The sequence below is a fragment of the Engystomops pustulosus genome, chromosome 3 (genome assembly GCF_040894005.1).
Source record: "Engystomops pustulosus chromosome 3, aEngPut4.maternal, whole genome shotgun sequence".
NCBI classification, from domain to species: domain Eukaryota; kingdom Metazoa; phylum Chordata; class Amphibia; order Anura; family Leptodactylidae; genus Engystomops; species Engystomops pustulosus.
Genome location: NC_092413.1, coordinates 208,015,619 through 208,087,707, shown reverse-complemented (window position 1 = coordinate 208,087,707; position 72,089 = coordinate 208,015,619). Strand labels below are relative to the sequence as shown.

Sequence of the window (72,089 nt, the reverse complement as noted above, 5' to 3'; positions counted from 1 at the left end):
AGCGTCATGTGACTCCCCAGCAGACGCCATTTACAGACAGAGCACCAGATTCTGCAATGCTGACTGCTTGGTTTCGGTGGGATACAGAACCGATGATGGTGAGCATAAAATTATTAGTTATGGCACTGGGACATTAGGGGACCTTATTACAATAACTTGGGACTAGTTTTAAAATTTAGCTTCTAAAGTGGCCAACCCCTATAAGGTATCTAATGTTTTGGTGTTTTTGTATAAGAACTAAACTCCCTAAATGTTGAATTTCTAAATAGACCCCATCCTGCTCCTAGGGTCTCTAAGAGGATGTCCTCAGAGTGGTCTTACCTTTGCCCATTACCATGACATTAGCACATTAATCCCCTCTGTTTGTGGACACAAGTCCTTTACTTATAGTGTAAATCTAATATCCCTGGTGTTCTCCACAGCCTCCAGGTGAAGCTCCTCACCCCTGGAAGGTCCTTTTGGTGGCTTACCTGTCCTGGGTGATACTGAAGGTAATCTATTGGCCACTCATCTATTCACCCCAGCAAATTCTTTTTCTTATATTGAAATATATTGCAGAGACTTTCCCCTTACCAGATGATGAACCGGGCCGGTACTATTCAACTATGCAATTCTGGCAAGTCTGATTGGCCAACAGGGCGTAATATTTATATATAATGCAGTGTGTCACCACCACACCAGTCTGTGCAGACCGTGTCATTGAGCAATCAAGCTGCAAGGATACACGGCCTGCACACACTTGTGTGTACATTGAAATTATCCCTCATTCCCTCCGCCCCCAACACACCCAACAAAACACGATACACAAACATGATCATTCACCAAATGATGAGGTCTTGGTTAACTCCTTTGACTTATTTTTAATATTGTGGCACAAAATCCACAAATCAAAAATGGGTCAATGAAGTTTTAAGCTCACAACCCACGTCAAGGGGCCCCATCTCTTGCGAGACCCTACACTAACCACCAAAACTAAAAAGATGAAACCCGCCAACAAACACCTAAATTAATTATGAAATAATATTTTTCAAATTACTCATTTTTAAAATGTCTGGATATTTTATTTTGATTTCACACGACTTAACAGAAAATTGAAGTCCAAGAAAATTTAAGAAAAGACTTTTTGAGGGATCATTGTTTTTAATGAGATGTAAAATATGTAATATTAGAAACCCCCTATATATCACTAGATTTTAAATTCTGCACCCCTCAAGCTATCAGAAACCGCTTTTAGGAAGATTAACCCTTTTGCGATCTTCATAGTAATAGAAAACGGATGTAAATTTTAGAAAGGTCCGATTTCTGTCAGTAATAAGTTCATTTAGCCCTAAAATTTACACATTAACAAAAGAGAAAAGGGGAAAACCCATCTTATAATTTGTTATGCAATTTCTCCCCAAAAAGGAGACGCCCCACATTTGGTTCATGGATGCACTTTTGAGATCTATAAAATATTTGCTTTTCTGTTAATGTTGCCATTTAAGGTCCTGTTTTTTGCAGATTGAGATGCATTTTTCAGTGCTACCTTGTTGGAGTGGGGGCTAAGTGCTACTGCTGAAAATTTAATAACTTATTTGTAGAAAAAACATGAATTCTGTCTTTTGAATTTTGACTTTATTTTTGGTGTTACTCTATAGACCCCAATTAACATGTTAGATTTATACTACAGGTCAGCACAAATGGGGCAATACCAAATTTCTATATTTTTGCTTCCTTTACTAATCTTGTAGAATAAAACCTACTGTGGGAGGAAGAAGAATCTTGTCATCACCATTTTTTAAGTGGCAGAACTCTTAACGCTCTATATAGCTGGTTCAGAGCTTTTTTTTTACAGGTTATTTTGTGCTTTACAATTTTGTTATTTGATTATTGCATTTTATATGGGACAAGCTAAGGAAAGATCATAATTTTTAATGTGTCTTATGTTTTTTCACTGTTTAGTGATTTTGTTTTATTAGACATATCTATAATAACTAGTACACCTTTTTATATATGGGAACTTTATATACTTGGTGCAACAAGTATTTGGGGGCTTTTATATTAATTTATTGATGGGACATGAACAACTTATCGTTCGATTTCTTGTTCCTTATAATAACTATTGCAGGGTATTAGACCTGTCAGCCTAGGCTGATGCACAGGTCACAGACCGGACCTTACAGTCATTTTACTATGGACAGTCCTGGCGTCTTGGCTCAGACCAGAGTAGCCATGGCGCCAATCGGAGCCCCCTAAAATGCTTTGAGGGCGCAGTGGAGCAGGAAATCCCCCTGCAGGCATTTAAAGGCGTAACACCTGTGATGGGAGTGGTACAAGGGGATGTCGGCAGTAGGTTACCAATGACAACCGAGGTTTAGCAATGCTGGTTCATCTCCAATGAAGAGCTGAACCGGCATCAGCTCCAGGACGCACTAAAACGCTGTGGATCATTATTATCCGGCGCGTAGCACTAAGGGGTTAAAATAGAGGGCATGTATATAGGATGAAAAGAATAAATCTACTCCATGTGGATCCAGAACCAAAAAATTAAGAAAAGTAAGAAAATTGATTATGACTGGAGAGAAGATCAGTGTATGGAGATGTATGTGCAGGCTACGGGGAGTGGAGAGGAAATTCACAAAATTCTTTGGGCTGAGAAATGATAAATACAGAAAAAAATACTTTACAAGGAAGTTATTACTTTAAAACCAATGAATTAAAAGGAAAGTGATCAGTATTGGAAAGATTAAATTCCCTGAGATGTGTTAAAAAAACATACTCTGCCTATCAATCACTTAGAACGACTTTAGTTTCATCATTTGTGTCCTCTTACATTCCAAGTACAATCTAGGAAAATATGTTGAATGAAAGACCGGCCACTATTTCGGATATGTATAAAACATTAAAACCAAAGAGATGATGGGAGTGAAAATAGAAACTTCTCATGATGCTCATTCTTGTCGGTCTAAAGGTTAAAAGTGGTAAGATGCTACAGTAATAGATAATACACAGGGAATATTATATATTTTACCTCTGCTGCTGTTTTTTTCAGTTTTTAGAGGGCAGTTACCTCAGTCTATGGACATGCCCCACACTACTACAAATTACTGGGACAAAGTAACTTCATGGATTATTTTATAGAAATGTGGAATAACGATGGAATAATTACAAATGATATTTTGCTATATATTTCACTATGCAGAAATTAATATAAAAGTATACATCAAGTCTTACTTTTTTATATAACAATTTAAATAATTTTTAAAAATTGAAAATATTATGGTAATTGACACTTTTCCCTATCCGGTCTAGTCTCTGGTCTAGTTTCTTTCAATACAAAAATCAATAGACAAGATCCTTAAATAATCATCTGGCTCGAGTCAGAAACCATAAAAACTTAAAACACCACTTAAAAGAAACTTTTGTGTTTTTTCAAAGTCCTATCCACTCTATATCCAACTTCAACTCTTCTGCACAATCATCTCTGTATGACTGTCATGACTTGTCAATCAAGCAGGTATAAAAGCATCAGGAGTCTAAAATCCAGTTACAAGGCTGGGAGGAAAGTCTTAAGCCCCTTCCACACTTGCAAGTTCAGCGCATCACACTCTCAGCGATTGTTGCCTAGATCCCCGGCCCGAACGCTGCAAACCGGAACTGAACTCAGCATGTCAGTTCAGTTCCGTTTTGCAGCGTTCGGGCCGGGCGATCCAGGCAGCACTCGCTGAGAGTGTGATGCAAGATCAGCGCATTACATTCACAAGTGTGCAAGGGGCCTTAGTTTTAGACAAATAGGCAAAATTTATTGCATCTCATAAAACCTCTTTAAAACACAGAAAACAATGTAGCACACACTTTCATTTCTATATCTGGTAAACACAGGAACAGATAAAGCAATCCAGATATTAAGACCGGGAGCCAAACCTCACTATGGACACTATCAACAGTTTTATAATTGGCAAACTATATTTTCGCCATTCCCACTATAAAAGCAGAACCTTAAATATTGGTATAAACACAGGATAAAACCACTTTCATCAAGTTCTCTAAAATCCAGCTCAACATCCTCGCTTCCACAGCCCCACCTGATCCTTACCCACTATAATACAATAAAATAATCAGCAATTACACTACAATTTCTCTCCAGCATATAAAACGTGGGATTCTTCTGGAAAAACAAATGTCCCTTTGATAAACAGGAGCATAAACCAAAATAACAATTATTCTTCAACCTAATAATACCTCAAAGCTTAAAAAAACCACTGAAGTAAAATGTGCAACGACCAGAAACCGTTACCATTTCTCTATTCATTTCCAATAATTGACCACATTTACACATTTAGTATTATAAACCTACATCCTCCCTCCTCCCTCAATGCATCTCACATTCGGAGTGGTAACACTTACTCAGGGTAATGGAGAAATACTACTTACCTTATTAGGTTCCTCTACGAAGCTTTGGTCACCAGTCCTCAACTTACATCTACGTGACCTCCACTTCACATCCCAAAGCCAGACTGGTGTCATCCACAAGAAACATCACCGTTGTTTGCCTGGGGCTGCTGGTGGACTCATTGGTGGCTTCATCAACTATGATACATTCTATGTCCCCATGATTTTCCACTATTATATACTCATCCTCTGCTTCTATAATGATAATCTCACCGTTATATTCCTGAATATCATCTTCTGCAATTGATAATTGAAAAGCTTCATCCGGAATTTCTTCTACTCCCCATGGAATTTCGGCATACGTTGGGACACTAAGAAGACTCCTAGCATTGGGATCCTGGCAAAGCAGCACATGAAAAAGTTCCTGGGCTGCCCCGTTGAAATTTTCCCAATGCTTCGGAGGTGGAACATGATCCACACCATTTTGCCAACAAACAAATTTCCTAAAAAGTTGATCCTGCTCGACCGCTCTTCTCCACGGAAAATTTCCAGAAAATGCGACAAACAACAAAACACCCAAGGCAAATATATCCACGCTTACATCGTTAGTTATGGTTTCAGTAGGTTTTAAATTACAAAGCTCCGGCGACATGTAGGGAATTATGGGGGACATAAATGGAACAGGAGTTCCCACCGGCTGGGTCAAGCCAAAGTCACTCAGCTTGACATGGTGACATTCCTTGTCCATTAATAACACATTGTCAGGCTTGAGGTCTCTGTGCACCAGTTGTTTGCTGTGCATGAACTCCAGAGCTCCGCACAGCTGTAGTGCACAGCGCCGCACCATCACCTCTGGAATCCCGACCTAGAAAAGAAGATATTATTAGACGTGTGCATTATGTAAATGATAAAATATGTAACTATAAATTTATCAAATCTTGGCTAAAGTCCACATCAGTGGTCTCCAGCCTGTGGCCCTCTGGTTGCTGTAAAACCACTACTCCAAAAATTGCATGACCTCCGCATCAACTACAGGACTACAGGTTATATATCACTGATCTAATAATATAAAACCTCTTTAGGAATAAGAAACCAAACCATTCATGACCACATTTCATTGAATTCATTTTAACATTTTTTTTCTAAATTCCAAAAACATTATTTTTTCCATAATTTCAACTGAGATACTTACATCAGGCTGGATGAGAGCGCAGAGGGTTCCTGCAGGAGCCAAATCCTGTGCCAGCACATAGTGGTCCACACAGTCCACAATGGAGGAGTGCGTGAAGATGATCCCATGGTAGCTGGACAGGAAGATGGAGGTACAAAGCTCCTGTAGGAAGGAGGTCCTCTTTGTTTTGTTCTTTTCCATCATTTTGAGGGCAACCATTTTACCTGATAAGAAGAAAATATATTTTATCATTAAAATTCTAGATTATTTGGGAATATTTAAATTGAAGGGGCGGTCTTCTAGCTTCATGCAATCTATTATAGAGTTTTTAGTTATTGAGGAGAGCAGGGATTCTTTTTTTTCAAGGCGCTCATCCTTTTCATAAAGAATAATTACTCTTCATAACGTAGACAACATGTAATGCAAAGCAGAATGGTTATTCCAAATATTGGACCCTTCAAATAGGATTTGGAAGTCAAAAGGCTCTAACTCCCATTGGCAAAGAAAATAATGAATTCTATAACATGAAAACCACCATCTAAAGAACTTTCAGAAATGTTACACATTCCTAAAGGCAAAAAACTAAACTTCTAAAAATATTACATAGATTATTCACTAAACTGTATCTTTTATAGACCTTTCATACTGGGTATTTACCTGTTGCCCTCTCACGTGCCTTGACCACTTGGCCGTAGGTTCCTTGTCCCAGATACTCCAGGAACTGGAAATTCTTTTCGGAAATCTTTTGCAAATCAAAGTTGCAGAATTCCATGGTGGATTTGTAGAGGGTTTTATCCGGATAGTGACTGGACAATGATAATTCAAGAAGGTCTCCAAGAAGTTGGATTTGTCTTTATGGGTCACAGGAGAATAAATCTCTTGCCGGGTCAGTTCTGTAGAAGATCTAGAAGAGGATCCAGTTTCCAAAAACTGACTGCTATCCAAGAGGTCCATCTGTCTTTTATAGGGAAACTATGACTAATAGTTGATGTCCCTCCCCTTCCATAGGTAATGGAGTGTAAATGACCCTCTTATCATATGCAAATACAGATATCACCTGGACGTTGATGTGATTATTTGTGACATTTGGATCTATTAACATATTATTGTTCTTCTGTACAACACAACAAACCTTTTCTATATGTAATGTCTATGGCTTTGTTTTGCCAGTTTCACTGGATAAAATGGAGTTGACAAATGGTGGAAGTTGTCTCCAGAGAATATTATGCAGAGTGGATTCTATGTAGACACTTACCAGTAGATAGAATTATTCTGAATGTTGTCATTTACTATTGGGAGATAAATTAATTTCTAGTATTGAGTGATGAAGTCGCTATTATTAATATATAACAAAGAACTATTGTACCTGCTGGTGGATCCCATCAATCCCTATTTAGTACAGGACAGACATTGTGCAGGTGATTATGAGGTCTCTATAATTTCTAGCCATGTTTATTCTCTTTCTGCTGACCATCACTCTGAGATCACATATATACAGTCTGTATGGAGTTGGTTGCTCTGCTTAACCTGCCGATGGCTAAAGTTCCCTGCCGCACCGTGACCGGGCATAATAGAAGTCATTGGGGTTGTAAGCTAGACACAATTTGTGTAGCCAGATCACGGTCCCATTTATGGTCGGTTAGATTTTTTTTTTTACTTTGGCAAATTGTTTAATAAACATAATTACCTTTTCTGAAGTTTACAGATTTTATGTAGGGTCAATTTTGGCTTTTTTTGTGTAAACATGTTTGGTCATATTTCATGTAGTTGTTGGGTCTGTGTCTGGGTATTTGTACTGGGATAGTATAGTCATGTATACAGTATCTTGGACAGGAGGAACATATCATGTGGTGCCATCTTTCCGCACCAGGAGGATTCTGTCTTTCATGATGGATTTTTTTTTTTTTTTTTTTTTTTGTAATTTGTGTTAGTTACCCAATACTGCGATGCAGAGGTATAATGTCCTGCCATATGGAAAGAAATATCATGTTATAATGGTGGAATACATAACAATAATGGTCCGGACCTTCATGTTGTAGTAGGAGACGTGGCTAAACATTTGTAGTATCTTTTATATACAGTTTCTAGAGATTGCATGATGATATAATTTGAGAACAAATCTATACAAATTCCATTCCAACGTGATGTATATAAGGAGAGGAGCAGATAAGGTGTTTTGTGCCTCTACAAATATAAAAGTATTGCTGATGATCTGGTGCCCCCTGTGTATGAATCCCACCTGATCTGCTTCTTAATAATCTCTTCAAGGACTTGAACCTGATGATTATTTATTTGTAAGTTGTTTTTTTTTTTTTTTTGTTTTGTGGAGATATAATGTGCTATCATAGTTTTGTGTTGATTTATAATGACCAAAAAAAGTTTCATTAATTATATTATCTTTGTAGATGTTAAAAATTCAATAAAGTTTTTTTCGCCTTGTTGATTGTTTAAAAGAGAGTAAAATTTAAATAGAATTGTATTAGGGCGGCAGAAGCTTCTATTAAGTTGCTAATGACTCATCACCTAGACCTTGGCCGGTCATGGAGACCCCATTGTTATTGAATGAGACCGACTAAGGAGCTGATCAGGGAACAAGGGATCAGGGAGTAGCCACCTCAGGATTGTTTATAGTGTTAGGAAAATGCTAATATCATTTGTCTTAAACTATATTACACTTTGGGCGTCTCTCATTTTACTGATTTAGAACCAAACAAATACTTTACCCATGTTTTATATTGAAATAAACATTTCATATTCACAGAACATTGTGTGGAGTTCACAATCACAAAATGATTCAACATATTTTGTGGATTGAAATCATCTAACATTACATCTAGATATACAATTACCTTATATATTTTCCTAGAAATCATCTGAAATGCTACGTCTGACCCCCGCTCCACTAGATCTTCAAGATTGAATGTAATATTAATGGAAAAAGAGGAGTAAGACAATATTGAATACAATTGACTAATAACTCCCTCTAATATTTCGGTTCTCAGTTTCTACTATTGGGTTGGGGAATGAAGACGCCATATACACAGGATGATCAGCCTATCCCACAAATATCAATGGGCTCAACCAATATTTATCCACGGTATTGGGAGTTTTTTAACATCCTATAATCATGTAGAATCTATACCAAGATCCATTACAGACTTCCTCGGTCTGAAATGTGTCACTTTCGAACATCAAAGCCTAATCACTTAGGGTCCAACCAATGGGACTATCACAGACCATAAGAATAATGGTGTGTAGGTTACCCCATATGAGTAGAGTGAAGGTTTATGCCATTTCTGGGGAGCACCAGGATATAATTGTTCCATGAAGTGAATGGAGCACTGCTGAACCATGAGAACATATCCTCTGCTCACATGGAGTTATTCAGGAGATTCATGCCATGCCCACCATTCATGTGATTTAAAGGGTTATCCCAAGTTTTTGCTATTGATGACTATACAGTATAATATACTGTATACTATATATATATATATATATATATATTAGTCAAGCCCCCCCCCCCCAAATGAAGACCTAGTACAATATTGTTCAAGCTTAGAAATATAAGGCCTTCTCTAAAAATCAGACCTAGCTGTAGTCATTACTGCTGCTCCTCCATGCCATTCATTACTTTTAGTAGATAACTCCATTCTGATAGGGGAATTAATTTCTTCCACACCTTAATCTTCGTTATTATCACTCAATATGTTGGGAAGAGTTGCTTTGCTTAAAATGATCATGTACTGAAATGTATGTGCTCTCTGCATGGCCGGGGGACCCCTTTGTAGGAGATATAATATCTTGGAGATTCTGGAGCGTGATGTGTTTCGGCCTCGGGAAGAGACTCTGGGGGACTATACTATTCACATGTTACATGAAATTTGGAAATGTATAAAAATATGTAGGATGGAAGGTCTCCTCCCATCTACCCCCTTGTGAGGAAATGTGAACCTGGGTCTTCATGATAATCTGTTGTAAGACCTGGATATACAGATCCATCCTTTATCACAGATTATTAATGAGAGAAGCTTTAAAACTTTCAAAGAGCTGAAAGATGAATGTAGTATTTTAGTAAGGTATCGGTATGGTTACCTTCAGATAATTCAAGCTTTAAAACTTTTAGCACATTTTGAGGTACAAGAATCTTCGCTAATTATTGTGAAGATGCAGACGCTGATGGCAACAAGACCGAAGTTATCCAAATTGTATAGATTATTAATAGAACAAGTAAATGGGGGGAGTGTTGAATCTTTGGAAGAAAATGGAGTTCGGAAGTAGGGCAGTTACCTAAACAAAAGTAGTCTCAGATTTTTAGAGACATTAACCCCTTAAGGACGCAGCCATTTTGTAGCTTAAGGCTCAGCCCCACTTTTTGGATTCTGACTTGCGTCGCTCTATATGGTTATAACTTTTTAACACTGTTACTTATCAAAGCGATTCTGAGATTGTTGTTGGGTTTTTTTTTCCCTCACATGTTGTACTTCATTTTAGTGTCCATATTAATCTGTACAGTAAATTTAAATATCGAACCCGCTCGGTGATTGAAAGAAAAACTCGAAAAAAATTCCTGTAATATACAATTTTTCATCAAATATCCTCACAAAAAATGTTCTAAAATGTTACCTGCCCAAATATGATAAGACTAAAAACCAACTTTTGTTGAAAAAAATAAGACCTCAACCAGATGAATCAACAGAAAAATACAGAGGTTATGCCCCTGAAAAGTTGTCGATAGCAAAAAAAAATGTTCTAGAATATTGGTATTGCTCAGTAAAGATATAAAAACTATATAAATGAGGTATCAACATAACATTAGCGATCCAGAGAACAAAGATAAAATAATATTTTTGTTATGGAGAGCGGGAAAAAATACAAAATAAAAATTGATGGTTTGTGTCCCCCTTAAAATCTCATGAATAAGCTATAGACCCCCCCCCCCCCAAATGAATTATCTTTAAATTGTATCTCACCTCACAAATAATAAGCCTCATTTGTTCACATTACCAAAGAAATAAATATTTTACAGCTCGTACAATGTGACAATACAAATCTGCTGTGAATGGCGCTGCTTCCATTCTATGCCCGGCCGTGCGCCCGTACAGCAGTTACCATCACATATGGGGTATCGGTACTTGGGAAGAATTGGGCATCAAACTCTGCAGAGCATTTCCTCATGTAATTCATTATAAGTGTCATTTTTGGCCTAAATTAATGTGATTTAGATGCCTTTGATTTTTGGGGGGAAATACATTTCCATGTGAAACTCTTCAAGGGTTAATAAACTTAATAGAAGGGGGGGGTTTTACATACGTAGAGCTGTGTAGTTTCTTACGTGGGGTGATTTATGAGGGTTTTACTAATATTTGTCTGTCACTTGAAAGCCCAGTTGTCCCTCAAAATGTAAGTTTTGGCGTTTTTTTTAATGAAAATTTTAAAAATCGCACCTAAAGTAATGCGCCTCATAACATCCTAAAAAAATAATACGATGCATAAAATATTATCTCAGCATAAAGCAGACATTCCAAAAATGTTAGTTGATCTACCCAATACCCTTTAACTAACTTGCAAACATTTCAAACTGTGGCAAAAATTCTCTTTTTTTTTTTTTTTTTTTTAATTTCCATTTTTTTTTCACAATGAAACTCAAAACTTATCACTTAAATTTTACAACTAACGTGAAGTACAATGGGGCACATTGACTAAGGGTCCACACACCGCATTTCCGTCGGGTTTCCCGACTATTTCCAATTAGCGCCGACTTTCATGCGACGCAAATCGGAGGCTTGGCTGTTGGACAAACCCGACTGATTCGGACTGAGCGCGGGATTTGAAATTCAAATTGTGTCGCAAGACAATCCGCTTACATACACCGGGAAGAAGAAGGTGAACTCCGGGGACCTGAGCGGGGAAGCGGCACATGCAGGATATTGGGCACACAATCTTGGTGAATCGCACCGGAATTCATTCTCGTCAGACAACGCACCTCTGGGATTGCCACAGGAGCGGGTAAGTAAATGTGCCCCAATCTCAAAATCGCCTGGATATGTTAAAGCGTTCTGCAGTTATAACCAATTATTGTGACATGTCAGATTCTAAAAATCGAGTCTGGTCACTAAGCTGAAAACAAGCATTGGTAATAAAGGGTTAAAGGGGTTGCCCACTTTTTAAGTTCCAAGTTAGTTTACTAAGTCCCTCTAATGTCCCCCTAATACCAGAAGTATAATAGTGTCTGCAGTGAGCATCACGGACGTGCACAGCACCGGATAAGAGGGTCATGTGACTCCCCAGCAGACCAATGGCGGTAAGCATGAAATTATTAGTTATGGCACTAGGACATTAGGGGACCTTATTACAATAACTTGGGACTAGTTTTGAAATTCTGCTTATAAAGTGGCCAAACCCCTTTAACCCCTTAACGCTCAGCGTCCGATATATCGGGTGCTTAACCTGTTAAATGCCGTGGTCAGTGTGACCGCTGCATTTAACTTTGCTTTTTGGGGGTCTTTCCCCCACGATGCCCCCCCCCCCCCCGAATCACTTTCGGGGGGCGCCGATCGTTGCTATAGAAGTGCTGGGGTCCGATCTGGTCCCCAGCACTGCCTGCAAGAACTGCCGGTAAGATGGCATCTGTGATGTCATCTTACTGTCAGTGCCAGCCTACACTGCTAATACCCATCAATACATGATTATTGCAGAGTATTATCATGAACAAGCAATCAGTGTTTTTGTTCATGATAATACCCTGGTGTTTTTGTATGAGAACTAGATAAATTAAACTCCTCACATGTTGAATTTCTAGATAGGTCTCCATCCTGCTCCTAGTATAACTAAGGGTGGTGACACACGTGGTGTTTTTAGGCCGTTTTGGGGCCATTTTTAGATCGTAAAAACGCATGCGTTTTTGTCCGGTTTTCCGAATTTGCGCAATTAAAAACTGATAAAAACACATGCGTTTTTTATGATCTGAAACCGCACTAACTAAAAACGGCCCAAAAATGGCCTAAAAACACCGTGTTTCACCACCCTAAGAGGATGTCCTCAGAGTGGTCTAACCTGTGCCCATTACCATGACATTAACACATTAATCCCCTCTGTTTGTGGACACAAGCCATTAATTATAGCTTAATCTTATTCCCAGGAGTTTCTCCACAGCCTCCAGGAGAAGCTCCTCACCCCGGGAAGTCTGACATTTACATCTGACTTCTCCTTGTCTAGAAGACAAACCCCAGTCCTGAGCAGGCAAACGCATATACAAAGACATTTCTGTACATTTTTACAATTTACTACGGAAGTCGTCATCAGAGCCGCACTTGTGGAACTATAGTCTGGCCCAGTTACAATGATAAGCTCTGTTATTTGTGTTCTTTGTGTCTGTCCCTGTGTCAAGCCCTCCTCCATATCCCCCTGACAGGTTCCCTTTATATCCTGGCAGCAGGAAGTACAAGCCCTCCTCCATATCCCCCTGACAGGTTCCCTTTATATCCTGGCAGCAGGAAGTACAAGCCCTCCTCCATATCCCCCTGACAGGTTCCCTTTATATCCTGGCAGCAGGAAGTACAAGCCCTCCTCCATATCCCCCTGACAGGTTCCCTTGATATCCTGGCAGCAGGAAGTACAAGCCCTCCTCCATATCCCCCTGACAGGTTCCCTTTATATCCTGGCAGCAGGAAGTACAAGCCCTCCTCCATATCCCCCTGACAGGTTCCCTTTATATCCTGGCAGCCCTCCTCCGTATCCCCCTGACAGGTTTCCTTTATATCCTGGCAGCAGGAAGTACAAGCCCTCCTCCGTATCGCCCTGACAGGTTCCCGATATATCCTGGCAGCAGGAAGTACAAGCCCTCCTCCGTATCGCCCTGACAGGTTCCCTTTATATCCTGGCAGCAGGAAGTACAAGCCCTCCTCCGTATCCCCCTGACAGGTTCTTTTTATATCCTGGCAGCAAGAAGTACAAGCTCTCGTCCATATCCCCCTGACAGGTTCTCTTTATATCCTGGCAGCAAGAAGTACAAGCTCTCGTCCATATCCCCCTGACAGGTTCTCTTTATATCCTGGCAGCAAGAAGTACAAGCCCTCCTCCATATCCCCCTGACAGGTTCCCTTTATATCCTGACAGCAGGAAGTACAAGCCCTCCTCCATATCCTCCTGACAGGTTCTTTTTAAATCGTGACAGCAGGAAGTACAAGCCCTCCTCCAATCATAGATCGCTTGACTGATAACAATCATAGTATCCACGGACCACGTTTTTGTAGTCTATATTCTATTTTTAAAAGGCAGAAATGTGCACTTGGGCCCTATTAGTGCCATTTTTGCCTCTTTTTTTAGCCCAGCCTGAGGTCTTAAAGAGTGTGTATATTTCTAGGTATAGGATATTATTTTTATTTCTAACTGTTATACTTCAAGTGTCTGCACTAAGGTATACCTTAGCCGTTTTGTTTGTTGTTAACTGTCACACCTGGGGAGGTAACTAGGTCGTATTTTGGTTATTTTGGATCCCTTGCCACAAAAACATATTTATGTAAAACTTTACTGGTTGTCAAAAAAATCTATAAATATAATAAGCCTTTTTACTTTTTTGGGGGGTTAAAGTCATAAAAATAGGAGAAAAATATTTTTTACTTAGTTGCAAATGTTACATTAGTATAATATGAATGTTCCTGAAATATCTTCTTACCAAATGCCTTACACCCACCTCCCCCTGCCATTGGCTGTAACATTTGGAGCGTGAGAGAAGCCTCTCATATGAGAACAGTATAAAACCGTATCAACAGAAACTTCATTCAAGTTCTGCGCATGTGTCTTCTGCCAGGGAAAATGAGGTGTCCGACCTTGTCTGTGACCGTTCTTCTCTATAGTACACAGAATATAGAGACTCGTGTAGCCTCTGGTATATACAGAATATAGAGACTCGTGTAGCCTCTGGTATATACAGAACATAGAGACTCGTGTAGCCTCTGGTATATACAGAATATAGAGACTTGTGTAGCCTCTGGTATATACAGAATATAGACTCGTGTAGCCTCTGGTATATACAGAATATAGAGACTCGTGTAGCCTCCGGTGTACAGAATATAGAGACTCGTGTAGCCTCTGGTACATACAGAATATAGAGACTCGTGTAGCCTCTGGTATATACAGAATATAGAGACTCGTGTATCCTCTGGTATATACAGAATATAGAGACTCGTTTAGCCTCTGGTATATACAGAATATAGAGACTCGTTTAGCCTCTGGTATATACACAATATAGAGACTCGTGTAGCCTCCGGTGTACAGAATATAGAGACTCGTGTAGCCTCTGGTACATACAGAATATAGAGACTCGTGTATCCTCTGGTATATACAGAATATAGAGACTCGTGTATCCTCTGGTATATACAGAATATAGAGACTCGTGTATCCTCTGGTATATACAGAATATAGAGACTCGTGTATCCTCTGGTATATACAGAATATAGAGACTCGTGTATCCTCTGGTATATACAGAATATAGAGACTCGTGTAGCCTCTGGTATATACAGAATATAGAGACTCGTGTAGCCTCTGGTATATACAGAATATAGAGACTCGTGTAGCCTCTGGTATATACAGAATATAGAGACTCGTGTAGCCTCTGGTATATACAGAATATAGAGACTCGTGTAGCCTCTGGTATATACAGAATATAGAGACTCGTGTAGCCTCCGGTGTACAGAATATAGAGACTCGTGTAGCCTCTGGTATATACAGAATATAGAGACTTGTGTAGCCTCTGGTATATACAGAATATAGAGACTCGTGTAGCCTCTGGTATATACACAATATAGAGACTCGTGTAGCCTCCGGTATATACACAATATAGAGACTCGTGTAGCCTCTGGTATATACAGAATATAGAGACTCGTGTAGCCTCTGGTATATACAGAATATAGAGATGGGTGTGGTCTATAGTATACAGAAGAGAACACAATAATAATAATCATAATTCTTTATATTTCTGTATTTGTCTTTCAGATAATCCTGTGGATTGTTGTGTATAGAAGACAGGAAGATCTATGAGGAGATGGAAGTAGTGGTCAGACACCAAAATTAATAGATGATATATTGATACACATGAAAGAACTCCCCATATTGTAGATTTTGATGTTATATCCTTAAGGTCAATATTGTCTCATTTTATGGGGGTCCAACACCCAGAACTTGACGGCTGGCACAGGGACAGACACACAGAACACAAAGAACATTTGTAACTGGACCCGACTATAGAACCACAAGTGCGGCTCTGATGACGACCTCAGGAGTAAAATTGTAAAAATGTACAGAAATGTGTTTGTATAGGCGTTTGCCTGCTCAGGGCTGGGGTTTGTCTTCTAGACAAGGAGAAGTCAGATGTAAATGTCAGACTTCCCGGGGTGAGGAGCTTCTCCTGGAGGCTGTGGAGGACACCAGGGATATTAGAATTACACTATAAGTAATGGACTTGTGTCCACAAACAGAGGGGATTAATGTGTAAATGTCATGGTAATGGGCACCGGTTAGACCACTCTGAGGACATCCTCTTAGACCTTCATCCTACTTCTAGCGTCTCTATCTAAAAATTCAACATGATTTTAGTTCTCATACAAAAACACCAAAATATTAGATTCCTTAAGGACGTGGCCCTTTTTCATTTTTGCATCGTTATTTCTCACTCCCCACCTTCAAAAATCTACAACTTTTTTTATTTTTCCATGTAAAGAGCTGTGTTTGGGCTTGTTTTCTGCATAACAAATTAATCTTCATAGTGATGGTATTTAATATTCTATGCTGTGTACTGGGAAGCAGGAAAAAAAATTCTGAAAACAGTGAAAATTATTAAAAAACACATTTGCGCTATTTCTTGCAGGCTTGGATTTTACGTCTTTCACTACGTGCACTAAATGACATGTGTACTTCATTCAATGGGTCAATACGATTACAGGGATACCAAGTTTGTATAGGTTTTATAATGTTTTCATACATTTACAAGAAATGAAAACCCCCTGTACAAAAAAAAAAAAATTCTTCATTTTGCCATATTCTTGTGCTAATAACTTTTTCATACTTTGGTGTACGGAGCTGTGGGTGGTTTAATTTTTACGAATTTTGATGACATTTTCAATGCTTTTATTTTTAGGATTGTACGACCTTTTGATCACTTTTTATTGAATTTTTTTAAAATGGCATAGAAAATGGCATTTGCGACTTTGGGCACCATTTTCTGCTACGGGGGATAAATTCAGATTTTTTTTTAATATAATTTTTTTTACTTTTTTTATTTTTACTATTTTTCAGACCCCCCTAGGGTACCTTAACCCTAGGGTGTCTGATACTACCATATATTGCCTTACTGCAGTATGGCAGTATATGGGGATTTTGCACACCATCTATTACAATGTGCAAATCGCGATCGTATGGAATATGGCGGCGCCTATGCGCCGCCGACGGGAATCAAAGGGTTAACACTCGCGATCGGTGCAAGCACCGATCCGGGGTGTTGGCTTCATTGTGAAGCAAGCACCCAGTGAGTATGATGAGGGCTCAGCCCGTGAACCCTCTTCATACTCCCCCATGCACAATAAAACATACAGTTACGTCTTATTGCGCTATGGGGTTAAAGGGGTTTGCCACTTTATAAGCAAAATTTCAAAAGCAGTCCCAACTTTTTGTAATAGGGCGCCGTAATGTCCCAGTCCCAATTTTATCCTTACCACCTTCATTTCTGTATCCCACTGAAATCCAGCCGTCAGCAATGCAGAATCTGGTGCTTCGTCCATAAATGGCGTCTTCTGGGGAGTCATATGACGCTCTCGTCCGGTCCTGTGCTCGTCTCTGATTCTCTCTGCGGACACTATATTATAATTCTGGTATCTTACTTATGGTAAGCTTAAAATTATTATTTATGGCACTGGGACATTAGGGGGGCTTATTACAATAAGTTGGAACTTAAAAAGTTGCCAACCCCTTTAACCCCTTATCATCGGTGCTTGTTTTCAGCTTATTGACCAGACTCCATTTTTAGAATCTAACATTTCACAATAATTGGTTAGAACTGCCGAATGCTTTAACATATCCAGGTGATTTAGAGATTTGTTTTCTCGTGACACATTTTACAACTAACATGAAGTACAATGTAAGTGACAAGTTTTGTGTTACATTTTGAAACAAAAATGGAAATTTGGCAAAAATTCGGAAATCTTTTTTATTTTCACAGTTTGAAATGTTTCCAAGTTAGTTATCAAGAATATTGGGTAGTTGAACTAACATTTTTGGAATGTCTGCTTTATGTTAGGATGATATTTTATGTATCCTATTATTTTTCTAGGATGTTATGAGGCGCAGAACTTTAGGTGCCATTTTTCAAATTTTCATGAAAAAAAAAAAATCTCCAAAACTGGATGGACAACTCGGCTTTCAAGTGACCGAGAGACATAAATATTAGTAAAACCCCATAAATTACCCCACATTAGAAACTACACAGCTCTACGTATGTAAAAAAAAACCTGTCTAACCCTTGAAGAGTTTCACATGGATTAAAACCAAAATGGAAATGTGATTTAGAAGCCTTCAAATTTTTTTTGAGAAAATACATTAATTTAGGCCAAAAATGACACTTATAATGAACTACATGATAAAATGCTTTGTAAAGTTTGATGCCCAATTCCTCCCAAGTACTGATACCCCATATGTGGTGGTAACTGCTGTATGGGCGCACGGCCGGGCATAGGATGGAAGCCGCGCCATTCACAGCAGATTTGTATTGTCACATTGTACAAGCTATAAAATATTTATTTCTTTTGGTAATGTGAACATTTGAGGGTTTATTATTTGTGAGGTGACATACAATGTATAGATAATTAATTTTGGGGCTCTGTAGCTCATTCATGAGATTTTATTAACTATTTCAAGGGGGACACAAACACTTTTCCCAGTCTCCATAACATATAAATAATATTATATCTTTATTCTCTGGTTCACTAGAATTATGTTAATACCTCATTTATTTAGTTTTTCATATCTTTACTCATTAAAGAAGAGTTTCCATTTGTGAAATTTTGCATAACAAGTTTTTTACCCCCAACAATATACAAAATATACAAAATCAGATGTATAGGTACATATCTTATTCTAACCAGAAGCATCAGCTGAGTGGATATCAAATCTTTGTAAAGTTTGGAAATTCAGAAATAAAGATTGGATTTTTAGCCCCATTATACACCCCCCCCCCCCCAAAAAAAAAAGGTTTTCTCCTCCCTACTCACAATTCACCCTCTTCCCTCGGAGAACATTGGTGACCATACCTTTGAAATGCTGTCTCTCGAAAAACAATTCTTCTCTTTTCTTTTCTGTAAGAAAATCAGCTAGCATCAAGAACATCCTAGCACCCAGTGTTTTAACACAACACAAAACAACAAAAACCAATAATGAAAAGGGATGTATTAAAAAATGCGGTGGAAAAAATATGTCTATGCTGCAAATCAATAAATACAGGTTCCCAGTTCAAGTCAAACAACACGAAAGAAACACATACCATTAATTATAATATGTCTTGCCAAAGCAAATATGTGATATATCTTATAGAATGTAACATCTGTCACCTACAATATGTTGGTAGGACCGTCCAACCGCTACATAACCGTCTCAATAAACATCGAGGAAATATAAAGAAAAAATTCCTACTTCAAGGTCTTTCCAAACATTGTGCTCTAAAACATCCAAAATCTACATTTCCGATCTCAATCATGCCTATAGATCATATACCCGATACCACAGCGAACCGTTTCCAAACACTTTGCAGACGCGAAGTATATTGGATTTTCAAGCTCAATACATTATCCCCATTAGGGTTAAACGGAGCAAAAGAAACCATCCTTTAAAGAAAGGGTTTCTGTCTTCTTACCTTGAATCTTCAGTCTCTTTCTTTCCATACATCAGATTGAGTTGTAATATGTCACCTCCCGGCTTCCGTAATGCCAGTTCTGCTAAGACACCTTTCAGCTTCTATACATGTAAACCCCAGGTAGCTAAAAATCTCTACTAATTCAGACCCTAGCCAGCTTCCGTAGTGGTAGTTCCATCTTGACACCACACAGCTTCCGTACTTGTAGTTCCAAGCAATTTTACAGACATTTTTTTTTTCAACATACCAACCAGGAACGCCGAACTGTTTATTAGTATCCATGTACCGTCCTCCAACTCAATGTTTGGCTGCAATTCCAATTGTTACACTTTTTTTGTATTTATCAATATGTCTATGTATTTATTCCAATGAATTTTATGTGATCTCACTAATCCTAAGTCCAATTGACCGGAAATGCCCCTTGTGACCAAGCTTACCTTTAAATACTGATGTTTCTTTTACTATGATATGAACCAGATGAAGCGCTCGGTTCGGGCGCGAAACGCGTTGTTCTAATTCTTCTTTTTTATTTATTTATTTATGTATTTTATCATAAAATAAAAGTAACTTATCTTTGGCAAAGTCTCCAGCGCCGAACAATTGCTCAATACCTACCACTATTTGAATTATTGTCACACTGACTCATTTAATCTCTGGAAGGCGGCCCGCGCGCCCACTAGGAGGCGGGGACGCGCGTGCCGGACCACCCTTAGCCATTGTGAGAGGTAACCACAGTGGCAGGGGTCCGGGAGCACAGGTGACAAGGTATAGGAGATATATCCTTAATATATTTCTAAAGATCTGAGACCACTTTTGTTTAGATAACTTCCCTTCTTCAGAATTCCATTTTTCTAAAGATTCGACATTCCCCCCATTTACTTGTTCTATTAATAATCTATACAATTTGGATAACTTGGGTCTTGATGCCATCAGCGTTTGCATCTTCAGAATAATTAGCGGAGATTCTTGTACCTCATAATGTGCTAAAAGTTTTATAGCTTGAATTATCTGAAGGTAACCATACCGATATCTTTCCAAAATACTACATTCATCTTTCAGCTCTTTGAAGGTTTTAAAGCTTCTCTCATTAATATTCTGTGAGAAACTATGGATGTGTTAATCCGGGTCTTACAACATATATTACAATGAAGATCCCAGGTTCACATTTCCACAGAAGGGGGTAGATGGGAGGAGACCTTCCATTCTACAAATTTTTATAGATTTCCAAATTTCATGTAACATGGGAATAGTATAGTCCCCCAGAGTCTTCCCGAGGCCGGAACACATCACGCTCCAGAATCTCCAAGATATTATATCTCCTACAAAGGGGTCCCCTCAATTTCTACTATTGGGTTGGGAAATGAAAGCAGAATTATAAGGAGTTATTATTCACCCGTGTATATGCATTCAACATTGAATGTAATAGGGAGTAAGACAAACTTGAAAATCTAGGGGAGCGGGTGTCAGATGTAACATTTCAGATGCTTTATAGGAGAAATATATAAGGTCATTGAATATCTAGATGTAACAGAGGATTTCGATCCACAAAATATGTTGATTAATTTTATGGGTATGAACTCCACACAATGTCTGTGAATAGGAAATGTATATTTCAATATAAAACATGGGTAAAGTATTTGTTTGTAAAATGAGGGGCGTCTCAGGTGTAATATAGTTTCAGACAAATGATATTAGCATTTTCCTAACACTATAAACAATCCTGAGGAGGCTACTCCCTGATCCCTTGTTCCCTGATCAGCTCCTTAGTCGGTCTCATTCAATAACAATGGGGTCTCCATGACTGGCCAAGGTCTTGGTGATGAGTCATTAGCAACTTAATAGAAGCTTCTGCCGCCCTAATACAATCCTATTAAAATTTGACTCTCTAAAACAACCAACAAGGCGAAGAAAAACTTTATTGAATATCTACAAAGACAATATAATTTATGAAACTTTAAAAACAGTTTTTGGTCATTATAAATCAACACAAAATTATGATAACACATTATATCTCCACAAAACTAGCAAATAAATAATAATCTCTTCAAGGACTTTAATTTGATGATTTAGAAGCAGATCAGGTGGGATTCATACACAGGGGGCACCAGATCATCAGCAATACTTTTATATTTGTAGAGGCACAAAACACCTTATCTGCTCCTCTCCTTATATACATCACGTTGGAATGGAATTTGTATAGATTTGTTCTCGAATTATATCATCATGCAATCTCTAGAAACTGTATATAAAAGATAATACAAATGTTTAGCCACATCTCCTACTACAACATGAAGGTCTCCGAACCATTATTGTTATGTATTCCACCATTATTCCAGCATTATAACAGGATATTTCTTTCCATATGGCAGGACATTATACCTCTGCATCGCAGTATTGGGTAACTAACACAAATTTAAAAAAATAAAAGAAAAAATCCGTCATGAAAGACCGAATCCTCCTGCTGCTGAAAGATGGCACCACATGATATGTTCCTCCTGTCTGTATACATGACTATACTATCCCAGAATAAATACCCAGACACAGACCCAACAACTACATGAAATGTGACCAAACGCCAAAATTGACCCTACATAAAATCGGTAAACTTCAGAAAAGAAAATTATATTTATTAAACAATTTGTCAAACATAAAAAAAAATGTTAAAAAAAGCCAACCATCCATAAATGGGACCGTGATCTGGCAACACAAATAACATCTATCTTATAACCCCAATGACTTCTATTATGCAGGGTCACGGTGCGGCAGGGAACTTTAGCCATCGGCAGGTTAAGCAGAGCAACCAACTCTACACAGGATGTGTATATGTGACCTCCGAGTGATGGTCAGCAGAAAGAGAATAAACATGGCTAGAAATTATAGAGACCTCATTTACACTCCATTACCTATGGAAGGGGTGGGACATCAACTATTAGTCATAGTTTCCCTATAAAAGACAGATGGACCTCTTGGATAGCAGTCAGTTTTTGGAAACTGGATCCTCTTCTAGATCTTCTACAGAACTGACCCTGCAAGAGATTTATTCTCCTGTGACCCATAAAGACGAATCCAACTTCTTGGAGACCTTCTTGAATTTTCATTGTCCAGTCACTATCCGGATAAAACCCTCTACAAATCCACCATGGAATTCTGCAACTTTGAGGTGCAAAAGATTTCCGAAAAGAATTTCCAGTTCCTGGAGTATCTGGGAAAAGGAACCTACGGCCAAGTGGTCAAGGCACGTGAGAGGGCAACAGGTAAATACCCAGTATGAAAGGTCTATAAAAGATTCAGTTTAGTGAATAATCTGTGTAATATTTTTAGAAGTTTGTTTTGTTTTTTTGCCTTTACAAATGGGTAACAATTTTGAAAGTTCTTTAGATGGTGGTTTTCATGTTATAGAATTCATTATTTTCTTTGCCAATGAGACTTATGACTTCCAAATTTGAATTCCAAATTTGACTGAAAGGTCATCTTTGGAATAACCGTTGTGCTTTGCATTACATGTTGTCTACTTTATGAAGAGTAATAATTCTTTATGAAAAGGATGAGCGCTTACGTAGCAGCTAGAATAACTACATAAGATTAGAACGAGCAGTATACAAAAAAAGAAACACGTCAAAGAAATTTGATGCCATTTGGGGAATGCGGATTGATACTCCTGGGTTACCGTCAGGTGCACTACTGACAGATGCTTTACTGCATGTGTAGGGCTATCAAATGTACAGAGAGAATGCTACCATAGGGAAGTTACTAGCATTGGATAAGAGTTGCACTTAGGAGTCCAGTCCTTAAATATCGGCAAAAGTCAATACCCTACTGCATACAGGTCAATTGTACACCTCGGTCTAGGCAGGGGAGGGGTGGGCATGGGAGGTTTCTGTGCTTGTATGTTAGAAACGGTTATAATTTTTCTGTTGTATTACTGTTGCCTGTGCAATGTTATGTCTGTATTAGATTTGTGTAATGAAAAAAAAAAAGAAAATGATGAGCGCCTTGAAAAAAGGATCCCCACTCCACTCAATATCTAACAACTCTAATAGATTTCATGAAGCTAGAAGACCGCCCCTTCAATTTAAATATCATTTCCAAATATTATAGAATTTTATTGATAAAATTTTCTTCTTATCAGGTAAAATGGTTGCCCTCAAAATGATGGAAAAGAGCAAAACAAAGAGGACCTCCTTCCTAGAGGAGCTTTGTACCTCCATCTTCCTGTCCAGCTACCATGGGATCATCTTCACTCACTCCTCCATTGTGGACTGTGTGGACCACTATGTGCTGGCCCAGGATTTGGCTCCTGCAGGAACCCTCTGCGCTCTCATCCAGCCTGATGTAAGTATCTCAGATGAAATTATGGAAAAAAAAAAAATGTTTTTGGAATTTAGAAAAAATTTTTTGTAGATGTTAAAATGAATTCAATGAAATGTGGTCATGAATGGTTTGGTTACTTATTCCTAAAGAGGTTTTATATTATTAGATCAGTGATATATAACCTGTAGTCCTGCAGCTGATGCGGAGGTCATGAAATTTTAGGAGTAGTGGTTTTACAGCAACCAGAGGGCCACAGGCTGGAGACCACTGATGTGGACTTAAGCCAAGATTTGATAAATTTATAGTTACATATTTTATCATTTACATAATGCACACGTCTAATAATATCTTCTTTTCTAGGTCGGGATTCCAGAGGTGATGGTGCGGCGCTGTGCACTACAGCTGTGCGGAGCTCTGGAGTTCATGCACAGCAAACAACTGGTGCACAGAGACCTCAAACCTGACAACGTTTTATTAATGGACAAGGAATGTCACCAGGTCAAGCTGAGTGACTTTGGCTTGACCCAGCAGGTGGGAACTCCTGTTCCATTTATGTCCCCCATAATTCCCTACATGTCACCGGAGCTTTGTAATTTAAGACCTACGGAAACCATAACTAACGATGCAAGCGTGGATATATTTGCCTTGGGTGTTTTGTTGTTTGTTGCATTTTCTGGAAAATTTCCGTGGAGAAAAGCGGTCGAGCAGGATCAATTTTTTAGGAAATTTGTTTGTTGGCAAAATGGTGTGGATCATGTTTCACCTCCGAAGCATTGGGAAAATTTCAATGGAGCAGCCCAGGAACTTTTTCATGTGCTGCTTTGCCAGGATCCCAATGCCAGGAGTCTACGTAGTGTCCCAACTTATGCCGAAATTCCATGGGGAGTAGAAGATATTCCGGAGGAACCTTTTCAATTATTATTTGCAGAAGATGGTATTCAGGAATATAACGGTGAGATTATCATCATAGAAGCAGAGGATGAATATATAATAGTGGAAAACCATGGGGACATAGAATGCATCATAGTCGATGAAGCCACCAATGAGTCCACCAGCAGCCCCAGTCAAACAACGGTGATGTTTCTTGTGGATGACACCAGTCTGGCTTTGGGATGTGAAGTGGAGGTCACGTAGATGTAAGTTGAGGACTGGTGACCAAAACTTCCTAGAGGAAACTAATAAGGTAAGTAGTATTTCTCCATTACCCTGAGTAAGTGTTACCCCTCCGAATGTGAGATGCATTGAGTAAGGAGGGAGGATGGAGGTTTATAATACTAAATGTGTAAATGTGGTCAATTATTGGGAATGAATAGAGAAATGGTAACGGTTTCTGGTCGTTGCACATTTTACTTCCGTGTTTAAGCTTTGAGGAATTATTAGGTTGAAGAATAATTGTTATTATGGTTTATGCTCCTGTTTATCAAAGGGACATTTGTTTTTCCAGAAGAATCCCAAGTTTTATATGCTGGAGAGAAATTGTAGTGTAATTGCTGATTATTTTATTGCATTATAGTGGGTAAGGATCAGGTGGGGCTGTGGAAGCGAGGATGTTGAGCTGGATTTTAGAGAACTTGATGAAATGGTTTTATCCTGTGTTTATCCCAAGATTTAATGTTCTGCTTTTATAGTGTGATTGGCGAAAACGTAATTTGCCAATTATAAAACTGTTGGTTGTAAAGTGATGCAGAGAAGGAGGAGAAATGTAGGTGTGTAAAAGTGATGCGTTATACACAGTTTGGCCTCTTTCTCATGCCGCTTACCCCTCCCCTTTCCATAGTGAGGTTTGGCTCCCGGTCTTAATATCTGGATTGCTTTATCTGTTCCTGTGTTTACCAGATATAGAAATGAAAGTGTGTGCTACATTGTTTTCTGTGTTTTAAAGAGGTTTTATGAGATGCAATAAATTTTGCTCATTTGTCTAAAACTAAGGCCCCTTCCACACTTGTGAATGTAATGCACTGATCTTACATCACACTCGGAGCAGTGCCTGGATCGCCCGGCCCAAACGCTGCAAAATGTAACTGACCTGACATGCTGAGTTCAGTTCTGGTTTGCAGCGTTCGGGCCGGGAGCGATCAAGGCAGCAATCGCTGAGAGTGTGATGCACTGAACTTGCAAGTGTGGAAGGGGCCTAAGACTTTCTTCCCAGCCTTGTACCTGGATTTTAGTCTCCTGATGCTTTTATACCTGCTTGATTGACAAGTCATGACAGTCATATAGAGATTATTGTGCAGAAGAGTTGTAGTTGGATATAGAGTGGATATGACTTTGAAAAAAACAAGTTCTCTTTTACGTGGTGTTTTAAGTTTTTATGGTTTCTGACTTGACTCAGATGATTATTTAAGGATCTTGTCTATTGATTTTCGTATTGAAAGATACTAGACCAGAGACTAGACCGGATAGGGAAAAATGTCAATTACCATAATATTTTACATTTTTTAAAATTATTTAAACTGTTATACAAAAAAAAATATATATAAAGCAAGAAACACTTATAGAATACAGAATATGTTATATAGATACTCCATATCCAACAGCTCGAAACTTCCCAATCTTCCCAAGTCTATATTTCATTCTAATTCATAGAAGAATTACTTAAAATGTTTATAACAAGGTAAGAACAGAGTAATAAAAGTTATAACAATGCATAACTGATATAATTTATTTTTAAATTTTTTTCGTGATTTTGAATAGGTTTATACCGTATATAAACAATAAAAGGACAAAGCAATAATAATTCACAATAATTTCATCATTCTTTTCCCTTCCCTCTCTATTCCCCCCCCCCCCATCTTTTAACCTGTGATGGGACAATCCTGTGCCCAGGTGGTTATATTTATTTTTACTTCTTTTCATTTTTACCTTTTCTCTTTCCTTTTTTTCCCCATCGCTCATCTTTTCCTTCCTACTTTCAGGTTTTTTCACTTTCTCCTCTCCCACCACCTTCCTCCTATTTTTTTTTTTTTTTAATTAATCATTTTTTTTTTAATTACTTTTGGATCTTAATTTGAGATGTTTTTGCAAACTTTGTTGGGTGAGAAACGCCCAAACTACAGAGTGGGGTAAATTACTTTCTTGGTTACTAATATCTTTTGATGTGTATTTTTATTTATATTGTAAGGGAATTTAATCTTTCCAATACTGATCACTTTCCTTTAAATTCATAGGTCTTAAAGTAATAACTTCCTTGTAAAGTATTTTTTTCTGTATTTATCATTTCTCAGCCCAAAGAATTTTGTGAATTTCCTCTCCACTCCCCGTGTCCTGCACATACATCTCCATACACTGATCTTCTCTCCAGTCATAATCAATTTTCTTACTTTTCTTAATTTTTTGGTTCTAGAGCCACATGAAGGAGTAGATTTATTCTTTTCATCCTATATACATGCCCTCTATTTTAACCTCTTAGTGCTACGCGCCGGATAATAATGATCCACGCCGTTTTAGTGCGTCCTGGAGCAGATGCCGGTTCAGCTCTTCTTTGGAGATGAACCAGCATTGGTAAACATGGGGTGTCAGCGGTAACCTACTGCCGAAATCCCCGTATTGCACTCCCATCACAGGTGTTAAGCCTTTAAATGCCTGCAGGGGGATTTCCTGCTCAATTTCGCCCTCAAAGCATTTTTGGGGGGCTCCGATTGGTGCCATGGCTACTCTGGTCTGAGCCAAGACGCCAGGGCTGTCCATAGTAAAATGACTAAGGTCCGGTTTGTGACCTGTGCATCAGCCTAGGCTGACAGGTCTAATACCCTGCAATGGTTATTATAATGAACAAGCAATCGAACGATAAGTTGTTCATGTCCCATCAATAAAACCCCCCAAAGACTTGTTGCAACTTCATATAAAATATAAAAAAGTTAAAAGCCCCATACAAACCCCATATATAAAAAGGTATAGACATATCTATAATAACTAGTACAACAAAACCAAGTCCCTATTAAAAAGTGAAAAGAAAACATAAGACACATTAAAAATTATGATCTTTCCTTAGCTTGTCCCATATAAAATGCAATAAGCAAATAAATAACAAAATTGTAAAGCAGAAAATGACCTGCAAAAAACAAGCCCTGAACCTGCTATATAGAGCGTTAAGAGTTCTGCCACTTAAAAAATGGTGATGATAAGATTCTTCTCCCTCCCACAGTAGGTTTTATTCTACAAGATTAGTAAAGTAAGCAAAAATATAGAAATTTGGTATTGCCCCATTTGTGCTGACCTGTAGTATAAATCTAACATGTTAATTTGGGTCTATAGAGGAACACCAAAAATAAAGTCAAAATTCAAAAGACAGAATTCATGTTTTTTCTACAAATAAGTTATTAAATTTTCAGCAGTAGCACTTAGCCCCCACTCCAACCTGGTAGCGCTGAAAAATGCATCTCATTCTGCAAAAAACAGGACCTTAAATGGCAACATTAACAGAAAAGCAAATATTTTATAGGTCTCAAAAGTGCGTCCATGAACCAAATGTGGGGCGTCTCCGTATTTGGGAGAAATTGCATAACAAATAAGATGGGTTTTCTCTTTTGTTAATGTGTAAATTTTAGGGCTAAATGAACTTATTACTGACAGAAATCGGACCTTTCTAAAATTTCCATCCATTTTCTATTAATTACTATGAAGATCTCAAAGGGTTAATCTTCCTAAAAGCAGTTTCTGATAGCTTGAGGGGTGCAGAATTTAAAATGTAGTGATATATAGGGGGGTTTCTAATATTACATATTTTACATCTCATTAAAAACAATGATCCCTCAAAGTCTATTCTAAAATTTTCTTGAAAAAACTGAAAATTGAAGTCCAATTACTTTTTTTTTAAGTCGTGTGACATCAAAATAAAATATCCAGACATTTAAAAAATTATGGAGAACATAAAGGAGACGTATGAGAAATGTTATATTATAATTAATTTAGGTGTTAGTTTTGGTGGTTAGTGTAGGGTCTCGCAAGAGATGGGGCCCCTTGACGTGGGTTGTGAGCTTAAAACTTCATTGACCCATTTTTGAGTTGTGGATTTTGTGCCACAATATTTTAAAAATAAGTCAAAGGAGTTAACCAAGACCTCATCATTTGGTGAAAATTTTGTGCATCGTGTTTTGTTGGGTGTGTTGGGGGCGGAGGGAATGAGGGATAATTTCAATGTACACACAAGTGTATCCTTGCAGCTTGATTGCTCAATGACACGGTCTGCACAGACTGGTGTGGTTGCGACACACGGCATTATATATAAATATGGAGGTCTATCTAGAAATTCAACATGTGAGGAGCTTAATATTTAGGTGTTTTTGTATGAGAGCTAGATACATTAAAGGGGTTGGCCACTGTAGAAGCAAAATTTCAAAACTAGTTCCAAGTTATTGTAATAAAGTCCCCTAATGTCCCAGTGCCATAACTAATAATTTTTTGCTTACAATCATCTATTTCCAAAATCTGTCAGCATTGCAGAATCTTTTGCTCCGTCCGTAATAGGCGTCTGTTGGGGAGTCACATGACGCTTTCATCCGGTACCACGTGCGTCAGTGATTCTCCCTGCGGACGCTATATTATACTTCTGGTATCTTACTTATGGTAAACATAAAATTATTATTTATGGCACATTAGGGGGACTTATTACAATAACTTGGGACTTACAAAGTGGCCAACCCCTTAACCCCTTATCACCAATGCTTGTTTTCAGGTTATTGACCAGACTCGATTTTTGAAAGTTGGCGCAATTGCGCCAAAATCAGATCGCGTGCGCCAAAACCCCCTGTGAAATGCAGCGCTAATTGGAAATGCGGTGTGCAGACTCTTAGTAATTGTGCCCCATTGTACTTCACATTAGTTGTAAAATTTAAGTAATAAGTTTTGTGTTTCATTTACAAAAAATGGAAATATGGCAAAAAATTCGGAATTTCTTTTTATTTTCACAGTTTGAAATGTTTCTAAGTTAGTTATCAAGAATATTGGGTAGTTCAACTAACATTTTTGGAATGTCTGCTTTATGTTGGGATGATATTTTATGCATCCTATTATTTTTAATGAAAAATCGCCAAAACTCACATTTTGAGGGACAACTCAGCTTTCAAGTGACTGAGAGACATAAATATTAGTAAAACCCCATAAATTACCCCACATTAGAAACTACACAGCTCTACGTATGTAAAAAAAAAAACTACTATTAAGTCTATTAACCCTTGAAGAGTTTCACATGGATTAAAACCAAATGGAAATGTGATTTGGAAGCCTTTGCATTTTTTGGGGGGAAAAATACATTAATTTAGGCCAAAAATTACACTTTCATAATGAATTACATGATAAAATGCTCTGCAGAGTTTGATGCCCAATTCCTCCCAAGTACCGATACCCCATATGTGATGGTAACTGCTGTACGGGCGCACGGCCGGGCATAGGATGGAAGCAGCGCCATTCACAGCAGATTTGTATTGTCACATTGTACGGGCTATGAAATATTTATTTCTTTGGTAATGTGAACATATGAGGCTTATTATTTGCGGGATATGATACAATGTATAGATAATTAATTTTGGGGGTCTGTAGCTCATTCATGAGATTTTATAAACTATTTCAAGGGGGACACAAACAAAATCATCCATTTTTATTTTGTATTTTTAGCACTTTTTTTTTCCCGCTCTCCATAACAAAAATAATATTTTATCTTTGTTCTCTGGTTCACTAGTGTTATGTTGATACCTCATTTATATAGTTTCATAGCTTTTGTTGTACTGAGTAAAACCAATATTCGAGTAAATCACGTTTTTTATTTACACTATCGATAACTTCTCAATTTTACTGAGTAAAACCAATATTATTGAAAATCGCCTTGTGTTTAGTATCGATAACTTTTCAGGGCCACAACTTCTGTATTTTTCTGTTGACAGATCTGGTTGGGGCCTTATTTTTTTTTCAAAAAGAGTTGCTCTTTTCAGTCTAAGGCCCCTTTCACACTTGCGTTTTTCACGCGCGTTTTCTGCGCGTGCTTTTGACGCGCAGAACTTGCATTGCACTCTGACCCATTGTAACCAATGGGTCTTTTCAGGCTTGCATTTTTTTTCCCGTGCACACGCGTGTTTTTTTAACGCGTGTTTAAATCTCGACATGCTCTACTTTTGCAAGTCACGCGCGTGAAAAACGCACCATACAAGTCTATGGAGATGCATCAAAAACGCATTGCACTCTGAGACACTTGCAAGTGCAATGCGTTTTTCACGCATCAATTGCCATAGAAAAGATAGAGCTCAGCCCTGAGTCCATTTCACGCGCGTTCTCTGCGCGTGAAAAACGCATTGAAATTGCTTTGAAATTGCATCAAAAACGCGCGTGAAAAACTGAGACACTGAACAAACACTGACTGAAAACTGATTGCACTCTGATGCAAAATGCGCGTTTTTCACTGACCAAAAACTGATCGCACCCTGATCAAACTCTGACGTGATCTGCCCCTGTGGAAGGGGCCTTACTTGGGCGGGTAACTTTTTTGATCACTTTTTTTGTGGGTATTTGATGAAAAATTGTATATTACGTGAAGTTTCTCATGTTTTTTCTTTTACGCTATTCACCAAACGGGTTCGATATTTAGATTTACTGTACAGATTAATACAGACACAATTATAACAAATATGTACTTTTTGTGTTTTATATACTTTATTTATATTTTATATGTAACTGGGATGATTGAAGGACATAATTATTCTAAAATGATTTTTAGGAGTTAAGGAGTTAAAGGAAATCTAATTTTACATTTTCATGCTGTTTAGAAATATACTTTGATCATTTAATTTTGCTAAAAAGTAATAAGAAAAGGTGAAGTCAACTATAAAGGTCGGGGACCTTCCGGCTGGCCACTCCTATCCGTCACCATATCCCAGCGACTACAATGAGAGATTGGGATGGATGGGAGTGGCCGGCCAGAAGCCCCCGAGTGCAGCTTCTGTGCCCCTGTAAACAAACTGGGGTACGGATCAGACGGACCATGGCGCGGGACATCAGCAGCAACGGAGGAGGTGAGTACATTTTTTTTTTTTTTTTTAAATAAAGCCCTAATTTATTGCTAATCTCAGATAACCCCCTTGTCACAAAGCTCCAGTGGGATGTAGAGGATTTGAATGAAGGAAGGTTCCTGCCTGCCGGGTGATGCCAAAGTCACTTATCTTGATGTGGTGGTATTCCATATCCATCAGTAACGCAACGTTTCACTATAACCTCTAGAATCCCGACCTAAAAAAGTAGAAGACGCCATTAGGTAAATCTGGTTTACCTGAATTGCAAAGTATGTATCTTCAAATTTATATCTTCAAATATCCACATCAAATTTCCAAAAAGTTTGATTTGCCTTTTTTTTTAGTCACCGGAGATTAAGTCTCATGATGCCGCATTGTCCCGCCTCCAAACTCTCTCCAATACACCTCTTTCCAATTTTGGATATTTCCCCTGTCAAAAAAAAGCTTGGATTAAATTGGCCACAGCAGCCATCTTATTAGCAATACACAGTTATATGAAAATTAACAGTAAATTCCTCCCTATTCTAAGAGGAAGTGAGGTCAAAAAAGACTACCTGCCACTCTGCACCACTACCCTCTCTCTTTACCCCAAACTGCCACCTCTGGTTCAAGGGCAACACTGAGAGCAGCAATGGCCAACTCTACTCCTTTTCCGAATCCCTGGGACACCACCCAGCGGGAGCCCAAACCGCCATGCCCAAGCCCCCCAAATTAAAAAGGTAAGCCCTATCCATCAGGTATCTTTGTACCCCCACTCCACCAACTCCAAGGACCTTGCTTTTCCCTCACCGCTCCCCAGCTGTCATGACATAACGTACCCCTCCGACCCTTTCTCTCCCTACTATGAGGGCGAGTTGGGGGACTCCTTTGCCTATTGCCTTAAAATGGCTGACTGGTCTTCTCTCCCCTTACGGCTATCCCATACCTCCCCTCGACAACTACCGCTCTACTCCCCCTGACTACCAATCCCTCCCACCAGGCTGCGTCATGGCGGCCTCCCCTCATCTTCAGCAGTTTGGCCTCTCCTAAATCTGCAGCATCAGTTCTCTAGAAGATCTAGAAGGATCTAAAGGATTCAATGCCACAAAACTGACTCGTCAGACATGGGCAATAGACCTGATGCAACTCACATCAAACTTGCGCTCCGAGACCAGTTCAGTGCCAGTTCAGGCCCAGTCTGTGAGTGTTCAGGCGGTCATGCGATGTGAGTTTGATGCGAGTTGGTCGCATCAGACTCTCTCGTGGGCATTGCAGAATCTCAGACACACTTGTATCATGTGGGGAACATACTAGTTCTCCAATCTCCAGTAGAGCCTTTGGTTCGGCAGCGATTACTTTCTAAGAGTATTGACAAAAATGCACCATATATACTGGAGTATAGCAAGCGGCTGACATCCTAGTGTGTGCGAGATTACCAGATTCTTACCGCATAGTAAACACGCAATAAAGCAGGTGTTTTTGTAATGCATTTTAAAACGTTTTCAAAACGCACAGTGTGAATGAACCCTTATTGATGGAAATGGCAAACGGACACAAATGTGACATTTTGGTCAAAACCCGACCTGACAAGTAACTAGCGCTGTTTCTAGTAGAGTGGGTGTTCCCGCCATTACCATTTACCTCTATGGTCTACTCTGCAGCAATCTCTATTATCTCCTGAATAACCTGCAAACTGTGTCTGATGAAGGTCACATTCACATCTATTTGCTATTCTCATCAATAAAAGAACTAAACTTTTGGAATCGCCATCAATGGGACCGAATTATATATTGGGGCTTATTTACTAAGGTTCACGGACTGTTTGCCGTTTTCGGGATCTGCACAGTTTTGACAGGTATTTAACAGGGGTTAAATAGATAGGATTGTGCGCCATTTTTTTGTTCCTCCTTTCTTTTGATTTCTTTGTATAATAAACCACGCCCCTTCTCACACCCTCCTGCCTAGATCAATGGCTTTTGCGCTGTATATTCTCACCATGTACAATGCCCCATTCTCCCTACCCCTCTTATTGTAATCGTTTTCTCTTATCCCCCTTTTATTATGAACCCCCTCTCTGCTCCCTCTCATTGCCCCCGCTTCTCTGCTCCCCTTCCTTATTATGCCCCTTATCTGCTTCCCCTCGTATTGTGCCCCCCTCTCTTATACAGAGATATACAAGTGCAGATGGTAATGTCCTCCCTGGGCCCCTGGGCCATAGGGGGTAATTCCCATACAAAGAGCCCAAGTCTATATACAAAACATTGGGATTGGAGGCTTGGCACAGAATGTACATTGTGGCCCCACAGCTTCAGGTTACACCCATGTCTCTAGTCTAGACCTTTCACACAACTCATCAAATAGAGACCCCATCCTGCTCCTAGGGTCTCTAAGAGGATGTCATCAGTATGGTCTAACCGGTGCCCATTACCATGACATTAGCACATTAATCCTCTCTGTTTGTGGACACAAGTCCATTACTTATAGTGTAATTCTATTACCCCTGGTGTCCTCCACAGCCTCCAGGAGAAGCTCCTCACCCCGGGAAGTCTGACATTTACATCTGACTTCTCCTTGTCTAGAAGACAAACCCCAGTCCTGAGCAGAACCAGAATCTCTTAATTTATACAAACACATTTCAGTACATCATTTTTATAATTTAATATTGAGGCCTCAAACATTGGGACCAGGAGACTCCTAGGTGATAGTAACGTTGGGTCACCTGGTAACATCTTAATGAATATATATATATATACATCACTACAGACAATAGATGATGTCACAGCTTATCCCCTCCCCCGCCCTTTACAATGAACTCTATATAGATAACACTGACCCATCATTACATCACTACTGACAATAGATGATGTCCCAGCTTATCTCCTCCCCCTTCCTGTACAATGACCTCTATATAGAGAACACTGACCCATCATTACATCACTACTGACAATAGATGATGTCCCAGCTTATCTCCTCCCCCTTCCTGTACAATGACCTCTATATAGAGAACACTGACCCATCATTACATCACTACTGACAATAGATGATGTCCCAGCTTATCTCCTCCCCCTTCCTGTACAATGACCTCTATATAGAGAACACTGACCCATCATTACATCACTACTGACAATAGATGATGTCACAGCTTATCTCCTCCTCCTCCCTGTACAATGACCTCTATATAGATAACAATGGCCTATCATTACATCACTACTGACAATAGATGATGTCACAGCTTATCTCCTCCCACTCCTCCCTGTACAATGACCTCTATATAGATAACACTGACCCATCATTACATCACTACAGACAATAGATGATGTCACAGCTTATCTCCTCCCCCTCCCTGTACAATGACCTCTATATAGATAACACTGACCCATCATTACATCACTACTGACAATAGATGATGTCACATCTTATCTCCTCCTCCTCCCTGTACAATGACCTCTATATAGCTAACAATGACCCATCATTACATCACTACTGACAATAGATGATGTCACAGCTTATCTCCCCTCCCTGTACAATGACCTCTATATAGATAACACTGATCCATCATTACATCACTACTGACAATAGATGATGTCACAGCTTATCTCCTCCCCCTCCCTGTACAATGACCTCTATATAGATAACATTGACCCATCATTACATCACTACTGACAATAGATGATGTCACAGCTTATCTCCTCCTCCTTCCTGTACAATGACCTCTATATAGATAACACTGACCCATCATTACATCACTACTGACCATAGATGATGTCACAGCTTATCTCCTCCCCCTCCCTGTACAATGACCTCTATATAGATAACACTGACCCATCATTACATCACTACTGACAATAGATGATGTCACAGCTTATCTCCTCCCCCTCCCTGTACAATGTCCTCTATATAGATAACACTGACCCATCATTACATCACTACTGACAATAGATGATGTCACAGCTTATCTCCTCCCCCTCCCTGTACAATGTCCTCTATATAGATAACAATGACCCATCATTACATCACTACTGACAATAGATGATGTCACAGCTTATCTCCCCTCCCTGTACAATGACCTCTATATAGATAACACTGATCCATCATTACATCACTACTGACAATAGATGATGTCACAGCTTATCTCCTCCCCCTCCCTGTACAATGACCTCTATATACATAACACTGACCCATCATTACATCACTACTAACAATAGATGATGTCACAGCTTATCTCCCCTCCCTGTACAATGTCCTCTATATAGATAACAATGACCCATCATTACATCACTACTGACAATAGATGATGTCACAGCTTATCTCCCCTCCCTGTACAATGACCTCTATATAGATAACACTGGCCCATCATTACATCACTACTGACAATAGATGATGTCCCAGCTTATCTCCTCCCTCTTCCTGTACAATGACCTCTATATAGATAACACTGACCCATCATTACATCACTACTGACAATAGATGATGTCACAGCTTATCTCCTCCCCCTCCCTGTACAATGACCTCTATATAGATAACACTGACCCATCATTACATCACTACTGACAATAGATGATGTCACAGCTAATCTCCTCCTCCTTCCTGTACAATGACCTCTATATAGATAACACTGACCCATCATTACATCACTACTGACAATAGATGATTTCACAGCTTATCTCCTCCCCCTCCCTGTACAATGACCTCTATATAGATATCACTGACCCATAATTACATCACTACTGACAATAGATGATGTCACAGCTTATCTCCTCCCCCTCCCTGTACAATGATCTCTATATAGATAACACTGACCCATCATTACATCACTACTGAAAATAGATGATGTCACAGCTTATCTCCTCCCCCTTCCTGTACAATGATCTCTATATAGATAACACTGACCCATCATTACATCACTACTGACAATAGTTGATGTCACAGCTCATCTCCCCCTCCCTGTACAATGACCTCTATATAGATAACACTGACCCATCATTACATCACTACTGACAATAGATGATGTCACAGCTTATCTCCTCCCCCTCCTTGTACAATGACCTCTATATAGATAACACTGACCCATCATTACATCACTACTGACAATAGATGATGTCACAGCTCATCTCCCCCTCCCTGTACAATGATCTCTATATAGATAACACTGACCCATCATTACATCACTACTGACAATAGATGATGTCACAGCTCATCTCCCCCTCCCTGTACAATGACCTCTATAATGATCGCTTCAGAAAGCTTCATTTTCATATTGCAATTTTGAATGATATGCAAAATTTTGCAATAAAATAAAACTGTTGAAAAAAAAAAGCTTCATTTTCTGGAATGCACAGGCGCCCATGGAAGAAGGTGAGCATTATGATTTTTCCCTGAATAACTAAGGATGCGGTTACACATACCACTAGAGCAATGGGGGTGGGCCTTGGCTCAAATGCTTTTGCAGAACCATGAGTAGTGCAAGAGATCGAGGACCGCAGAGTTGAGACCAAGTGCCTGATCCCGTGGAGTTTAAATAAAAGAAGGCAGCGCCACTTCTATTCATTTTTACTTGTATACCAAACACATGTCCAGTGAAACACATGCGACTGGTAAGCAATGACAGATGTTTTTTTACTGGAAACACTAATAAAATCGCGCCCAGACATGGCTCTCTGCGCTAGCGTCACGTGTGACTGCACCCTTTACCATTAAACAGGACTATTTGGGGCACTAAACCAATCACAGGTCCTTATAGAGATTCTGTGTACCATATCCCCCTGACAGGTTCCCTTTATATACTGACAGCAGGAAGTGCAAGCCCTCCTCCATATCCCCCTGACAAGTCCCCTTTATATCCTGACAGCAGGAAGTACAAGCCCTCCTCCATATCCCCCTGACAGGTTCCCTTTATCTCCTGGCAGAAGGAAGTACAAGCCCTCCTCCATATCCCCCTGACAGGTTCCCTTTATATCCTGGCAGCAGGAAGTACAAGCCCTCCTCCATATCCCCCAGACAGGTTCCCTTTATATCCTGACAGCAGGAAGTACAAGCCCTCCTCCATATCCCCCTGACAGGTTCCCTTTATATCCTGACAGTAGGAAGTACAAGCCCTCCTCCAAATCCCCCTGACAGGTTCCCTTTATATCCTGACAGCAGGAAGTACAAGCCCTCCTCCATATCCCCCTGACAGGTTCCCTTTATATCCTGACAGCAGGAAGTACAAGACCTCCTCCATATCCCCCTGACAGGTTCCCTTTATATACTGACAGCAGGAAGTACAAGCCCTCCTCCATATCCCCCTGACAGGTTCCCTTTATATCCTGACAGCAGGAAGTACAAGCCCTCGTCCATATCCTCCTGACAGGTTCCCTTTATATCCTGGCAGCAGGAAGTACAAGCCCTCCTCCATATCCCCCTGACAGGTTCCCTTTATATCCTGGCAGCAGGAAGTACAAGCCCTCCTCCATATCCCCCTGACAGGTTCCCTTTATATCCTGGCAGCAGGAAGTACAAGCCCTCCTCCATATCCCCCTGACAGGTTCCCTTTATATCCTGACAGTAGGAAGTACAAGCCCTCCTCCATATCCCCCTGACAAGTTCCCTTTATATCCTGGCAGCAGGAAGTACAAGCCCTCCTCCATATCCTCCTGACAGGTTCCCTTTATATCCTGGCAGCAGAAAGTACAAGCCCTCCTCCATATCCCCCTGACAGGTTCCCTTTATCTCCTGGCAGCAGGAAGTACAAGCCTTTCTCCATATCCCCCTGACAGGTTCCCTTTATGTCCTGGCAGCAGGAAGTACAAGCCCTCCTCCATATCCTTCTGACAGGTTCCCTTTATCTCCTGGCAGCAGGAAGTACAAGCCTTCCTCCATATCCCCCTGACAGGTTCCCTTTATATCCTGGCAGCAGGAAGTACAAGCCATCCTCCATATCCCCCTGACAGGTTCCCTTTATATCCTGACAGCAGGAAGTACAAGCCCTCCTCCATATCCTCCTGACAGGTTCCCTTTATATCCTGGCAGCAGGAAGTACAAGCCCTCCTCCATATCCCCCTGACAGGTTCCCTTTATCTCCTGGCAGCAGGAAGTACAAGCCTTCCTCCATATCCCCCTGACAGGTTCCCTTTATGTCCTCGCAGCAGGAAGTACAAGCCCTCCTCCATATCCCCCTGACAGGTTCCCTTTATCTCCTGGCAGCAGGAAGTACAAGCCTTCCTCCATATCCCCCTGACAGGTTCCCTTTATATCCTGGCAGCAGGAAGTACAAGCCATCCTCCATATCCCCCTGACAGGTTTCCTTTATATCCTGACAGCAGGAAGTACAAGCCCTCCTCCATATCCCCCTGACAGGTTCCCTTTATATCCTGGCAGCAGGAAGTACAAGCCCTCCTCCATATCCTAATGACAGGTTCCCTTTATATCCTGGCAGCAGGAAGTACAAGCCCTCCTCCATATCCCCCTGACAGGTTCTCTTTATCTCCTGGCAGCCGGAAGTACAAGCCTTCCTCCATATCCCCCTGACAGGTTCCCTTTATATCCTGGCAGCAGGAAGTACAAGCCCTCCTCCATATCCTCCTGACAGGTTCCCTTTATATCCTGGCAGCAGGAAGTACAAGCCCTCCTCCATATCCCCCTGGCAGGTTCTCTTTATCTCCTGGCAGCAGGAAGTACAAGCCTTCCTCCATATCCCCCTGACAGGTTCCCTTTATATCCTGACAGTAGGAAGTACAAGCCCTCCTCCATATCCTCCTGACAGGTTCCCTTTATATCCTGGCAGCAGGAAGTACAAGCCCTCCTCCATATCCTCCTGACAGGTTCCCTTTATATCCTGGCAGCAGGAAGTACAAGCCTTCCTCCATATCCCCCTGACAGGTTCCCTTTATCTCCTGGCAGCAGGAAGTACAAGCCCTCCTCCATATCTCCCTGACAGGTTCCCTAAATATCCTGGCAGCAGGAAGTAAGAGCCCTCCTCCATATCCTCCTGACAGGTTCCCTTTATATCCTGACAGCAGGAAGTACAAGCCCTCCTCCATATCCCCCTGACAGGTTCCCTTAATATCCTGACAGCAGGAAATACAAGCCCTCCTCCATATCCCCCTGACAGGTTCCCTTTATGTCCTGACAGCAGGAAATACAAGCCCTCCTCCATATCCTCCTGACAGGTTCCCTTTATATCCTGGCAGCAGGAAATACAAGCCCTCCTCCATATCCCCCTGACAGGTTCCCTTTATGTCCTGAAAGCAGGAAATACAAGCCCTCCTCCATATCCCCCTGACAGGTTCCCTTTATCTCCTGGCAGCAGGAAGTACAAGCCTTCCTCCATATCCCCCTGACAGGTTCCCTTTATGTCCTGGCAGCAGGAAGTACAAGCCCTCCTCCATATCCTTCTGACAGGTTCCCTTTATATCTTGACAGCAGGAAGTACAAGCCCTCCTCCATATCCCCCTGACAGGTTCCCTTTATCTCCTGGCAGCAGGAAGTACAAGCCTTCCTCCATATCCCCCTGACAGGTTCCCTTTATATCCTGGCAGAAGTAAGTACAAGCCATCCTCCATATCCCCCTGACAGGTTCCCTTTATATCCTGACAGCAGGAAATACAAGCCCTCCTCCATATCCCCCTGACAGGTTCCCTTTATGTCCTGACAGCAGGAAATACAAGCCCTCCTCCATATCCCCCTGACAGGTTCTCTTTATCTCCTGGCAGCCGGAAGTACAAGCCTTCCTCCATATCCCCCTGACAGGTTCCCTTTATATCCTGGCAGCAGGAAGTACAAGCCCTCCTCCATATCCTCCTGACAGGTTCCCTTTATATCCTGGCAGCAGGAAGTACAAGCCCTCCTCCATATCCCCCTGACAGGTTCTCTTTATCTCCTGGCAGCAGGAAGTACAAGCCTTCCTCCATATTCCCCTGACAGGTTCCCTTTATATCCTGGCAGCAGGAAGTACAAGCCTTCCTCCATATCCCCCTGACAGGTTCCCTTTATCTCCTGGCAGCAGGAAGTACAAGCCCTCCTCCATATCCTCCTGACAGGTTCCCTTTATATCCTGGCAGCAGGAAGTACAAGCCCTCCTCCATATCTCCCTGACAGGTTCCCTAAATATCCTGGCAGCAGGAAGTAAGAGCCCTCCTCCATATCCTCCTGACAGGTTCCCTTTATATACTGACAGCAGGAAGTACAAGCCCTCCTCCATATCCCCCTGACAGGTTCCCTTTATATCCTGACAGCAGGAAATACAAGCCCTCCTCCATATCCCCCTGACAGGTTCCCTTTATGTCCTGACAGCAGGAAATACAAGCCCTCCTCCATATCCCCCTGACAGGTTCCCTTTATCTCCTGGCAGAAGGAAGTACAAGCCTTTCTCCATATCCCCCTGACAGGTTCCCTTTATATCCTGACAGTAGGAAGTACAAGCCCTCCTCCATATCCCCCTGACAGGTTCCCTTTATATCCTGACAGTAGGAAGTACAAGCCCTCCTCCATATCCCCCTGACAGGTTCCCTTTATGTCCTGACAGCAGGAAATACAAGCCCTCCTCCATATCCTCCTGACAGGTTCCCTTTATATCCTGGCAGCAGGAAATACAAGCCCTCCTCCATATCCCCCTGACAGGTTCCCTTTATGTCCTGAAAGCAGGAAATACAAGCCCTCCTCCATATCCCCCTGACAGGTTCCCTTTATCTCCTGGCAGCAGGAAGTACAAGCCTTCCTCCATATCCCCCTGACAGGTTCCCTTTATGTCCTGGCAGCAGGAAGTACAAGCCCTCCTCCATATCCTTCTGACAGGTTCCCTTTATATCTTGACAGCAGGAAGTACAAGCCCTCCTCCATATCCCCCTGACAGGTTCCCTTTATCTCCTGGCAGCAGGAAGTACAAGCCTTCCTCCATATCCCCCTGACAGGTTCCCTTTATATCCTGGCAGAAGTAAGTACAAGCCATCCTCCATATCCCCCTGACAGGTTCCCTTTATATCCTGACAGCAGGAAATACAAGCCCTCCTCCATATCCCCCTGACAGGTTCCCTTTATGTCCTGACAGCAGGAAATACAAGCCTTCCTCCATATCCCCCTGACAGGTTCCCTTTATATCCTGACAGTAGGAAGTACAAGCCCTCCTCCATATTCCCCTGACAGGTTCCCTTTATATCCTGGCAGCAGGAAGTACAAGCCTTCCTCCATATCCCCCTGACAGGTTCCCTTTATCTCCTGGCAGCAGGAAGTACAAGCCCTCCTCCATATCCTCCTGACAGGTTCCCTTTATATCCTGGCAGCAGGAAGTACAAGCCCTCCTCCATATCTCCCTGACAGGTTCCCTAAATATCCTGGCAGCAGGAAGTAAGAGCCCTCCTCCATATCCTCCTGACAGGTTCCCTTTATATCCTGACAGCAGGAAGTACAAGCCCTCCTCCATATCCCCCTGACAGGTTCCCTTTATATCCTGACAGCAGGAAATACAAGCCCTCCTCCATATCCCCCTGACAGGTTCCCTTTATGTCCTGACAGCAGGAAATACAAGCCCTCCTCCATATCCCCCTGACAGGTTCCCTTTATCTCCTGGCAGAAGGAAGTACAAGCCTTTCTCCATATCCCCCTGACAGGTTCCCTTTATATCCTGACAGCAGGAAGTACAAGCCCTCCTCCATATCATCCTGACAGGTTCCCTTTATATCCTGACAGTAGGAAGTCCAAGCCCTCCTCCATATTCCCCTGACAGGTTCCCTTTATATCCTGGCAGCAGGAAGTACAAGCCCTCCTCCATATCCCCTTGAAAGGTTCCCTTTATATACTGACAGCAGGAAGTACAAGCCCTCCTCCATATCCCCGACAGGTTCCCTTTATATCCTGACAGCAGGAAGTACAAGACCTCCTCCATATCCCCCTCACAGGTTCCCTTTATATCCTGGCTGCAGGAAGTACAAGCCCTCCTCCTTATCCCCCTGACAGGTTCCCTTTATATCCTGGCAGCAGGAAGTACAAGCCCTCCTCCATATCCCCCTGACAGGTTCCCTTTATATCCTGGCAGCAGGAAGTACAAGCCTTCCTCCATATCCCCCTGACAGGTTCCCTTTATATCCTGGCAGCAGGAAGTACAAGCCCTCCTCCATATCCTTCTGACAGGTTCCCTTTATATCCTGACAGTAGGAAGTACAAGCCCTCCTCCATATCCCCCTGACAGGTTCCCTTTATATACTGACAGCAGGAAGTACAAGCCCTCCTCCATATCCCCTTGACAGGTTCCCTTTATATCCTGGCAGCGGGAAGTACAAGCCCTCCTCCATATCCCCCTGACAGGTTCCCTTTATATCCTGACAGTAGGAAGTACAAGCCCTCCTCCATATCCTCCTGACAGGTTCCCTTTATATCCTGGCAGCAGGAAGTACAAGCCCTCCTCCATATCCTCCTGACAGGTTCCCTTTATATCCTGGCAGCAGGAAGTACAAGCCCTCCTCCATATCCTCCTGACAGGTTCCCTTTATATCCTGACAGTAGGAAGTACAAGCCCTCCTCCATATCCCCCTGACAGGTTCCCTTTATATCCTGACAGCAGGATGTACAAGCTCTCCTCCATATCCCCCTGACAGGATCCCTTTATATCCTGGCACCAGGAAGTACAAGCCCTCCTCCATATCCTCCTGACAGGTTCCCTTTATATCCTGACAGCAGGAAGTAAAAGCCCTCCTCCGTATCCCCCTGACAGGTTTCCTTTATATCCTGGCAGCAAGAAGTTCAAGCCCTCCTCCATATCCCCCTGACAGGTTCCCTTTATATCCTGACAGCAGGAAGTAAAAGCCCTCCTCCATATCCCCCTGACAGGTTCCCTTTATATCCTGACAGCAGGATGTACAAGCTCTCCTCCATATCCCCCTGACAGGTTCCCTTTATATCCTGACAGTAGGAAGTACAAGCCCTCCTCCATATCCCCCTGACAGGTTCCCTTTATATCCTGACAGTAGGAAGTACAAGCCCTCCTCCATATCCCCCTGACAGGTTCCCTTTATATCCTGACAGCAGGATGTACAAGCTCTCCTCCATATCCCCCTGACAGGATCCCTTTATATCCTGGCACCAGGAAGTACAAGCCCTCCTCCATATCCTCCTGACAGGTTCCCTTTATATCCTGACAGCAGGAAGTAAAAGCCCTCCTCCATATCCCCCTGACAGGTTTCCTTTATATCCTGGCAGCAAGAAGTTCAAGCCCTCCTCCATATCCCCCTGACAGGTTCCCTTTATATCCTGACAGCAGGAAGTAAAAGCCCTCCTCCATATCCCCCTGACAGGTTTCCTTTATATCCTGGCAGCAAGAAGTTCAAGCCCTCCTCCATATCCCCCTGACAGGTTCCCTTTATATCCTGACAGCAGGAAGTAAAAGCCCTCCTCCATATCCCCCTGACAGGTTCCCTTTATATCCTGACAGCAGGAAGTAAAAGCCCTCCTCCATATCCCCCTGACAGGTTCCCTTTATATCCTGGCAGCAGGAAGTACAAGCCCTCCTCCATATCCCCCTGACAGGTTCCCTTTATATCCTGACAGCAGGAAGTAAAAGCCCTCCTCCATATCCCCCTGACAGGTTTCCTTTATATCCTGGCAGCAAGAAGTTCAAGCCCTCCTCCATATCCCCCTGACAGGTTCCCTTTATATCCTGACAGCAGGAAGTAAAAGCCCTCCTCCATATCCCCCTGACAGGTTCCCTTTATATCCTGGCAGCAGGAAGTACAAGCCCTCCTCCATATCCCCCTGACAGGTTCCCTTTATATCCTGACAGCAGGAAGTACAAGCCCTCCTCCATATCCCCCTGACAGGTTCCCTTTATATCCTGGCATCAGGAAGTACAAGCCCTCCTCCATATCCCCCTGACAGGTTTCCTTTATATCCTGGCAGCAAGAAGTTCAAGCCCTCCTGCAGGTCTGTGAACAGAAAAATCTAACGTTACCATTTTTGGAATGAAGGACCCCATAAAGCTACAAATACATATTTGTTACAGTATTTCCTAGGGGTGGGTGAACATAGTTACTGTTATTTCGGGTTACTTGTTGCCAGGGCCAATACTTTTTCTTTTGCCATGGTAAGATGACTAAATAAAATTTCCATTTCTCCAGTCACAGAATGTAATAACTGTACATTGTGGTCTCTCCTCGGTATATAACGACCCCCTCTATATATTGTATATGGCAGGTATATAACGACCCCCTCTATATATTGTATATGGCAGGTATATAACGACCCCCTCTATATATTGTATATGGCAGGTATATAACGACCCCCTCTATATATTGTATATGGCAGGTATATAACCACCCCCTCTATATATTGCATATGGCCTCAGGGACGTCACGTGACCGAACGCGCTGCTTGAGCGGATCCTACACATTACGTTTCCCGCTTCGCTTCACTGACGTTCTTGAACTCTGCGAGTCTCCGTAGTGGCCGCGGCCGAGCTTACTGCGCATGTGCCCTGTCTGACAGTCGCATGGGACAAACATGGCGGCGTGCAGGAGGTCATTGCTACTGATCCGGTACCGGGCAGGTGAGATTATGGACGGAGGTTCTATAGAACGTGTATTAGTAGCGGGAGGCGCACAGAATCGTCTATACATTATATATGCACGTCATACACTGGGCACGCCCCCTCTGTCTCTTGGTGGATATTATGTTATTTATTTTTACTTTTCACAATTAAAATGTCATTGTCCCTGTGCTCTGAGGACCAGGACTGTCTCCTTCTGATGCGGGTGTGTGTTGTACGGGGTGAGGGTTTTTATTAAGAATTTTATTTTATTATTTTATTAAGATTTTTTTATTTTTTATTTATGGGTTTTTTTTATATGTATTCAGGGGCTTGATCTGATTTTCTGATAATTCTTAAAGTATCTTCACTGCCAGATTTCAATCAATCGTGGTGATTTAGGCTATTAGGGCAGTATAGGGAGCACTGTGTGGGTAAATATGAGGATGGCTTTTGGGCCCCTAAACCCCATTGGCTAACAACGACCCCTTTCTTTATTCAGCAGTATAGATAATAGTGTTACTATCCACGGCACCTAAGCTTAACGGTTACATTTAAGGATCAGTGTCCTCTCCATTTCTGACCATTGTACCACAGTGTGATCTGTAATTTACTGTATAACTGATCCTCTATCTATCTGGTTTTTATCCATCCACCTATCTATGTATCTCATATCTATCATCTATTATATATATATAATATATATTTATATGATCAATCTCCTCTATTTATCTTTCTATATCATATCTATCTATATCCATCTATCTATGTTTCTCATGTCTTATCTATCTATTTCATGTCTATCTATGTATCCATCCAGCTATCTATGTATCTGATATCCATCTTATAATAATAATAATTCTTTATATAGCACACACAGATTACACAGCGCTGCACAGAATTTGCCAAATTGGTCCCTGTCCCCAATGGGGCTCACAATCTAATCAACCTACCAGTATGTTTTGGAGTGTGGGAGGAAATCGGAGGACCTGGAGGAAACCCACGGAGAGAACATACACTCTTTGCAGATGGGACTTGAACTCAGGTTCCCAGTGCTGCATCTATTTCTTATTTATCTATCTATCCATCCATTCACCTATCTCATATCTATCTGTCTACGACAGTGGTTGCGAACCTATGGCACGGGTGCTAGAGGCGGCACTCTGAGCCCTCTCTGTGGACACCCGAGGCATCACCCCAGAATACATTTCACCAGACGGGGCTCGTAGAATGCTGACCCAACGATTCTTCCTGTACACAGGGAATCTGGATAGAAGTACACATTTGCTCTCCTCCTTTCTACTGCATTGCTGTCCACAGCAATAAATTACTGCCTAAATTGCTGTGCTGACACTTTGCCATAAATAAGTGGCCTTTGGTTGAAGTTTGGGCACTCATGGTCTAAAAGGTTTGCCATTACTGGTCTATGGGGTTAAATAGAGATTCTGCCTAGGAGTAACTTCTTTAGTTTGAGGAAGATCCTAATGAGAAGCTCAATGGCGAGGTCTAGGTTTCCTCTGATATTTATATATGTTGTCACATCACTGATCACCTCCTTTATTCACCATGTGGGTGATAAAAGGTTTTATTACACCTCATCTTCCCTTTACAGGATTTTTGACCCCTGCCAGACTCCTTAGTGATGGAGAACCTACGACTTTCAAACCGCCCGTGAAGCCACTCATTGTAGATAAAAAAGCATTGCAGGAGTCCCGAAAAAGGTGAGGGGTTTCTAGCCTGTGTCTGCCGAGGAACTACAACCCCCAGCCAGTCCGTAGCACAGCAGAGACCAGACTTGTAATGCACATGAGTAAAGAATGTGATGTTTAAATGGATTGTCCTACAGTCCATAGAATTGGAGATAAGCATCTGATCACTGTGACCCTGACTGATCATGAGTAGGGGGAGCTCTCACTAAAAGTCTATGCAGGAGATTTATCAGAAGTGTCTGAGAGCACAACTGGTAAAGCTGCCCATGGCAACCAATCAGGGCTCAGCTTTCATTTTCCCACAGATGGTTTTATATTGAAAGCTGAGCTCTTATTGGTTTCCATGAGCAACTAGAACAGTCCTGGTCTTAGAGGAAATTTATGAGAAGTGTCTGTGACTGAGTAGATTAGTAAATATCTTATCAGTCCCATATAGATCACTGATTGTCCTATACATGTAAGCGACTGCTGAATTCAAGGAGGGCCCCGTCCTACTGTTTATAATAATTTCTTTATATAGCGCACGCAGATTACGCAGCGCTGCACAGAGCTTGCCAGAACAGTCCCTGCCCCCATGGGGCTTACAATCTAATAGCCTAGCAGTATGTTTTAGAGTGTGGGAGGAAACTGGAGGAAAACCACGCAAACACTGAGAGAACATTGATTGTTGGGTGTTCCGATAGTCATAGACCCTGATTTGTCCTATTCATCTAATCCTCTTACAGACTTCTGAAGCAGCTCCATTAAGTTAAGTTTATACGATTCTCAATCCTACAAACCTCTGCAACAGATCTTCCCTCTTAATGCTTCAAAAAAATAATCCTTTGTGCCTTGCATCTGGTGAGACCCCCTCTGTATGGTGTCATCTGTGCACAGTGACATGAATTCCTTCTTTCTCATCCCTGCAGGTTTTTGAGCCCAGAATTTATACCCCCTCGGGGCAGGAAGGACCCCCTGAAGTTCTACCTGGAAAGACAAGACATGATCGAGAGAAGAAAAGTCATCAACATTCCCGAATTCTACGTAGGTGAGAACATTGTAGCCGGGGACTTGTGTGTATTGATATATATGTTATTACGACCTGGTGGATGTACTCACTCGCTGTGATCTCTGCTCTATACCAGGCAGTATTCTTGCGGTTACAATGGCAGATCCTCACGCAAACGGAAAGAGCAACAGATTTGTAGGCATTTGCATAGACAGATCCGGAAGCGGCTTGGGGGCCACATTTGCGCTGCGAAACGTCATTGATGGACAAGGTTAGTGATCACATTATTTTGGGATATGTATATAGTTATAAACTTATAGTTCCTGTTCTGTAGAGATCACTTATCTGCAGTTATCTTGCATCCAATGGACGACAGGTAACACCTCCTTCCCCTTCTAACCCTCCCACACAATAACTCTTGCATAAGGTCATAGAGCATGCCCTTAACACTCCTCCTAGAAGACTATAGGAGATGGTCATAGAGCATGCCTATAACACTCCCCCTAGAAGACTATAGGAGATGGTCACAGAGCATGCCCATAACACTCCTCCTAGAAGACTATAGGAGATGGTCACAGAGCATACCCATAACACTCCCCCTAGAAGACTATAGGAGATGGTCATAGAGCATGCCCATAACACTCCCCCTGGAAGACTATAGGAGATGGTCACAGAGCATGCCTATAACACTCCCCCTAGAAGACTATAGGAGATGGTCACCGAGCATGCCCATAACGCTCCTCCTAGAAGACTATAGGAGATGATCACAGAGCATGCCCATAACACTCCCCCTAGAAGACTATAGGAGATGGTCACAGAGCATGCCCATAACACTCCCCCTAGAAGACTATAGGAGATGGTCACAGAGCATGCCCATAACACTCCCCCCAGAATACTATAGGAGATGGTCACAGAGCATGCCCATAACACTCCCCCTAGAAGACTATAGGAGATGGTCACAGAGCATGCCCATAACACTCCCCCCAGAATACTATAGGAGATGGTCATAGAGCATGCCCATAACACTCCCCCCAGAAGACTATAGGAGATGGTCATAGAGCATGCCCATAACACTCCTCCTAGAAGACTATAGGAGATGGTCATAGAGCATGCCCATAACACTCCCCCCAGAAGACTATAGATAATGGTCATAGAGCATGCCCATAACACTCCCCCCAGAAGACTATAGGAGATGGTCATAGAGCATGCCCATAACACTCCCCCCAGAAGACTATAGGAGATGGTCATAGAGCATGCCCATAACACTCCTCCTAGAAGACTATAGGAGATGGCCATAGAGCATGCCCATAACACTCCCCTCAGAAGACTATAGGAGATGGCCATAGAGCATGCCCATAACACTCCCCCCAGAAGACTATAGGAGATGGTCATAGAGCATGCCCATAACACTCCCCCCAGAAGACTATAGGAGATGGTCATAGAGCTGCCTATAACACTCCTCCTAGAAGACTATAGGAGATGGCCATAGAGCATGCCCATAACACTCCCCTCAGAAGACTATAGGAGATGGTCATAGAGCATGCCCATAACACTCCCCCCAGAAGACTATAGGAGATGGTCACAGAGCATGCCTATAACACTCATTCTAGAGGACTATAGGAGATGGTCACAGAGCATGCCTATAACACTCCCCCTAGAAGATTATAGGAGATGGTCACAGAGCATGCCTATAACACTCCCCCTAGAAGACTATAGGAGATGGTCACAGAGCATGCCTATAACACTCCCCCTAGAAGACTATAGGAGATGGTCACAGAGCATACCCATAACACTCCCCCTAGAAGACTATAGGAGATGGTCATAGAGCATGCCCATAACACTCCCCCTAGAAGACTATAGGAGATGGTCACAGAGCATGCCTATAACACTCATTCTAGAAGACTATAGGAGATGGTCACAGAGCATGCCCTTAACGCTCCTCCTAGAAGACTATAGGAGATGGTCACAGAGCATACCCATAACACTCCCCCTAGAAGACTATAGGAGATGGTCACAGAGCATGCCTATAACACTCCCCCTAGAAGACTATAGGAGATGGTCACAGAGCATGCCTATAACACTCATTCTAGAAGACTATAGGAGATGGTCACAGAGCATGCCCTTAACGCTCCTCCTAGAAGACTATAGGAGATGGTCACAGAGCATGCCCATAACACTCCTTCTAGAAGACTATGGGAGATGGTCACAGAGCATGCCTATAACACTCCCCCTAGAAGACTATAGGAGATGGTCACAGAGCATGCCTATAACACTCCCCCTAGAAGACTATAGGTAGGAGATGGTCATAGAGCATGCCCATAACACTCCCCTCAGAAGACTATAGGAGATGGTCACAGAGCATGCCCATAACACTCCTCCCAGAAGACTATAGGAGATGGTCATAGAGCATACCCATAACACTCCCCCCAGAAGACTATAGGAGATGGTCATACAGCATGCCCATAACACTCCCCCCAGAAGACTATAGATAATGGTCATAGAGCATGCCCATAACACTCCCCCCAGAATACTATAGGAGATGGTCATAGAGCATGCCCATAACACTCCCCCCAGAAGACTATAGGAGATGGTCATAGAGCATGCCCATAACACTCCTCCTAGAAGACTATAGGAGATGGTCATAGAGCATGCCCATAACACTCCTCCTAGAAGACTATAGGAGATGGTCACAGAGCATGCCCATAACACTCCCCCCAGAAGACTATAGGAGATGATCACAGAGCATGCCCATAACACTCCCCCCAGAAGACTATAGGAGATGGTCACAGAGCATGCCCATAACACTCCCCCCAGAAGACTATAGGAGATGTTCACAGAACACCTTCCTCTAACTGCCCATATTTTGGAACATGCCCACAACACGTAGACTTCTACAGGAGGTGGTCACTGCTCATGACATCCCTACAGGGGTCACAGAGCATGCCCAAAGCATTTTCCCCTAAAATTCTGTTGGTGATGGTCACTCCTCACCTACCTCAATGAACAATGACCTAGTTGCATATCCCCGAGCATGCCCATAACACTTAAAGGAACACTGCAGTCAAAGCTGATTCATTGAATTATACCTTGTAGGGAAGAGCATGACCCCAGATTCTAGGAATATATTGAAAATTAGTTCTGCTCCTCCCTTCGGGTCCCAACATGTAGGATTCATGAATTATCTTTGACTGGAGTGTTCCTTTAACCATAGAAGTTAATGAATGATTTCTGGACTAATAGCTGCCGCCTCATGTAAATCCACAAAGAAAATGTATCGGTATCTGGTTCTTGTTGGTGAAAACAATCCGGTCCATTCTCTATAAGATTAGAGTTGTCTTTATAAGGTATATAGTAACCTCCTTCTATGCCGCTATATACAGTACACCCTCCGCTCATGTCTTGTAGGTGTGGAGATCCGGTATGATATGTACAGTCCCCTCATCCAGGAAATCCAAGTGTTAAAGCTGGAGAAGAGAATCGATGCCAAACTCTTCTACCTGCGCGACGCCCTCCCTGAATACAGCACCTTCGATGTGAATATGAAGCCGGTCCAGCACCTGGACCCAGAAGTCCCTGTGAACGAGGTGAGAAGAGCACAGAGCGTTCCTAGAGAGTAGTCATCAGGTGGCATTACCTATTCCTAGAAATGCCTCTTCTCCCTCCAATATGTAATAGTATGGCCCATTATGACTTATTACATCATGGTCATGACCCTCCCACAGAATCTGAGCGATAGCATGTAGAACCCTTGTGTTTAACCCTTTAGATGCTGCCGTCAATAACCGCAGCACCTAAAGGGTTCCCGGCTTTCAAAACCCTCTGCTGCCTGATTATAACCCCGGCATTCTGCTGCCAGTCATCTCTATGGGACTGCACTTAGACTGTGATTGGATCAGCAGAACATACTAGTCAAATGGTGGACACAGGAACCCTGTACCTGAAGTGTTAAGGCACCTGCGGCTCTGCAGTATGAATAGAGATGCAGTACCTCGACACCACCACAATTATATAGGGACAGTCCTCTGCTGTATGTTAGAGAATATCCACTCCATAGAACAACTAGCTTGTAACATATGGACCTTTCTGTCTCCTCCTCAATAAGATGCGAGTAAAGATGAAGCCGAGACCGTGGTCCAAGCGCTGGGAACAGGAGAAGCACAACATTAAAGGCATTAACTTTGATTACTATCTCCTGGAGAAGCACAAGCAGAGAGCCAAGAAGTCGGCTCAGCCGTGGGTGAAGTTCGATATGTTGAGGGAATACGACACCAGCAAATTAGAGAAGGAAATATTACAGGAAGTCAACCAAAAACTATCACAGTCCAGTAGCAGCGCGTGAGGACCCTCAATATTATTATTATTACATGAATAAATGGTTTATATGGAGATGCAGGGATCGTCTCTTCATAGGTCTTTGGGTTCTAGATCTTAAAGGGGTTGCCTCATGTTTGTTGTCCCCTAACCATAGGATCAGGGATCATCTGACTTGGTCCTTCCCAGAAAGTGATGGATTTCAAGTTGGAGCTGGTGTTCGGTCGTTCAATTACATTCATGCTCCATCATTTAGTGGTAACAGTTCATGGTTTGATTTGGAAGCAAAAATTAAAAGCTTCCCATACCTTATGTTAGCAGTAAATTGTATAGAACAGCATTAGAATTACCAACATACCTGGGTTAGCTCTGTACATGTCATTTCAGAAAAATTTCCAGTTTAATCCTTATGCTAATAAGGCAGTTGGTGCACTTGAGGCATGTCCTTAGTCCCCCCAAGCGCTGCTCTTCCTGTTAGAACCACTAAGCAGGAGACTTGCTCTGGGTGCACCAAGTGTCTCGTTAGTATACAGAGAAAACTGAGGATATAGTGTACAGTAATAATAAAGGTATGTTGGGAATCACAAGGCATTTTTCTTCAACAATTTACATAGATAGATATCTATCATCCTCAGTGGAGGTGGTTGCTTCCCTTTAAGACAATCAAGGGGCATCCACAGGTCAGTTACCAGGAGGCGCTTAGTATATCTGGCACATGACCTTGTGGCTGGACAATTCCACCCCAGGTTCTGCTTTCCAGGAACTACTTGATAAAACCCCCCCCCCATAGAATGTTCTCGGCAGCGACAGGTATAAGATCTGTAAAGGATTTTATGCTCTTGATTTACTAAATCCAATTAACACTAAATACTATAAAATAGGATTTATTAGTTTACAAAAGTAGAATTTAAATTTTGAAAGAAGTGAATGTACAGAACAGATGCTGACATGATTGACCCCCAGCACTGCATACACAGGAGACAAGTAACTATTACAGTATGCAGGGTGTGTGCACCCATCCCCAGGTCCCTGGTATGGGATAGAGAAGGTGCTGGATTAAAGATCTCCACTCATTTTCTTTCCAAAATGTGGAAAAGAACCAGAATTATTAATACAACCCAGAAGCCAATACTGATGTACAGCCATGTGCACGTTGTGTGACCAGGGACTGATCAGGTGCAGGTGTCCTTCAGTGAAGCAGCGGGTCATACAGCGACGTTCTGTCCCTCCAGTCCATATTGTGCTACAAGCTCCTCCGCAAGATTCTCCGCTTTTATCTTCATCAGCAGAGACACGAGGACCTCCATGCCTTTCCTAGGAGCAGAGAAACAGGGATATAAATATGACTGCTTTCTTCTGCAAACAGCGCCACACCTGTTTACAGGTTATAAGGGGTAGTACAGCTTAGCCCCTTCACCTCAATGGCTCTGACCTGACTAGTATGCTGTGGTTAAAGAATGGAAGAAGCCACGTTGTTTTACAGGCAGTGCCACCCGCGTTAGCATTAGGACCCATCACTAACCACCAAGAATTTGTTAGTGTTCTTAAGCAATCTGAAGAAATGTGTACTCAATATTACTAACCCATTAACCCTGTTCCTTTTGTAGTTTGATATAACTCCAAAATAACCCCTTTTAAAGGAAATCTACCATCAGAATCTGTCATTATAAACCATGGGCACTTACCAGTTACAGTGTCTGGATCTATGAGTAATCTTATATGTGTTATCCATGGGCTTCTAAAATCAACTTTTATAACTATGCTAATGAGCCAGAGGGGTTATGGGTGTATTACCATATCCCCTCTTTGTTGCAGCTTCACAGGCTGTTACACAGTGGGAGGGGAAAGTGGTGCTCCATAGTGTGAGATTACAGCAAGCAGAGGGAGGAGAGCTCTGGGGGTGTTACCATAGTCCCCCTGTGTTATCCAGCAGCAGTCCCCCCCTCCTTTGAATATTCTCTTCAAAGTGTTTTGAATGTGCAAATGGTCCAGGTCAGCCGTGAATAAATACTACGTCTCTGCGAGTGGTATAAGAACTCTCAAGATAGACTTGGACATCGCTAATCTAAAACAAAACCAATCCCCTATTGCTGGAAACCTCAATGGTGAATATGATCGGGGAGGCTGATGGCCACTGATTGGACAAGATTTATCACCCTCTGTCAGTATGGTGGAGTCATCTGCTCCCCTCAAATGCCGCACAAATTTATTGAGGGTTTGGGTTAGTAGTTTTCCAACTTATCCAAAAGGGGGCGTGTGCTTGCCTGGGCACCACAAAATTAAGCCCTTAACCAGACCAAGTAATAGCTGGTGTAAAGTGACTCCACAGTTCTTAGCTCCTCCCGGTACATCTCCCAGCAGGATGGAGTATGACAACTGCCGCTCCCAGCACTGGTCTAATCACCGACAGATAAAGAGAACCCCCTAAATTAAATATATATTTTTTTAAAAATGCCATTAGAGAGCATTGCCTCTATCCCTTCATTGTCCTTCTACATGCCTGTAAACCTAAGCAATGAGGTCCTAAAGCTGTATGCAAATGACCTGTGAAATGTCCAATGAAGCATTAGCATATTCAAGCTGTCCGGCTTATTCACGAGTGGGAGGCACAGCCACACCCCCAGTGCTTGACTGACAGCCTGTATAATGATGTGAGGCTGTATAATGATGTGCTTCCTGGTGCTGGCGCCCCCCGCAGCCTGTATGTATGAGATATACCTCACACCATTATACAGGCTGTCAGTCATGTGTATAGGAGTAATGGCTCCTCCATGTGCTTCCTGGTGCTGGTGCCCCCTGCAGCCTGTGTGTGTATAGGAGATACAACAGCTCCAGGCTGCAGCCATGTTATAGCAGAACATGTCAGACTCATGTGTAGCTGATGTCTGTGTCTCTGTGTATTAGGAGGATGCAGCATGTCAGCAGATGCAGCACACACACTAGCCATGCTTTACTATACATTACACACAGACATGAGCAGGGGGAGGAGAGGGGAGGGGTAACAGGGGTGACATCACTGCCTCTGACCATGTGACCAGACTCATTTACATAATAAAGAATAGATGATTTTACAATGAATAATGTATGAAATAACTAGATAAAGGCTGGGATGGGATCCTTGTGAGCTGCTCCTACAGGTAGAACTGACAGAAATAGTGACAGAGACCTGATGACAGGTGTCCTTTAAATGTAGCATCAGGGGATGTGTGACCCCCCTCATACAATAAGGAGGAATGTAGGAGGAGCCCTTTTGACAATCCAATTAAGAACTCTCCCTTGAAAGGCACATTGGGCGCACTCCCCGGACACTCACCTGTCACTCAGCTTGTGCAGAGCGTGGACGCAGGTCGCCAGGTGTTTGCTGAAGTTTCCCAGTTGTGTTAAGGTCGCACCATTACTGAGCGTCTTATACCAGCTCTGAGGAAGAGCCCCGACTACCTGCAGGGAGACAACGCTGATTAACCCACTGCCACATGTGGCCGTTACTTGTGTTATGGGCGCACAGCGGGGCGCAGAAGGGAAGGAGGGACCTGCAGCTGCCAGGATTTTAGTTTCCTCATTGGAAACTTTCCTTTTGTAGGCTATAAAACTTTTGCTTTTTCGTTATTGGGGCCATGTGATGGCATTTTTTTGCGCGATGAGATGCTTTTTCCAGTGTTACCATTTTGGGGTTGGTATCACCTATTGTTGAAAATTTAAGAACTTTTGAGGTCAGGAGTGGAAAAGCATCAATTCTGTACTGGATTTTGACTTTTTTTGTGTGTGTGTGTTCACCGTATATCCTAATAATCCTGTTCTCTTTATTCTATGGGTCGATACGATTACGGGGATACCAGACATGAATATTTTTTCGGATGTTATACTAAATTTACCAAATAAAACCCTAACGTGGGGAAAAATATCAAGTGGCATAACATTGTTACTTTTTTGGAACTGGTTGATGGATTGTTTTTTGTGGGACATGTTGTACTTTGCAACATAATCATTCTGGAGTACATATGTTTTGTTTTTTTTTTAAATCACTTTTTATTGCATTTTTTTATTCAATTCATCTTTATTCTACGAGTTTTATTCTACGGACGCGGTGATACTATATGTGGGGTTTATCTTGTGATTTAGACTTTTTTTTTTTGCGTTATGGGGATTTTTATTAAAACATATTTTTTTACTTTTTGATTATTTCCACCATGGGACATGAACAATCAATCATCTGATTGCTTGTTTATGATAATACTCTGCAATACTCATGTATTGCAGGGTATTAGCAGTGTCAGCCTATGCACATGCATAGACTGACACTGCCTTAAAGAACAATCGGCGCCCCCGTAAGATGGGGAGTGGGACGGGTCTGATTGTGGGGCGGAGACCTCCAGCAGGCAGTTTAAATACCCGCGATCGGAGCTCACTGTTACAGCTAGCACCCCGTGTATCCCGATGCCAACTCGGCTCACATCTCGAGCTGGGCCGGCATTAGCTCTGTGTCCGATATTGTGGACGCACAGCGCTGAGATGTTAATTGCATTTCAATGCGCAAATGTAAATGCCATGTGTGAACATCACTTTACGGCAGAAACATGAAACTCTGAAATGAGAAAACATAATCCAATCACGTGTTACCTTGCAGCATTTGTCCAGTAGCTCGGGGCCCGGCTCTGCATTCAGGAGAACCAGGAGGAGGTAGCGATTCAGCAGCTTGTCCAGGCTCAGCTCCTGGAGGGTTTCTTCCTGGAGAAATCCATCCCATAATAGAATATTCCCAAACAACTGGAAAGACAAAAATGTTTGCAAGTCAATCATGGTAAGTGCAGAGGTTCCCTACTCTATGTCCTGCATGAATGATGTGACCACATGAGGTCTAATGTCACCTGTACATTAAAGGGGGTGACAAAACCCAACTGATCACATGTAGCATTAGAATGGGGCGGCAGCCATACATCAAGGGAGAGTACAGGACTCCTCTACATCACAGAATGTATAAGAGGTGAACATGCGAGACCATCGCTTCATTCCAGCAGGGGGCACAGGAAGTCCCAGGCATTAGCCCATTATATAGTAACAGGTAATGTATACACATTATACTGTCTACACCAGAATGCTGAAGTAGTTTGTACCTGAAATGCAGTGTGCCACATTTATTGAGGGTTTTAGGCCATTTTTAATCAGTTTTCTGACTTGTCCGAAAAAGGGGAGTGGCCCTGCAGAAAATAGCCTGTGTGCCCGAAAATTCAATATTGAGGTGTAGCAAACTAATGGGAGGTGTAAAGTACAACCCGCCAGTCTTATCCTGCACCAGATGAATCCTCCAGCATCAGACACAGGGATAAACCTGTCTAGACTCTACACTGGTCTAATGACTGACACATGAATACACATGCCCATAGGTAAATAAGCAGAACCAGCACCAAACAACATCACTTACTTTTACCGCTGACCAGAACCGTCTCTCTTGGAATTTTCTATGCAGTGAATTCCTGTCCTCTAATAATCTGCAACAAAAAGAAAGCGTCAAAGATCAGTCTAGTAAAGATCATCCCCAGAGCCGAGTATTAGTCAATAACCAGTCCAAAGCCTGAACCTCACCTTCATGTATCTTCATATCAGCCATGATATTAAAGAAAATCTACCATCCTAATCCATCCTGATAAACCAGGGACATTACTCATAGACCCAGGCACAGGGACTGTGGTAATCTTCTTATATTATTATCCATGGCCTCCTTCCTTCTAAAATCAACTTTTAATATTATAATAATGAGCCAAAGGGCTCCTGGGGGTGTTAGAAGAGCCCCCATGCTTCCGATTTACAGGATGTTACACTGTGTAGGACACTGTTCTGCTTCCTCTGTGTGATATTACACAAGGCAGAGGGAGGGGGAAGTGCTGAGGGAGCAGAGGGGGGAGACAGAATAACAGCCTGTGATGCTACAGCACAGAGGGCTACTGACAATATGTCTTGGTTGCACAGAACGCACCCAAACCCCCACATACAAACATAAAAAGCAATTCTGCTCATAGATGCAGACACTGTGCTGTGGCGTGTTATTAGAGATCCTCCGTGCTGCAGCTTTATTGCCAATTGCACCGGTTTCCCCCCTCCCTCTGCTTGCTGTTATTTCACTCCAGCAGAGGAAATATCAGTACATGGTGGGAAGACGGAAGTGCTCCTGCACACTGTAACAGCATGTGAATCTGCAGCATGGTGGGGCTCTGGTAACCACCCCCAATTAGCATAATTGTAAATGTTGATATTAGAAGGATGGAGGCCATGGATAACACATATAAGAAGATTACAAGAGTCACGGTCCCTGGTTTATCATAATGGCAGATTTCCTTAGAGGGGTTTTCCAGTATATGTATAGTGATGCTCTATCCATACGTGTCCCATCCCACCACTTATAGCAGGGTTGCTGCCAGCGTAAGCTACACAGTAGATTCAGCTTGAAGAAACAACTGTGATGTAAGTGAATGGGAGCCTGCATGGATGGGGCATAGGGATCAGCACTTACAACAGTCTCATATACATATTTTATGGATATATCAATTATCTCACTAGTCTTGTGTAGCTGGAAAGCTGTTGGATCATCGGAGTGTCTCCTCCCTTTATACCAGGTACACTGTATAGTGGCTGGTCTTGGTATAGCAGTTGAGCTGCACGTGAGGAGTGTATGACTTGTACCCAAATAATCCTCCAGTAGATGCATACACAAACTAAACAAATGCTTTTCTAAGCTGACATGCGTTACAGTGTAACAGTCTGGACCTCTGATCGCCTAAATCTGGTAAATTACGCTGATGTACATGATCCGTGCTTAGTTACCCCATTACACTCCAGCCAAACATCAATCCAGTATTACTGTGCAGGTGCCACATCTGCAGTGTCTCACACGGGGCAGTCTGATTCACTCGAATTAAGAGAGATCTGTCCGTACCTTTTAGGGTAGAGGGGGATAAATACATCATCTTCAATGGATTTCTTTAATCTTGAAACCAGACAAGTGACAAAACCCTGAAACACAGAAGACAAGAACATCAGCTACCGAGGTGTGGAGGCTACATGGTGCCATCTCAGGGGTGCAGACATATGACCTCACCTGCACAGCTTTACTCCTCTCATCTCCCAATATATGCGTTTTGCAGAAATCCACCAGTCTCACAGTTTGAGTGGATGACATAGGATCCCACACACGTTCAACCAGTCCTGAAATACCAGTAACAAGTACATTATTGATCTTGCGTTACATCCTGTATTATACCCCAGAGCTGCACTCACTATTCTGCTGCTGGTGCAGTCACTGTGTACATACATGATATTACTTATCCTGTACTGATCCTGAGTTACATCCTGTATTATACTCCAGAGCTGCACTCACTATTCTGCTGCTGGTGCAGTCACTGTGTACATACATGATATTACTTATCCTGTACTGATCCTGAGTTACATCCTGTATTATACTCCAGAGCTGCACTCACTATTCTGCTGCTGGTGCAGTCACTGTGTACATACATGACATTACTTATCCTGTACTGATCCTGAGTTACATCCTGTATTATACTCCAGAGCTGCACTCACTATTCTGCTGCTGGTGCAGTCACTGTGTACATACATGACATTACTTATCCTGTACTGATCCTGAGTTACATCCTGTATTATACCCCAGAGCTGCACTCACTATTCTGCTGCTGGTGCAGTCACTGTGTACATACATGACATTACTTATCCTGTACTGATCCTGAGTTACATCCTGTATTATACCCCAGAGCTGCACTCACTATTCTGCTGCTGGTGCAGTCACTGTGTACATACATGACATTACTTATCCTGTACTGATCCTGAGTTACATCCTGTATTATACCCCAGAGCTGCACTCACTATTCTGCTGCTGATGCAGTCACTGTGTACATACATGACATTACTGATCCTGTACTGATCCTCAGTTACATCCTGTATTATACTCCAGAGCTGCACTCACTATTCAGCTGGTGGTGCAGTCATTGTGTACATAAACTACATTACTGTTGCTATCCAAAGTCATCATAACATGTTTGTCACCTGACACTTTGGGGATAACAGTCTTCTCTATGACAGCGTTCAGCACTTTATGATCCGGGTCGTCCTCCAAATTGTTTTCCTGTTCGTGTTTGCTGAAGCAGAAATCATCCAGGTCACGATACCATGGCATGTGCTCCAGCAATGCTGTGTCCTAGGGCATGGAGAGCAGAGTCAGCCAATGCAGCTCATGGTACAAACCAAAAATCTATCATTTAAAATAATCTATCAACGATACTGATCATGCAGATTGCAGCCAGTGTTAAGTATTTTCCCTGGAGATCTGTGTGAAGATACCTTTGTGCGTGTTGTTAGTAGCAGCAGAACAGGAATTAAAACTCACAGTCCTGCTGCCACTAACATAAAGGTAGGGATACAAAGATCTCCACTGGTCACAGAGCTTGATAGTCAAAACTGCTAACATCCCCGTAAGGAACACTCCCTTCATTGTTGGATGAGGACAGGTACATGACATAGGCATTTTATTATCTTTATGTAATTTGCTTGAAATCTGACCCCTCCGGCTTCCTGTATGAGGCAATGTCACGCTACCTGCAGAGGATTCCAGTTTATTAACTGCTTCCGCACCAGAGGACCCAGCAATTTGGGAATACATAAGCTGATGTAGGCATCGTAATACGTCTCGGGGAAGCGCTCCCTCCACTCGTGAAACTTCGCTAGGACGTTCTTTATCTGGTAAAAGTCCTCATTGACGTCATCGAAGATGGGCTTACACAGGAGGAGGACGTCCTCTGCAGAAGGGGAACAGTAAGGAACATATGAAAATTCAGCCAAAAAGCAAGTCTGCTATGCAATGTGAAGGTCATTATCCTTGCAATTGCTAGTTATCCTCTATCCTGTGAATGGGGGTAACAAGCAAAGGTGGAGAAACCCTTAAAACCCAGTAGGATAAAATGAAATGTGCTGCAAATATAATTTTATGTTGTATGTCATCATTGCGAGTGAACGCATCCAATCAGTCTAGGGGTTTGGACACATCTCGTCAAGGTGTAAGACCACAGCTTCACTCATGCACACAAGGGCACTACGGGTCAAGCCGATTGCACTGTGACTGTGATAATCTTCTTAAATTCTTATCCATGGCCTCCTTCCTTCAAAAATCAACTTTTAAAATTATGTCTGAAGAGATCTTGGGGGTGATCTCCATGCTGCAGATTCACAGACTGTTACAGTGTGCAAGAGGACTTCCCCCTTCCCATCATGTGCCAAAACTTCCTTTACTGCAGCGAGATAACATCAGGCAGAGGGAGGGGGAAACAGTTTAACTGCCAGTGAAGCTGCAGCACGGAGGAGCTCTGGTAACATGCCGACAGCACACAGTCTAGATCTAAGAGCAGACATGACAGTGATTACCATTAACGTTCAGATCTGGGGTTTGGGTGCATCACCCACTGCCAGGGCATATTGCTAGATTGGAGGCCATGCAGCTGTGAATGGCCAGGGGAGTCACCTTGCCTTCCAGCCAATCAGGGCGAAAGATAGTAGCTTCTATTTGCCGGATTAGTTGCACGGCCGCCAATCTGACAATATGTCCGACTTGTGCTGGTCGCACCTAAACCCCAGATCTGAACCTAAAGAGCAATCCCCAAATATCTCTTTAAGGAATTGTCCCGGTTTTATTGGTAGATTTCCAGTAAATTTATGTTGCATTGCTCCTCTAATTTCTCTCTCCCCGCTACCTTGATTTTGCTGGTATTCCCTTTCTTGGTCAGGAGGCAGCTCATCGTCACTAGACATTCCCTCGTGGTGATCTTTTTGGCCAGAATCCTCACGTTTCTGGCGTCTTCTCCTCCTGTATCGAGGACAATTGAATCACGTTAAAAGGGGGTTGCCCGAGATTAATATATTGGTATATAGTAACCTCTTCTCATCTCGTCAAGAAAAGGTAACCCTAAATCTGTGACCCCGGATCGACCGCTGCCTAACACTCGCTGGAGGTGGATTTGGTTGATGCTCGTATTAAAGGAAACCTACCATTTAGAATGGCAGGGGTAAGCTGTAAGTACCGAGCACCAGCTCAGGGTGAGCTGGTGCCGGTACTTACTTTCGTTAGTGTTATAAAACGCGGTATCGCGTTTTTAATACTTTAGAGCAGGAGAGGGTTCGGCGCTGCGCGCGACATCTCCGCTATTTCCTATGTAGTCGCGCGCGCACGATCGTGCGCACGCAGCGCCGAAGCCTCTCCTGCTCTAAATTTTAAAAAGTGTTAAAAACGCGATACCGCGGTTTATAACACTAACGAAAGTAAGTACCGGCACCAGCTCACCCTGAGCTGGTGCTCGGTACTTATAGCTTACCCCTACCATTCTAAATGGTAGGTTTCCTTTAAGCTTTCCAGCTCCACACATAACCTAAAATCTGTCTATTGCAAACAACCACCCAGCGGTATAAATACATCACCTGCGCAGCTCCAGGTCCTGCAGGTTCATCTTTGTTTTGTCATCTGCATCATTATCCCCTCCAGTTCCTGAAAGTAAGAGACACAATCCATGAAGCTTCTATGATGTGAGCAGGCAGGGGACCACCGGATATTAATGTACCTACCTGCGAGTTTCTGGATGGCAGTGGATTCAAGCTGCAGGTCATCCTGCCTGCGCTTCAGTAATGTCCTGCTGCGACTCTCCAGGATCTCAGACATCTCTGACTCCAGCTGATAAATCTCTTGGATCTAATGAAGACATTGCAGTTTTACACAAGTCCTGCATCAGGCAAAGCGCTCATCACTTCGGATGCTGAACTATTATCCAGATCTATTGTGTCTGCAGTTCTAGTTTCTTTGAATTAAAGCTTATGGATTCTCTCATGCTGAAAAGTTCTGCAGGTACGTACATATATCTGTAGGTGTTTTCATTGCTCACCAATTACACACATAACACACAACATCTGACTTCTAATTAAAATGTTCAGGGTTTTTCCCCAGTTATATAAATACTTCCAGACCCCACACGTGTTTACATTTGTGCATTAGTGATGTCTTCTTCTACACTGGCCTCAGTAGTCATGTGCACCGCTGAGGCCAATGATTAGCTGCATTGAGAGGTATTGTACAGGGCAAGGGTTTCTCAGTTATAAGAGAAGATTTCCCTTTAGTAGCGTTCACTTTGGAAAACAAACTGTGGGTAACAGTATAATTTTGGAGAGAGCTCTGGATGAGAGTAGAGGTTGTGCAGGCAGCAGTTACTTCTCCACACCCTTCATTACCTTCTCATTGAGACAGTCCACAAAGTTCTCCACAAAAACTTTCATCTCCTTGAAGAATTTGTAGCTTCTCTCACTCGTTGACGTCTCCAGCTTCTGCAGCGCGCTCTTTGCATCTTCAAGGTCATGGGTGTATTTTTCGTTGTCCATGACGTGTGCTCTGTGCACCTCCTCCATGGAAGAGATTCTGAAGACAATAAAGAACTTGTGGCTCAAAGAGTATAGGGAACCCCTCCAGCTCTACAATATATCCAGTTGTCTGTGTAAGTCACTGGTAATGAATTCTCAGTTATACAAAAGAAAATCTGTGACTAGTGGGGACCCTCCTGTGCAAAAACAGTCAGCAATAAAAGTAAAGGGGGTCTCGCCAGCCAATCAAATATTATATTCGAAATAATGTACCTTGCTCTCAGCCTTTTTCTAATATCTTCTATGGTCACAAGTGGAGTAGAAAACTTTGGTTCTGCCTGCTTTCTCACACGTGGGGGGCTACGGCCCTGTAATAAATCGTTGTCCACCACCTACAAATATAATACATTTAAAAAAAAAAAAAATCAGCAGATGACGCTATGGAATGGACAAGAGGTTTATAGAAAGAAAGAATTTGGCATGGGAGAGTTAGAATGTCACATGTATACGACCGCATAGTGGCCAGTGATACAGCCACACAATTTGCAGCCGGATCTCAGCCCCTAAAGCTCTATGGCACCTGGTCACATGGTGTCTCACCGCAACATGCCCGAACTGGGGACGGCCACTTGCAAAATGTAGGACATGTCATGTAGCTGATCGACTTTCAATGGAGGGGTGAGGAGCATTCACTCTCCCTCTATTCTCCACCCGGCCGTGTGCTATGTGAGATCTCACTGTGAGGCCGTATCTGTACTGAATGTTACTATATAATCGCCACATTATTCACCAGCATAAACCATCGCTTGACATCTGGTATAAGACATATCACTGCAAAAATACATCCCTTTAAATGGTTATACCAGGATTTACACTCATGACTTGGCCATTGGATAGGTGCTCAATCTCAGATTGTATGCAGTCAAACAGCCGGTGATTAGGCCAGTGGCAGCACATTTTGCTCATTACCTTTCAAGGGAAATGGGGGCAAGCTGGTCAATCTGCGCGGGAGGATTTCTAGTTCATGTCCAAACCCACGTTCAAAGTTTATGCGAAAGACGCCATGATATAGCTTACACACCTGTGGACGTCTGATGGCTTTTCTTATTTGCTGCTCCTCCCACTTGTCCTGGATGTCATCTAGTTCTTCATTGTCACTGTCTGACTCGCTGCTGGAGGCTAGAAAACACACATTTAGGTTATAAGTTAGAGTCCAAATGATAGGAGGTCTTACTACAGATGGTCCAAATGGTGGGATCCCCACAGATCATGAGAAGATGGTTATCTGAATCCCCTGTGTAAGTGGATTAAATTCACAAAGGGTACTCAGTAACCCCTAATCTTGTGATTATTGAGGGTCCCAGCAGTCATACTTTTACCTCCAACCGGTGTCTAGGATATAAATTTAACAAACAAAAAGACAAACTTTGAACTTTACCTTGTAGGGTTCTAGGAATAGAAATGTAAAAGGAGTCCTGCTCCTACCTGAAGGCCCTGCACCATGTTCAATGGATTAGCTTTGACTGGAGTGTTCCTGTAAAGGACGTCACCACCTGGATGAAGGGTTGTATGCAAATGAGTCTTATGGGCTCCAGGCTCCATTAACACCTATGGAGACAGGAGCCCCTCAAACTCATTTGCATACAGTCCATCATCCTGGTGGTAGATGCCCTTTAAATCTCAGTCTTAGAAGGATAGAAGAATCTTACACATTTCCTCAGCCATCTGATCTTTCAGGGTTTTCATCCCGGGGGCAAATGTGATCCTCTTCTCGTGATCGTCAAGCTCGTCATCACTTTCTGATTGGCTGGAATCTGACTGTTCATGAGAGACATCAAGCGATATGTAATCTCCCTGGGCTCGGGCCAATTTCCTGCGGTTGCGAGCTGCTCGGATCTGTTTAGCGTCTGGGATTCCATCTGTGCTGAACAAAAGGTTAAGAAACATTGGTCACAAAGGTTTTACATGCGTCACATGGGTAGTAGAGTATATCATCTGTATTTCACATGTTTGTGCAGCGCTGCGTAATCTGTGTGCGCTATATAAATAAATTATTATTATTATTATTATATTTCTATTATGTAATACTTCTCACATCTGAAATTTTACTACAATTGCTTTCAATCTAAACAAAGCCCCACAAGCTTCATACATTTCCAGCACCGATCTCTCTCCTCTGATGACTAATAAATCACTTATTACGCTACAGTATAGAATGGATGCAACTTTGACAAACCATCAGTTAAGAGAAGCCATGTGCACATCTACTTTCCTAACCACTTGTAAAGAAGAAAGTCCCCCCATGAATATCTGCAAGAGGAGATCCTGGTGATAAACCAGATGCTCGTTATGAAACATTCAATTGATCTTTCCCTTGTATGTTAGATATTGTTAAATGGGTTTTCTGGTTACCGTAAGATCAGTCCAGAAGTGTTGCCGACATTTGGGCTCCCTAGTGATCCGATGCCCCATGGCTCAGGAATCAGGAAGTCCAGCTAAAATTCGCATTGTAGTGGCTGTACTTAAGAACTGCAGCTCAGTAACCATTCAAGTGAAGTCAAGCTGCAGTAACGCTGCTCAGTTGCTGCACAGAACAGAGGTGTATTTGAGAACCTGATCTGTGTGTCGATTCTGATAGGAGGTAGCCAGAACCAGCTAACTAGCCCACCAATCCCTTTTAAGCGATTCCCACCAATACCCTAACCTTAGGAAATAAATTTGTGTACTGCCACAGGTAGATATGTAAAACGTGCATGTCCCAAGTCCCCGATTCTGGCAAAAAATAAAAGCCGAACTGTCTACAGGTTATGTGCAGTATTACAACAAAAATGTTGCCACTGGAAGAATGTAGTAGATATTTATATATTTTTTTTATTAATCCCATACAACCCCTTAAAGTATTAATTAAAAGGCCCAGATCAGCTGATGGGCTTTGAAAAGTTTGGAACTGCAAACCACTAGTATATAAAGGAACAAGGGTGGTTTAATGTCCCCGGTTTTGCCTCCAGGATCCCATTTGAATGCTTTAAGAAGATTGGGGAGGAAATTTATGATATGATCGAAGCCGAACACCCCCCCCCCCCCCGCCACGGTTGATACATCAGGAGGCTCAGACCTCAGAGCTGCACTTTCCTGCATACATGCAGTATCTGCCACTATGTCTATGTCAAAGCTTGCTGTATGGCAGTTCTGGGTCTTCTTCCTGGAGTGTCATGTCCATATTTGTAATTATTATTAAATTAAAAAGTTAATATATTTTACACTATTTTGGTCAATATTGTTCAGGTTTTTTTTGTAGGTTTTCTAGGTTGTCATAGGTAAACATTTTTGTCAGCTATTTTGTTTAAAATATGGAGGCAATTTTGTAGGTGCTCTTAATGTATCTGGCGGGCGGCTTGGCTGCAATGCAATTGTATGCCGGGCCCTGCCTGGGGTAGATCTTCACATTGACCTGCTGTGGAGCTGGCCAAGAATTGCGAGTATTTCAGGGCTTATACACCAAAAAAAAAAAAAAAAAAAACGAGCATACCAGTCATGATAAATGTCCCCTCAATGTCTGACAATGTATGTCAATTTTTAGTGGAATTAACCGAGCTAAAAGAGGTCCACTTAAATAAAACTATTTTTGGAAATGTCTGCATACAATAGTTACAACTGACCTGCTGCAGGCGTTTGCTGTGAAGGTGACGAGGATGGACTGTTGCTCTCCGGATCAGAATATTCTTCCTTCTCCAATTCATCCAAAGTTTCCTGCTCGTTCTGTTCTGATTCTGGACTGCTGTCTGCACCTACATTTTAATAAAGTTGTTTGAATTTACAGATCTTCAGTAAAAATATACAGAACCTGCAAAAATCCAGATACTCATGTGCAGGAAAAAATGTCATAGGTGGAAGGATTCTGCCCTCCCGCATCTCACTGCATCGGTTTCTAGGATCCATTATGTCCAGACTTTACCTTTCTCTGGAGGTTTCCTACTGGGTTCCACATCATCAGACTTTTTCTGAACCTTAAATATGACAGCATTGATGGTGGGCTTCCTGATCTTAAAGGAATCATCTTCACCTGTAATGACAAAGCAAATGAGTGATGAAGGCTGAAGATATGTCAGGTAACAGCAGAGAAGAGCAAATCACCGGCTCTAAGAGACTCGATGTATAGAAATGTAACCCCCGGCTTTACCATCAGATGAATGGAGGAAGTGTACAAGGCCGGTCCCACCACTGGTGTTATTAACAGGGGGAAGTAGAGCAGCAGCCAAGTCTTTTTTTTGTTTATGCCCTTCATGACGGAAGGTCGGGTGAAGTCTATGAGGAACAGAAGGTCTGGGAAACTTTTTATTTACCTTCCATTGAATGTAATGGAAAGCCCAGACGCAGGTGTGAATGGAGCCTCGTTGGGATCTGGTCAACCTACTTAAGAACACCCGACTTACAGATGACTCCTAGTTACAAACAGGCCTCTGGATGTTGGTAATTACTGTACTTTAGTCCTAGGCTACAATGAACAGCTATAACAGTTATCACAGGTGTCTGTAATGAAGATTTATTGTTACTCCTGGTTCTCATGACAACCCAACATTTTTAAAATCCAATTGTCACAGAGACCAAAAATTTTTTAGCCAGAGTTACAGTGATAAAATATACAGTTCTGACTTACATGCAAATTCAACTTAAGAACAAACTCAAAGAACCTATCATGTGCGTAACCCAGGTACTGCCTGTGCCATCAATAATAGAATAGTGGGAAACCTTATAGAGCAGTGGTGGTGAACCTATAGCACTGGTGCCAGAGGTGGCACTCGGAGGCCTCTCTGTGGGCACCCAGGCCATCACCCCAGCCTAGAGTTTCCAGACAGAACTCAAAACCTCCTCCTGATGTCCCTAGCCACCCAGGATGTGCTGTGATCAGTGCTATTTTAAAGCTACACATCCTTAGCTGTCTGGGACTACAGGAGGTGCAGACAAGGCTGCATTATTACTGGAGCTTTTTCTCTGCACCCCGCAATTCTTCCTGTTCAGGGAGACCCTGGAAGGAAGTTACAATGATAATCTTAATTTCTCTTTCTGTCAACTGTCAATTGGTGTCCTCAAGATGCCGATACAATTAAAAGCTGTGACAAAACAGGTACCAACATGTTACTGCTTAAATTGCCATGTTGGCACTTTGCATTTAAATAATTGGGTTTGGTTGTAATTTGGGCTCTCAGTCTCTAAAAGGTTTGCCATCACTGTGAGGCCGCGGTCACACGTACCGCTAAGCGTCCGTCATAACGCGACGCTAGCGCATAGGGGGAGGTCCTCGGCCCAAACACACATGCGTTTCCAGGGAAATACATGCGATTGTTAAGCCGATCGCATGCGTTTCTCTGGAAACGCATGCACGTTCGGGCCGAGGACCTCCCCCTGTGCGCTAGCGTCGCGTTATGAACGAACGTCTAGCGGTATGTGTGACCGCGGCCTTGGTCCTGGTTCCTGCGGTGCTCTGGTACTTCCACTTTTAGTCCCTGCTCCCGACCACAAGGGTGGGGACCGACGTCCACCAATGAAAGTTCTTCACAAACCACGTAATGTCACTTCCTTGTTGTCCCCTGGTTTAAGGCCTTTGATAGACTGAAGCGGGTCATGTGACCCATGGCAAAAACTGTGGCCGGGGAAGGGGATTTAAACTGCCAGGTTTTGAGATTCCCTGGAAAACCCCTTTAAGGTTTCCATGGATACAGTAAAGGCCTCTCACCTTCCTTTTCTGCAGTGAAGCTGAGAGCGCTGTGAGGGCCGGCGCTGCGGGCAGGCGGCTCCTCCTCATCCACCTCTTCCTCCTCACTGTCCGCCTCCTCTTTCCTCTTCCTGGTCCCGCAGGTCAGTCCTCTCCTTCCGGTTCTCCGCGGCCTCTCCACCTTCCCCTGCTCCTCATCTTCCTCCTCTTCATCGCTGGACGCCGCTTTCCGCACCCGCAGATTCCGATTCGGTTTCCTAAACATCCTGCACACACAGCGCTGACAGGCGCCTAATTACTACGTCACTGCCGCGCGCCGCCGGATTATCCAATCACATTCCGCATTCTTTTTTTTTATTCGAATAAACTTTATTACTCGCTTGCTGAAGTTGACATTCTTGCGGCATCTTTTTTTTCCCCCAACATAACTTTAAAAGTATAAGTATCGGCACTTTTTACTGTCATTTTTTTCTTCTTTTTGAAGCATACAACTTTATTATATTTTATTATGTTTTGTGACTAACCCCTTACCGTTACATATTTTTTGTTGCTTGCATTTACTTTAACGTTTGACATTTTTCTGTCATTTTTTCTTGTTTTTGAAGCATAAAACTTTATTATATTTTATTATGTTTTGTGATTAACCCCTTACCGTTACATATTTTTTTGTTGCTTGACTCTTCTTTAACATTTAACATTTTTTTCTCAATTTTCTTCTTTTTGAAGCACAAAACTTTATTATATTTCATTATGTTTTGTGATTAACCCCTTACCGTTACATTTTTCTGTTGCTTGACTTTACTTTAACATTTACAATTTTTCTGTCCAGTTTTCTTCTTGCAAACCCACAATTACTTCCGGAGGTCTCCCCTACTTCCTACATTAAACTTAAAGCAATGTTCTAATCTGGGCATCGACATTTAATGTATATATTTCATATATAATATAGGTATACACACTACTGCTCAAAATTTTGGAGTCACACAGACAATTTTGTGTTTTCCATGAAAACTCATACTTTTAGTATTTCAATGAGTTGCAAAATGAATAGAAAATATAGTCCAAATCTATATTGTTTTCATTTGAAATAATAATTTCCTTTGCTTTCATCAGAGAATGCTCCTCGTGCTGTATTTACAGTATTGCAGACCTTTGGCTTCTAGCTGTTAATTTGTTGAGGTAATCTGGAGAAATTTCACTCCATGACTCCTGAAGCCCCTCCAAAAAGTTGGATTGGCTTGATGGGCACCTTCTACGTACCATACGGTCAAGCTGCTCCCGCAGCAGCCCAATGGGGTTGAGATCTGGTGACTGGGCAGCCGCTCCATTACAGTTGGATACCAGCTGCTGCTTCTTCCCTAAAGAGTTCATATATAATTTGGAGGGGGCTTTGGACCATAGTCTTGTTGTAGGATGAAATTGGCTCCAATCAAGCTCTGTTTACAGGGTATGAGATGGGGTTGCAAATTGGAGTGATGCCCTTCCTTATTCAAAATCCCTTGGACCAGGTACAAATCTACCACTTCACCAGCAGCAAAGCAACCGCAGACCATCACATGACCTCCACCATGTTAGACAGATGGCGTCAGACATCTTCTAAGTTGTTCTTCATCTCACAAATGTTCTGCGTGATCCAAACATCTCAAACTTAGATTTGTCAATAACACTTTCCAATCTTCCTCTGTCCAGTGTCTGTTCTTTTGGCCATATTAATTGTTTCCTTTATTAGCCATTCTCAGATATGGCTTTTTCTTTGCCATTCTGCCCTGTAGGCCGCATCCTGGGGTTGCCTCTTCACTGTAGAGGTTGACAGTGCAATTTGGCGGTACTATTTGATGAAGCTGCTAGTTGGGGCATCAGTTTCTCAAACAAGAGTAGTCAAACCAAGGACCCCCTGCACAATTAAACAACCATATAAGAAGCTAGACATATGCCAATCAATGATTTACAAACACAACACCAACCCAAATGTCAAATTAGCTAAATTTATATATGTACACCAATAAAAAAAAGGTTTGGTTTCTCAAACAAGAGACTGTAATGTACTTATTTTAAGGCTTAGTTGTGCAGCGGGGCCTCACACTTCTCTTTCTACTCTGGTTGGAGCCTGTTTGTGCTCTCCTCTGAAGGGAGTAGTGCACACTGTTGTAGGAAATCTTCAGTTTCTTGGCAATTTGTTGCATGGGATGGCCATAATTTCTAATAACGAGAATAGAATGTTGAGTTTCACAAAGTTCGTTTTTTATGCCAGTTTCGTAGAACAAAACAAATGTAATGCTCCAGATTCTCAACCACCTCAAAGGAAAGTCGGCTTTATAGCTTCTTTAATCACAACTGTTTTCAGCTGTGCTAGCATACTTGAACAAGGGTTTTCTAAACATCCATTTGCCTTCTTACACAGATAGCAAACACAAAGGGGCTCATTTACTAAGGGTCCGCACGGCGCATTTTCGTGGGGTTTCCAATTTCCATTTTGCGCCGAATTGCCCACGAAATTTTGGCGCCGGCTTGCACGCGACAGAAATCGGGGGGCGTGCCGTCGGACAACGCAAGGAATTTAACATTTAGAAATGTATCGCAAGACACGCACTTACAAGCACCGGGAAGAAGAAGGCGAGCTCCGGCGGACCTCAGCGCAGAAGCGACCTTAGTGAATCGCGGCAGACCCGAATCCTCGTCTCACAATGCACCGCGACAGGACCAGGTAAGTAAATCTGCCCCAAAGTACCATTACATCACTGGAGTGGTGGTTGTTGGAA

General features: G+C 42.1%; 4 protein-coding genes across 4 annotated transcripts; 2 read left to right on the top strand and 2 right to left on the bottom strand.

The window, feature by feature from the left end:
- Positions 1-4,462: 4,462 nt before the first annotated feature.
- LOC140122909 (serine/threonine-protein kinase SBK1-like) lies at positions 4,463-6,314 on the bottom strand. Its single transcript, XM_072144150.1, has 3 exons — positions 6,200-6,314; positions 5,564-5,766; positions 4,463-5,236 (listed from the first exon to the last, which is right to left on the bottom strand). The coding sequence occupies exons 1-3, from the start codon at positions 6,312-6,314 to the stop codon at positions 4,463-4,465; spliced, it is 1,092 nt and encodes a 363-aa protein (XP_072000251.1).
- A 16,264-nt stretch (positions 6,315-22,578) lies between these two features.
- On the top strand, positions 22,579-24,884 carry LOC140122908 (serine/threonine-protein kinase SBK1-like). The gene is made up of 3 exons (XM_072144149.1): positions 22,579-22,693; positions 23,569-23,771; positions 24,111-24,884. Exons 1-3 carry the CDS (start codon positions 22,579-22,581, stop codon positions 24,882-24,884), a joined length of 1,092 nt encoding a protein of 363 aa, XP_072000250.1.
- Positions 24,885-45,082: 20,198 nt separating this feature from the next.
- MRPL19 (mitochondrial ribosomal protein L19) lies at positions 45,083-52,298 on the top strand. Its single transcript, XM_072143693.1, has 6 exons — positions 45,083-45,236; positions 46,828-46,936; positions 47,833-47,951; positions 48,049-48,183; positions 51,318-51,496; positions 52,015-52,298. Exons 1-6 carry the CDS (start codon positions 45,191-45,193, stop codon positions 52,249-52,251), a joined length of 825 nt encoding a protein of 274 aa, XP_071999794.1. The 5' UTR covers positions 45,083-45,190; the 3' UTR covers positions 52,252-52,298.
- Positions 52,299-53,091: 793 nt separating this feature from the next.
- Positions 53,092-69,660, bottom strand: GCFC2 (GC-rich sequence DNA-binding factor 2). Its single transcript, XM_072143692.1, has 18 exons — positions 69,352-69,660; positions 67,573-67,680; positions 67,277-67,405; positions 65,327-65,536; positions 64,699-64,796; positions 63,891-64,009; positions 63,492-63,675; positions 62,835-62,958; positions 62,691-62,757; positions 61,970-62,082; positions 60,822-61,021; positions 60,273-60,423; positions 59,314-59,420; positions 59,152-59,228; positions 57,643-57,709; positions 56,841-56,987; positions 55,537-55,661; positions 53,092-53,537 (listed from the first exon to the last, which is right to left on the bottom strand). The coding sequence occupies exons 1-18, from the start codon at positions 69,593-69,595 to the stop codon at positions 53,429-53,431; spliced, it is 2,379 nt and encodes a 792-aa protein (XP_071999793.1). The 5' UTR covers positions 69,596-69,660; the 3' UTR covers positions 53,092-53,428.
- Positions 69,661-72,089: the final 2,429 nt, after the last annotated feature.

Excerpts from the sequence above, each read along its gene's own strand:
- LOC140122908 (XM_072144149.1), top strand. The coding sequence starts at position 22,579 with ATGGAATTCTGCAACTTTGAGGTGCAAAAGATTTCCGAAAAGAATTTC. Across the intron at positions 22,694-23,568 it reads GGCACGTGAGAGGGCAACAG|GTAAAATGGTTGCCCTCAAA; the intron begins GTAAATACCCAG and ends TCTTCTTATCAG. Across the intron at positions 23,772-24,110 it reads GCGCTCTCATCCAGCCTGAT|GTCGGGATTCCAGAGGTGAT; the intron begins GTAAGTATCTCA and ends CTTCTTTTCTAG.
- MRPL19 (XM_072143693.1), top strand. The coding sequence starts at position 45,191 with ATGGCGGCGTGCAGGAGGTCATTGCTACTGATCCGGTACCGGGCAG. Across the intron at positions 46,937-47,832 it reads TTGCAGGAGTCCCGAAAAAG|GTTTTTGAGCCCAGAATTTA; the intron begins GTGAGGGGTTTC and ends TCATCCCTGCAG. Across the intron at positions 47,952-48,048 it reads CATTCCCGAATTCTACGTAG|GCAGTATTCTTGCGGTTACA; the intron begins GTGAGAACATTG and ends GCTCTATACCAG.
- GCFC2 (XM_072143692.1), bottom strand. The coding sequence starts at position 69,595 with ATGTTTAGGAAACCGAATCGGAATCTGCGGGTGCGGAAAGCGGCGTCC. Across the intron at positions 67,681-69,351 it reads CTTCACTGCAGAAAAGGAAG|GTGAAGATGATTCCTTTAAG; the intron begins GTGAGAGGCCTT and ends TTGTCATTACAG. Across the intron at positions 60,424-60,821 it reads TAAACTGGAATCCTCTGCAG|GACACAGCATTGCTGGAGCA; the intron begins GTAGCGTGACAT and ends TCCATGCCCTAG.
- LOC140122909 (XM_072144150.1), bottom strand. The coding sequence starts at position 6,314 with ATGGAATTCTGCAACTTTGATTTGCAAAAGATTTCCGAAAAGAATTTC. Across the intron at positions 5,767-6,199 it reads GGCACGTGAGAGGGCAACAG|GTAAAATGGTTGCCCTCAAA; the intron begins GTAAATACCCAG and ends TCTTCTTATCAG. Across the intron at positions 5,237-5,563 it reads GCGCTCTCATCCAGCCTGAT|GTCGGGATTCCAGAGGTGAT; the intron begins GTAAGTATCTCA and ends CTTCTTTTCTAG.